General features: G+C 39.4%; 5 protein-coding genes across 6 annotated transcripts; 4 read left to right on the top strand and 1 right to left on the bottom strand.

Annotated features, from left to right (window-relative positions):
- Positions 1-6531: 6531 nt before the first annotated feature.
- prkcda (protein kinase C, delta a) lies at positions 6532-21508 on the top strand. Of its 2 annotated transcripts, none has more exons than XM_025005864.2 (18): positions 6532-6688; positions 9715-9845; positions 10036-10235; positions 10314-10380; positions 10665-10821; positions 11373-11404; positions 11591-11676; positions 13073-13202; positions 13288-13388; positions 14058-14151; positions 14295-14422; positions 14560-14733; positions 14832-14923; positions 18018-18080; positions 18935-19073; positions 19219-19407; positions 20367-20495; positions 20589-21508. In XM_025005864.2, exons 2-18 carry the CDS (start codon positions 9737-9739, stop codon positions 20745-20747), a joined length of 2049 nt encoding a protein of 682 aa, XP_024861632.1. In that variant the 5' UTR covers positions 6532-6688; positions 9715-9736; the 3' UTR covers positions 20748-21508. The 2 variants fall into 2 exon arrangements, with proteins under 2 accessions (XP_024861632.1, XP_017271380.1); XM_017415891.3 differs by having other exon boundaries at positions 14292-14422.
- A 942-nt stretch (positions 21509-22450) lies between these two features.
- Positions 22451-25425, top strand: rft1 (RFT1 homolog). The gene is made up of 10 exons (XM_017415893.3): positions 22451-22700; positions 22789-22874; positions 22964-23086; positions 23166-23457; positions 23531-23665; positions 23778-24038; positions 24131-24275; positions 24360-24465; positions 24549-24798; positions 24913-25425. The coding sequence occupies exons 1-10, from the start codon at positions 22635-22637 to the stop codon at positions 25075-25077; spliced, it is 1629 nt and encodes a 542-aa protein (XP_017271382.1). The 5' UTR covers positions 22451-22634; the 3' UTR covers positions 25078-25425.
- A 677-nt stretch (positions 25426-26102) lies between these two features.
- Positions 26103-28605, top strand: mustn1a (musculoskeletal, embryonic nuclear protein 1a). The gene is made up of 3 exons (XM_017415895.3): positions 26103-26267; positions 26357-26483; positions 26863-28605. The coding sequence occupies exons 1-3, from the start codon at positions 26259-26261 to the stop codon at positions 26958-26960; spliced, it is 234 nt and encodes a 77-aa protein (XP_017271384.1). The 5' UTR covers positions 26103-26258; the 3' UTR covers positions 26961-28605.
- Positions 28603-34368, bottom strand: ruvbl1 (RuvB-like AAA ATPase 1). Its single transcript, XM_017415894.2, has 11 exons — positions 34228-34368; positions 33074-33160; positions 32817-32949; positions 31848-31999; positions 31514-31603; positions 30131-30280; positions 29973-30036; positions 29698-29896; positions 29515-29617; positions 29345-29436; positions 28603-28941 (listed from the first exon to the last, which is right to left on the bottom strand). The coding sequence occupies exons 1-11, from the start codon at positions 34366-34368 to the stop codon at positions 28782-28784; spliced, it is 1371 nt and encodes a 456-aa protein (XP_017271383.1). The 3' UTR covers positions 28603-28781.
- A 505-nt stretch (positions 34369-34873) lies between these two features.
- On the top strand, positions 34874-49602 carry eefsec (eukaryotic elongation factor, selenocysteine-tRNA-specific). The gene is made up of 7 exons (XM_017415973.3): positions 34874-35432; positions 37432-37639; positions 37853-37949; positions 39104-39268; positions 40309-40932; positions 42553-42709; positions 45443-49602. Exons 1-7 carry the CDS (start codon positions 35135-35137, stop codon positions 45622-45624), a joined length of 1731 nt encoding a protein of 576 aa, XP_017271462.1. The 5' UTR covers positions 34874-35134; the 3' UTR covers positions 45625-49602.
- The last annotated feature ends 13385 nt before the right edge of the window (positions 49603-62987 follow it).

The following is a 62987-nucleotide window of genomic DNA, read 5'->3' as shown; positions in this document are numbered from 1 at the left end:
TCTGTCTGTACAGGAGTGTTGACTTGTGAAACAGAAATATTAGTGACTGAGAACTTTGTACTGAACTGAATGATTTATGAGATTTATTTACAACATGTAGTTTTAAATCAAAGTAAAAAAAGTGATACATTTATGAAAACTGTCTGTCTTTTTCTTCCCCTCATGTCCTCTAAATGGTTGGTGAACTTAACATTTTACAGTACAGTGGGTCGTTACCCATTTCCTGTCTCTGTGCTCTTGCTCGTGCAGCACAAACGCCAGAATACTCTGCGCTCCACTTGCGGGACCCTTCGTATTTTGTGTCTGCGCTGACACATAAGCCATGTGTGGCCTGCTCTGATGAAACATCAAGCTGGCAAATATTTCAGATCCCACTCTGAGCTGATGGAGATGACACAGGAGGGACAGGACCGGTGTGCTGGGCGGCCAATAAAAGGCCAGGCCTGCTTTGCTTCTCGTCTCCCCCTGAGGCTGCCTGACCCAGAATAATATCAGGCGGAAAGTTTGCTTTCTGGGGCTGCTGAAAAGTTGCAGACACCTCGTCCTATATAAAGGACACGCCATTTATCACTCTGCTCTGTCTTACCAGTCCCAGTTCTGCTTTTACTCTCTCGCTCTCTTTGTTCATTTCATCACTTGTGTCCTTGTCGTTTTGTTTCTTGTGCTGCTATTTGTCATAACACAATGAACAAATCAATCCTTATGATTATCCCTGCCCCACTCATCGGCCTCGCTTAATTATCGAAACATAATATTTATTACCAGTGACTGGAGATTTTACAAATGCAAATAAAATTGCATTTTCTTCTTTTAGCAAAGCGAGGTGAAAGCAAATATCTATTTTAATTCTAGCTTACATCATGCAAAACATTTCGTTTGTATTTTTGAACTTCTGCTTATGATTTATCTTAAACAGGAAGTCGTATACTTATTAGCAGAACATGAAGTTTCATGGCATAAAACCAGAAATAGAGTGGAATATATTAGACTAAAACCACAACCCAAAGTTTCCTGCTTTTATATTAAATAGTCATATTCTTAATATTACCTGCCAAGGAAGGTGAAGCAATAATGTTTTTGCCCGTGTCTGTGTATGTGTGTTTGTTTAGCTGTAAAATATGTCATGAACCACTGGACTGATTTTAAAGAACCTAAAATGCAACATTTGGAGTTACTGCAGTTCAAGATGGCTGCCACAACTAATCAACCTTAGCTTCTACAAAAATAGCTAAACTCAGTCAGTTTTACAAATATTGAGCTAAAATCTGGTGCAGCAGGAGCTGAAAGTCAGCCTCAACACATACACAGACTGTTGCACAACAGTTTTGCTTAAATCTTTGTCATTAACTGTTAGAATCAACACTGTGTCTGTTAGCAAAATAAATCATGAACTATTGGACAGATTTTATTGAAACTTTCAGAAAATACTCATTGGCTGCACATCTACAACTGATTGACATTTGGAGTTAACCCAATTGAAGATGGCAACCACAGCCAAATGACCTCACAGAACACAAAAGTGGCTACAGCTCATCCAGTTCTACAGATACTGAGCTAAAATTTGATTGGTTGCAGCAGAGAGTGATCCCCAACACACACTCCGAACATTACTGCATCTTGTGAGATGGCTGGAGTGGACATCTTGAGCTAAAACTCAAGAAGATAATTTTGAAAACACATAATGAGGGTTTGCTATGTGTTCAGAGGGTGCTTGGATTTCTTTTGCAGTTCAGCCGAAGCAGCGTCTTTCCTCAACACCACTGCAGGCAAGAGCAGCATGGAGAGAAGCAAATAATCAATCAGTCTCACATCATACTCAATAAGGGCAAATGAATTCAGCTCTGTTACGCTTTTTAGCCTCAGAAATAAGCAACAACTGTTGCTAAACCAGCTGAACTACCTGAACTTCCTCCTTTTCTGGCTTCTTTAACTTTAAAAGCACAGTTTTGTGAATTTCACAATCCTGACAAACTCATAGTGTCTGAAAAGACAAAAAGAGTAAATGCCTTGAGCCACATCAACATGGCATCTCCTCGTTCATACTGCTGTGTGGGCAGCATATCCTCGGGGGGGAAAGAAAAGAGCTCATTATGCAATAGCTGGATGTTTAATACATAAAAATAAGGCGATAAAATGGCTTCATCCACTCGACACCGGCTTGACATTTTTGGGTTTACACTTTTTGTCTCGTGTTTCTTCTCGCCCTTCGGAGATGAAGGGAGGGATGGAAGGGAAAAAAGAAGAAGCAGAGAGGCTGGAAGAATAGAGGGACACACTCTTCTGTCCCACTTTGCAAACTCTTTGCAGCCCACACTACCAAGTCAATGTTACACCTATTCCACCTCCCCTGAAGCTTTAAATAGCCTTCTCTCGCTCAACAGGGCAAACAGGGAAAAAAACAGTTTTCAGCACAATCTGCACCTCAGACTGAGCATTTAATATCCCTGTTGCCTAAAATTAGAGTCTACACTGTTCTTTTCATTCTCCTGAGCCATAATCACCTATCTGCAGAGGTTAGGTTGTATAAACCCTTCTCAGCTGGACAAGCAGAGGTCATTTAGAGCCTTCTTGTTGAGAAATAAATAAGAAGACTTATCCAGTTTTTGAGGGGCTCCATTTTGTATGAATCTAAAACTAAGGCCTGTTAGAACAGGTTAAAATAAGCCCTGTAAGCAGTGGAAAACTGTACTCGGCTAATAAATATTACCTTACAAAAGCCGGAGGACTTTCGTGTTAAATTAGTTCAAAAACTGAAGGGATAAAACATCAAGTTGGGGTTTTATTAGGAGGGTTATGTAATAGACTCAGGGAGCAGTTGCCTGACAACCCCTCAGTAATTCAGGAAGTCACAGCTCCAGTGAAAGAAAAATTCAGAAGCAAACTTTCCATTGAAAGTGTGTTTTTACATGTCGATTTTGCACAAACTTACAGATGACATACAGTGCTGATTAGGTGTTTGATGGCTTTTTTCTGCAAGAAAAACAATAATTTATGAATATCAAGCTATGTTTTCAATACATCATTTTTCTTAAGGCAGTGTGTGGTTTTTGTTTTTGCCTTTTAAGCATTAAAAAACAAGATTAGCAGCAATTATTTGCAGTTGCAGAATAATCGTGAGAAAGATCAATTAAGGAACACCCCAATAGATTAATAATTTGTGCCAGTGTGGTTTTGTGTCTGTGTTAATCGTTACTTGAAGTTTTTTTTTCCATATTAAACAACTATTTTATGAACCTTGCAACTTTGAGAACTACTCTGCAGAAAGAATTATTACTGGGGGAACCTAAGAAAAAAAAACCAAAACGCTTATGTGTTTTTCCCCGTTGTGTTTGTTTTTACTCATCACATCTGTTCATTTTTTCCTGCAGAGAGCTCACAACAAAAATTATTTTTACACGACATGACTCACTTCTTCATCTGTTCAAACCGTCTGTCAAGCATTTTGTGGACCATTTTTACATTTACTGTTTACTTCTTTAGTTTAAAAAAGAAAAAAAAGGAGGAAACTGTTTTCATGTAAAAACTCTCCAAATTCATAACTGTGTTTTGAAAGTTGCAAACCTTTTATAAAAGCCTATAATTAAACACAAACATTTATACAGTTTATAAAGTGACTAATTGCTGCTTTTAGTGTTTGGTTTGACCCCCATGTTCAGCACCAACCTCAGCTAAATGACCTATATAATAATAACACAACCTCCACCGTGTTTTAGAAATATGAATTTATTATTCTGAAACTGAACAATTTTCTCAATCCAAATGTGACACTCTTCCCTTGAATAAAAAAAAGGTTCATTTTGTTCTTGGAGTTTGTATCTCGAAATACCGTTCTGTTCATGTGTTACTTAGATAATCACAGGTACCCAACGCTGCGACTGTTATCTCCCTGCAGCCCTGTTACACACACCACTGCAGTTCAGTGTTTGCCAGATAGAGGAGCCATAATCATTAAAATAAGCCAGACTGAGAAAAGCCTCAGCGTTCTTAGAAGTTGCTGGGTTTTCTTTTAAGATCCTACAGACTATGCATCCTATTATCGGAGCGATCTTCTACTTCTGTTAACTGTATTGTGTATTTTTTTTTCCTTCTATTTGTGCATAATTTATCTATATCTGGATCAGTCGAGTTCAGTTTTTTAGTTATGGTTTTAAACCTCATCTAGTTTGCTGCGAACACTGAGGTTTTCAAACCACGGTGCACTCCCACAGACATGATTTGTGAAGCTCTGTGAGGTGGTTTTCAAAAAAAAAAAAACAGGGCGCCCACTCACACGTGCATGTCACCTTATTGATGGAAAACACTTGAATCTAATTTACCTTCATAATTACTGCTTATCCAAGAAGGTCACATACTGCCGCAGCTGACAGAAATGTAATAGCAAACCATATGTGTCGACCAGAATTAGGCTGTGTGTTTCATTTGGGTTTTCATGTATTTTTTATAACTTGTTGAACTTGTTTGAAAAACTGATCACCATTTGGTAAACCAGATAACTCTAATTCACAGACCTACAGACACTTACATATTTTAGCAAACCAAAACACTGACAATTTAAAACAGTTTAAACTGTGACTCTTAAAAGCCATTGCTGTGCTGTTTTGTCGCTGTGAGTCTGATCAGATAAGGAGCTCAAAAATGCTGCTGTGCTTGGTAAGTTGGACACAGTCCTTCTCTCACTCCCAATAAAAACAATCTCAGCATGTCTTTCTGTTTCAACTAGACTGACCCTAAACAATAAAAAACCATATAGCAAACAGTTACAACTGCATAAATGGTAACTTAGTTCCTGTTTCGCCACAGTCACAGAGCCAAAGATACCTCGATGCTCAGGGAGTTTCTATGTAGGTCACCAGCCTCTTTGCAGTCTCTGCATGCTACATTTAACATCCGCCTGCTCTCCAGTCTGTGTGCATCCAATGGTGTATCATGACAGTTGTTATGTGTGGATGAGTGTGTGGGTGTGTGCTGGAGAAAGAAAAGAAGAAGCAGGTTTCTTAAGCTTGAAAGGTGTGTCTGTCAGTGCCAGAGAAATCTTTCGCACACACACACAAGCCTAGACTCTACTGTAGACTTCCTGTGTCTACCATGATGAGTCAGAATCAACGTGTTATATAAAACTTCAGATGAGAGATGAAAAACCCATAGGCACACCTGTGTCCTGTTAGCCTGCCCAGGTCCAGGCTTGTATTTATTTACTTACGGCAGCTTGCAGATCTATGCAAAGTGTGCCTTTAATTGTGACTCATCCCGGAGGAATTTATCGGTCCTTATTTAGGTCTCTTTTCACTTCAGCCAATATTTCTTTAGGATAATGAGATCAGAATAGCTCTCTTGGCACAAATCAGCTATTTCTCATGCTCATTTGTACACACAAAATTAGCTGTGTGCGCGCGGGAGCAAGTGGGTGGACAGAGGCACAAGGGAAAAAAGTATGGACTATTTGGAGTGAATTTCCTTTAGAAGAAAACTATATGCTTTTTGGTTGCATGAGCGAAATCTGCCACCTCCACACCAGCAAAACCATGCTGCTCAAACCTCAAAGCTATGCTTGCAGCCTTCAGTCCCAGCCACGTGACTCCACCCCCTGCCGCACAAGCACTTCCCCTACATACCAGACACTAATCTAGGGCAAATTCAATACCATTGCAGATGTGAGGCAGGGCTTTTATTCCCCCACAGCACAGGTGATCAACAGGTCTGCAGAGATGAACCTACACCACCACCAGGGGGTAAAATGTAAAACTACATGTGAGACTGAAACAAATGAATGTGTTAAAACTAGCTGAAAAACTCAATAATGAACTATAATGTCTGAAATGACCTTGATTAACTGTAGTTAGAGCAACTGGATGCTCTTATGGCAAGTCAATTTACCATAAAATAGTTAGACAAAGCAGATATACACAGTTAAACTATTTCTGGTCAGAATAACTGGATATCTCTTATATGACATTTTTGATTGTTAAAATGTTTTAGTTTTTTTATTCAACATTATGTTAAAAGTATTTGAAATAGTTTTTCCATTTTTGGTTTCGAAAATGCAACTTATGACGATTAACAGTCAGAAGTGTGGACATTTTCCTATTCTATGATAAATTTTGAAGCAAACTTTTGTGTTTTAGCATCTATGCAGCCTGGACAAATTTGTAGTAAAACATCTTTAATTAGAACTGTTCTGACTGCAGTAATGAAATATATTTGAATAATTAGCATAGAAAATTATGCTCAAATGCTTATATATAATATTTTTATACCTTCAACTTTATGCTGATGTTGCAGAAAAGGGAAAAAGATCTGGAGAAACTTTAGATGTTTTTAATCATACTCAAAGGTTGTTTTTTTCCTAACACGATTTGTTGCAAAAATGTCGTTTTGACGAGCAGGAAGGCTGTTTATTGACGTCTAATAAGCTAATTGGGTGTGTTTTGGTTATATGCGACAACGGCTTGCCATACTCCCCTGGTTTCTGTCACCATCTGGGCACAGAAACGCCCCGCGTGCCCGTACGCGTGCGCAGAGCAGGTAAAACGTCAGAGAGAGGGAGAGAGAGAGAGGGAGCGCGCGACACACTTCCTCAAACGACAGAATCACAGAGTGAAAAAAAGAGAGAGAAAAGGGGGGAAGAAAGGGGAGAAACTTTCGTCGAGTTGCGGTGAAAAAAGAGCTAGTGCTGAGTTAGCAGGACGAGGTGAGACTGCCTTTAAACTCTTTCCAGCTGGAACTTGTCAGAACTCGAGTCTTTTCAGGTTTTGCTGTTCACAGAAAGTTGTTTCAAGACGGCCGAGCTTTCTTCTTCTACGGTTTTTTTTTCCATCTGTTGAGGAACAAACTGTAACGGTAAAACCTGTAACGTCTGTAGTTAGCCAGTTCTTCCCTCTCCATTACGCCAAAAAGACAACGTTTGTGTCGCGTTTGTGTGTGTCTGTCTGTGTTTTTTTTTTGCCGGGGTAACAAAGTAGTTATTCATTGACAAGTTTTTAATTGTGTCGCCTGCTCGTGTGTAAACCGGAATGCTTGATACGGGATTCTGTGATTTGACACGACGAGGGGTCAACTTGGGTTAAAACAACAACAACAAATAAATACATAAATAAATTGGCACCGACACCCGCGGCTGTCGGCCAAAAAGTGCTCGGGAGTTCAGCCACAGAAGACTCTTGACAGGTCCCAAAATATGTAATTACTCCAAACCGTGAGCTGGCCTGCACGACACGGACGGGGGTGTAGGAGGAGGAGAAGAAGAAAAACATCTATTTTGTCATGAAGACAATCTGGCCGCAAAGTGCTGCTTGAGTCAGACGCGATGTGACATCTGTGTTCAGCCAACTGACAGCCAACCACATCCGCTGTTACATAAAGAAAATTAGATGCACGGACTGAAATGACTGGCTCCTCGCTTTGGGAATTCGAGTCTTGTTGGAGATCAGACCTGTTAGATTCCCAGTGTTTCAGGTACCTGTCAGGACCTGCTAGCTCCATCATAAACAATGACAGTATGGTTTAAGGCAAAAAAACAAAACAAAAACAAAAACAAAAAAAAACTGTGTGAACTTGAGTCATTCTAAAATGGCTGGAGGATTTAATTAAACCCAGCTCCACATTACTGTTTAAGTTGCATCTGTTTTTCTTCCCCCCTTGCCTGTTTTATTTTCATCTTTGTTTATTTTAGCCACTGATACCAAATGCATTAGCTTTTGTCAAGTCATTATCTTCTAATTAAAATTGCATGAATCATGCATAATTGCAAATATTTAGCCTTTAACATGATAGCCATAGTGTCTCATAGTAATAGTTATACAATTTGTTGCGCCTCCTTACTTGACCTTGTTTTGTGCTTATTAGCTCAGATATGAGGAAGTAGGTTTTGTACATTTGTCTTGGATGTTTACATGTAATACAGCGTGGCTGTGCGTTGGACATGGCGGGTGAACTTAACAGATGGGACAAATCGAAGCGGCACATGAACAGCCTGCCAGGCAATCAATCACTCCTGCCCTCAATCACGCAGTGTGCCCGCTATTGATTAACTTCGAAAAACCCCTGACATCACAGCTAGCTGCAGCAGTGAGCAGTAATGTTGTTCATCACCCTCCTTTCTAAGCGCACACTTATTTTTCTTATTTCTTCAATTTTTTTTAAATTTTGGTTTGTCTTTTCTTGTCTCAGTGTGGGTGGCTATGGTTTTCGTTTGGGATGTGAATGCCATCTAGGCCAACTGTGGAGCACAGCATGCTTGTATTTGGATTAGCGACATGTTGAGGCTCGTTCTGTCTTTCTAGTACAGGCAAACCCCTTCACTGTTGAGTAAAAACATTTGGGAAACTACACACTAAAGACACTCTGGCAGCAAAGTAAACAGGTAGCAGAGGCACTGTCTAACACTGAGCAGGTGAGGAATTAACTAAATAGTTACGCGGATTATTTGGTGTTGCCTTATGCATTGCACATACTATAAATGGCTGTTACTTAAAATGTTGTTGCTCTGTCTACAGCTTATGCAATCAGTAAATGAGGCATGTGGTCAATGTCAATCTCAGTGTACATTTTACTTATATGGCATGTTTAAAAACAAAGTTGACCAAAGTGCTTTACAAGCTGGTTAAAAAAAACAAACAAGAGAAAACAGCGATTAAATAAAGTCAGAAAATACACGTAAAAACTAACAGGTTCAATAAAATATGCTAAAAACAAAATGCCACTTCATAAAAGAGCTGCTGGAACTCAAAGTGAACTCAAAATAAAAGCCAGTGTATAAAAGTGAGTTTTTAGGTGGGATTTAAAAAACTTTATAGACTCATTCCAGAGTCTAGGGGCTGCCACTGCAAAATCATTGATCCCCTCTGTGCTTTAATCTTGGCTGCACTAAAAGCATCTGGCTGGAAGATCTCAGTGTTTTTTCAGGGGTTTATAAAAGTCAAGAAGTTCAGTTAAATAATTGGAAGCCAAACCATTTAAAACATGAGTACAATAATCTTTCAATTTATTACCAAAGCAAACAGGCAACCAGGGTAAACACAGACAGTTAAACAGAGGCTGAAGTTGTGCAGAGACAGACAATTTTATAAAGGGAAATGTATATGGATTTTTACAGCATAACGGTGAAAGGAAATGTTATACTTTTTAAATATAGATCCGAAAGGCAGCATATATAAAGAGAACAGAATAGGACCTGACATGGACCCTTGAGGTACACCACAACAAATAGGTGCAGAGGAAGAGGAGCAATCCCCCATAAATACAGAAAAAATGATCAGACAGATGAGATTTAATCCACAATAAGTGCAATAAATCAGGTGTTTGAGAAGAGAGATGAAACACTTTGTGACTCTGCTCTAAGTGTGTGTGACAAAAAGTGAATCTTTTCTGAGGTTCACTATGATCAAGCTGAAATTACTGTCTTTGCTGACACAGCAATTGGATGTTGTGTGTGTGGGTGCAGGTGTTTCCTAGTGGGACAGTAACAAGAATGCATTTTTGAATCCGTTTTCTGCACTCCAACAAAAGGAGCACTGTCTTCTTTCTCTGATATTTTTTGGTCTCACAGAGCTCACGCCCCCAGATGTGAGTGAATGGTTTTGCTGCGTGGTTCATTGAAACTACGTGACAAATAACTGTGTATTAACTGGGTGTAAAGATGAATTGTAATTGTGTGTTACAGCATTTTGTTGTAGATTAAAACCACGAGATTAACGCTTTGTTGATCTCACTGAACAGGGGGATCCTGTAACTCGTCATCATGGCTCCTTTCTTGAGGATCGCTTTTAATACGTACGAGCTGGGAACCCTGCCTCCCTCAGCTGACCCACCCTTCTGTGCAATCAAGATAAAGGAAGCTTTAACAACTGGTGGGGAAACTTTTGACAGTGCATGTTGCCTTGTTTTTCTTTTCTTTTTTTTTTTTTTTTTTTAACAGAAGTTGCCTTTTTTGTAAACAGAATTGTCAGTCTTCTTATTTCCTGTTCTTGAGAATGCAGAAACAATTTTTTTTTTATCTTCCTCTCTTCTGCTTCCTTTCTGTTTCCATCTTTCATTTAGAACGAGGTAAGACTCTGGTTCAGAGAAAACCCACCATGTACCCAGCCTGGAAAGCCTGTTTCGATGCGCACATCTACGAGGGTCGTGTACTTGAGGTACTGCTGATGAAGACAGCAGAGGAGCCGCTGGCCGAGGTCAGCGTTGGCGTGTCGGTCCTCGCTGAGCGCTGCAAGAAAGCCAACGGACGTGCTGAATTCTGGGTAGGGTATGAAACCACCTCCTCTCTCTTTGACCAATGTCTGAGAGTCCTTTATAACTGTAGGTTGTTTTGTGTTCAGGTGGACCTCCTTCCTTCTGGGAAAGTGATGATGGCAGTGCAGTATTTTCTGGAAGGTGTGGATGCAGGTAACAGAAATGAAAATTAGTTTCTTGATTTTAACATAAGAATATTTATTTATTTGTTCTTTTACTCAACTTTAATATCTCTGATTGTATTGTAAACCTGTTCATAGACAGACTGACTAGCTTTTTACTCATGGTTCCCCACTGTAAATTAATCAGATCTTTTACAAACACTTAGTCCCTGCAGGTTATCATTTAGGCTATCAATTTGTTCCTCCACGCTGACCTTTGTTTTTCCTTTCCCGTGTTGTGCAGTGACCGATTTGTTTCTTTTTGTATCTTGACAGAGAGTAAGCATTCTGTGAAGGAGGAGGAGGTTCCTACCATAAACCGTAGACGAGGGGCCATAAAACAGGCAAAGATCCACTTCATTAAAAACCACGAGTTCATTGCCACGTTCTTCAGGCAGCCCACTTTCTGCTCCGTGTGCAGAGAATTTGTCTGGTCAGTCCTGTCTTCACTTTATCTGCTACACCAGATAGATTGATGCAGTGGGATTGAAAACATTGTGTGGAAATGTACTAAAGTGTAGCACCACATAATTAATGTCAAGTTGAGATACTCCTTCACTTGTTAAAGTATTTGTACTACTTCTGGTGAAAACAACCAAGTGGAGCATGAAGAAATTTACTAAAAATGTCCAATGTTCACATTTCAAATGTGGAGGCAACTTTATAGACCGCCTGGCTTTTCTTTAATTGTCAGGTGGGGAGTTTTTATTTCTCAGTGACCATAAAAAGATCATTTATATTCATTACACTCATATCATTGATAAAACAACAGAAATATTTGTTATTCTTTGATGGCTCAGATGGCGACACTTTTCTTCTTCAGTCCTCATTTTGAGCTAATAAATAAAAAAATTGCTACAATGACCTCCTGATGCACTAATGATCTTGCTGTACCTTTTTCTTGTGCAAGTAATTAATCATTATCCCATGTAAGTGATCACCAAAAATACAAACTGACTCATTTCTGTCTTTCGTCTCCCATAGGGGACTCAACAAGCAAGGCTATAAATGCAGACGTAAGTGTGCAGCAATTTAAAAAAAGAAGAAGAAGTGCTTTGTTCTATTCTTGAAATAGCAAATTAATTTATTAAAGGTGTAATTAAAAGTATGAACTTGACTATGAATAAAACTACCTTTACACTTATGTGTTTGACATCTACTGAAGCAGTTAATGTATTTGATTTTATCTGAACTCCTCACAGAATGCAATGCAGCCATCCATAAGAAGTGCATAGACAAAATCATAGGCAGATGTACCGGCACTGCTGCCAACAGTCGGGATACTGTGGTATGTAGCACACCGTGTTTGTGAGCGTTCTCCATATGTCTCTAATTTATTGTCCAGTGTATTGTTATCAGTTTAGTGTGGTCTTTTCTCACCTTTTTTTTTCTTTTCTTTTTGTTGTGTCCTTTTAGCATGTTTTCAGATTATTGTGGTGCTTGGTCAGAATTTAACACATAAGCACACACTAATTAATATCTAGCTCCACTTACTATCTTTTTAATAAACACCAAGATTTGAGGATGGATATCAGACGCATGCAATCTTTTTAATTTAGATCAATTTAGATACAATTCCAGGTTGATGCTTTTTTTAAACAATACATATCACTTTAGTGTGGTTCTAACCTTGTTTTAATTGTAGAAACACATATTTTATGCAGTATAAATCTAAATTTAAACTGAAAATAGATATCTAACAAGCAGTAGAGTCACAAATATTATTGGTACTTTGTAGTACAAGAAGAAATGTATTTGAGATTTCATATCTTAATTAGTTCCTTCTTTGATATAATATTCTGTTTGAATGTTATTTTGGACCGTGGCTCTGGTGTTTTATTTTATGTCATTCTCAACCACATCTTTGATCTTGCCAAGCTGTGGCGGTGTGGTGGTGCAAAGCGGCGTTCTCAGTTCTACTTTATTTCCTATGTGTTGCTGGTTTTGCTTGTACTTTCTCTAATACCAGGCAGGGATTTTCCACAATGTCTCAGAATCTGTACAGACATTTTTTCCTATAGTTTCTTCCTTTGAAGAAACTCCAAATAATATCTGGACCTTAAATTTGATGTTGCATTGCGAGTCATGTCAGTGATGATCTTCAGCATTTATTTTTAACAATGATGGTCAGACATGCTGCTTTTTCTGGTAAATGTGAGCAGATCATGTGGTGATATGCAGTTTTAATGGTGTGTGGAATCCACTCAGCATGTGCTGGTGTAGTAATGGAAACACAGTCTGATGTATTATTCTTCACAGTGTTACAGAAATCTCTCCTGACTTTGTGTCAGATCTGCAGCAAAATGTTAAGCAGATGACTTCTGAAATAGGCAAATTATTGATTTATGGAATTTGTTTTCCATCTAGAGTCTGCGTACCGATGTAATTACATAATTTACATTAAAGTCTGACTTCCATAGGTTCACCTTTAGATCCCTAATGGAGATTATTAAAGTCCAGTGGACCTAAATGTTAGTGATGTAGAAGTAATTAAGCACAACCCATTTTTTTTATTAAGACCAGAGACACGCCTGGGAAGAAACTTTCTATCCAGCAATGTGATGACTTTCCACAAAGAAAACTGAGTGAGAAAGCCCAGCCCTCTAAAACGGTGATATGGCAGGTGCCTACCTTTTTACAGGATGGGTTTACCACTCTAAGAGAAACACTTTTTATCCCTTCAGTTCCAAAAGGAGCGGTTTAAAATCGACATGCCGCATCGTTTCAAGACCTACAACTACATGAGTCCCACCTTCTGCGACCACTGTGGTAGTCTGCTGTGGGGTCTGGTTAAACAAGGCCTAAAGTGTGAAGGTACAGCACAGATATGATTAAACAGAGGGCACAGCTGGTGTGTAGCTGTGTTTTTGTGATTGACTTGTTTCTTTTTATGTTTTAGATTGTGCCATGAATGTCCACCACAAGTGTCAGGATAAAGTAGCCAACCTTTGTGGTATCAATCAGAAACTACTTGCTGAAGCACTAACACAAGTCAGCCAGGTGAGTTCATGGGCATGCTCCTAAATCACTGAGTGGTCCAATCAGGTGCCCTGAGCTGTTTAAGGCCACAGAAAAGTCTAAAATTACATGTTTTTATTTATTTAATTTTATCCTGGGTAGGTAATTAGAGTTTCTATACCTTTATAACAAATTTACAATCACAGGATTTTTTTGAAAAGGTCAAGGCTGAAGTACTTCTATTATTTCTTACTAAGCTGCATGTTATGTTGAGACTAAAAAGGACTAAAACAAGGCAAAACATTGGTGAATAGCTCCCAAGAAGGACTAGAAGAAAGACTTTACTAACATGAATATCCTCTTATGTTAAAAGTAGTAACATATGTTGCTCATTAACAAAGTGATGATCAAAAACGTGCCGATCATCTGGAATATTTCCTTTCCCATCTCGCAGCTCTAGTTGATGGTTTTTTTCAACACAACATGTGGCTTTGAATTTAACCAGGTGTTAAAAAACCAACTTGTTTACTTGTTAGATCTTTACAGCCCCATGGCTGAATAAATCTGTTTTATTTTAGAAACCATCTCAGTATTCATAAACACCAAACTATCATGTTTTTCTCTATCTTTACTGCAGCTTGATCCAAAACCATTCCTAACAAGTTGTTTGTCTGGATGTTTCATGGTAATTTTCCTCCTGCCTTTTTTCAGAAATCGACTCGCAGCTCAGATCATAACCTGCCTAACCTGACTGACATCGGAGTATACGATGAAGTAAACAAGCTTGCTGGGCTTGACATCTCTGGTCAGTGATCATCATTCTTATTTATTACATTTTTTTTTTCATGTAGTCACGTCTGCTCTATACACATAATTGTCACGAGGGTTCTCAGTTAATTATGTGACTAATTATTTGCTGTGTGTGGTAACTTGTTTGGCCATCAGAAGGTTCTCCCTACGGCAAGCTGTGGGAAGGCCCCGCTCAACGACCACAGTCTCGTATTACCCATCTGACTCGTATCAATGTGGACAACTTCATCTTCCACAAGGTGTTAGGAAAAGGCAGCTTTGGAAAGGTACCCTCAAGTGTACTACAATTTTCAACTTTTCTTACTGCAAATGAAAATGTAGACCTCTTAGAGAATTGGTGGATTGTTTTATCAAATAGTCGATTGCAGCTGAAATTCAAACATTTCTATCATTTATCTTGTAGGTTCTCCTGGCAGAGCTTAAGGGCCACGGAGACTATTTTGCAGTAAAGGCTCTAAAAAAAGATGTTGTGCTGATGGATGATGACGTGGAGTGCACTATGATAGAGAAGAGAGTCCTGGCTTTAGCCTGGGGAAACCCCTTCCTCACCCATCTTTACTCCACCTTCCAGACAAAGGTACTCGCCCTCCACACGTTGAATAAATCTGGCTACATTAGTTTTAAATTATTGATTAGAATTCTGTTCCTGACGCTGAAAATGACTATTGTCCACAGGAGCATCTGTTCTTTGTGATGGAGTATCTGAATGGAGGGGATTTGATGTTCCATATTCAGGAGAAAGGACGCTTTGAACTCGTCAGAGCCACGTAAGTCTCGCCTCCCATTGTCTTATTTCATTTCTTCCCTTTATTGTTTGCATTTTTCTTGTAAATTATGCACTGAAGTCAAATAAGCTCATGGCTGGCTGATTTCCATTAGTTCCTGTTCAATAGCGGACAGGCCTTGTAAAGAGTGAAAAACTTTGTGTACTGCTGTGTGTTTATGGGGAGGCATCGCTTACAAACACCCACCTCTCATCACACGATGGGAATCCCTCCAAAAAACACACAATGGCAAGCTGGTGGAAAAAAAAAAACCTGTGAAAAAGACCAAAACTTGGAAGAACTTCAACCAACTGAAGTTTTAAAAAGTCACACTTTATAAACAGTTTTCAGTAGATGCTGTGAAACTCACAAATTCAGCTCAGATGGGATAAATAAAAGAATAGTGTGTGATATTTAGAGGAAAAAAACACAATACACTCGTAGTAAATTAAGTTTTAGTGCCATATAAAAATTCTAATTTGTTGTTAAATGGTTTTTTTATTGTATGCATCATTTCAAACTAATAGGCTCTTTTTTTCTTCTTAGAAATGAGTTCACTTCTCTCATTGTGTCATTACAATAGGGGTTGTGAGTTGACAGGAGTAACGCTCCACCTTGTAAACACTGAAACCTGATCTTATGTTGACAGCTGCGTAAATCCTCCTCAGCGACTGTGTTCACTCTGAATGGTTTAGCCTCCGTGAGAAACCACTCTTTCATTATCGAGCAGTGCATTCATTTACACATTTGCATGTTTGGTTTCATGTCACTTCTTTATTAATTGAGATTTTTGCTGTGTTTTAACAGAAACCTCTAAATGTTTACACTTCCTCGTGTTACTCAGTTTTACAGCCATTTTATTTGCATTGTCTGTTCTGCTTTGGGCAATATAAAGAAAAAAAAAAACATGTAGGGGTTTTCAAACTAGCTTTTTACTTCACTAGTATGTGTTATCATGCTGTGTTTTACTAAATACAGTAAGAGTGTTTATGCTAAAACATGGTCATTTGATTGGTTTCCTGTTATTGTTGTTGTTTTTTATCTTCAAATCAAAAATGTTAGGATGGCATAGAAAATCCACATCTTAAAAAAGCAGTAATGCTTATTTTTGTTTTGATTTAATTTCATCGCAGACTGTTTATTCATTAGTTTGGATAAAAATGTACTTTCATGGTCTAATATTAAAATATACTCGTAGAAAACAGCCATCCATGTTAAAAATAGTCACCTGTTAAACTAACCTATGTTCTTGGAGGAAGTTGAGTGTACGCTCAGCAACACTTCTGAGATTTTAACAAATATTAGGTTATAGCTCAAACCGTCACAGAACATGTGCTTCTGTTGAAAAGGTAGCCTGTAGGGTTGTCAGCAGTACAATTATATACACATTAATTGCTTGGATCTTTGAAATTAAGCAAATAACCACAGTATTTAAGCGACGTACCCTTTTTAACTTTAATACTTTGACTTCTTGTGTGGTTCTGTCAGCTTTTCATAAACGACAGCTGTTGATGCTTTTGCAGCAGTGGAGTCTGATATCCTGAGCATCCAGCAGAGGTGTGTTTTCACACCATTTATACTGAAATCCCTTCCGATTTTTAGCCGTACTATGCAATTTAGTGGCAAAAATATGCAAATCTCTTACAAACCTTCATTGTATCTAAACATTGAAGTACTTAAAATATAGTGATCATGTTCACAAGCTGCCCATTTTCACCTCTCAAAGGTTTGTCTTTTGTACCAACTTATGAGTACAATCACTTGTTAACATCATTCGATAGAAATATAATCTCCTTTACTTTATTGGCAACAGCAGGTTGCCCTCCTGGCTCTTTTTTTTAATCGCCTGCTGCCATAAAAGGCAGGTGATCATGTAGGTGCCTGTGTCTTTGCATGTTTTCATCTGTCTGTGAACAAAATATGTCACCAACCACGGATGAGTTTTAACGATAGGCGGTATGCATATTAATTCATTTTAGAAGGTGTTGCAAACTTGAAATGAAAACAAATAAGGCATATTAACAAATAAAATGAATAAATAAGACTATAATTATTATTTTAGGGTCACTGGGTTCAGTGATAAGCTCGCAACAAAATGAGCATGTTTTCAATTAAATGCTTTTATATTGTTTAATCAGGCACAGCTCAAGCGTGCAGTTTTCTTATTTCTTGGGACTGTTTACAGCTTGTCTTTGTCGGTAACTTGCCCATGATAACTGCTTTAAATGCCACATATAACATTAACATTTCAAACTCAAATGTAACTTCTGCTGTGTGTTGATTTTTACAAACTGCCATGCACCTGTTGCTTCACCTCCATCCCAGTTTGACAAAGCACTACCATAATGTGTCATGTTTTCAGAAATTAGGTGTCCGTTCACTACAAAGTACCCACAGTTTGTGTACGATTGTGTTGTCTTGTTGTTGCTGCACAAGTTGTCACAGTCAAATAGAGAGTTATGTAGGTATCTGCAGTATCTGTACATGCAGCACTTTTTTTAGCGTGTCTAAAGAGTTTCAGATGACCTTTTAAGATAGGAAATCCTGCTAACTTGTGAAATTTCCACAGACCATGTGGTTTATTGTTTCTGTACTTCTGACTGAGCTAAAGCCAAGTTATTTCTACCTTATTTTACATTTTTTTATTGTTGTTTTTAGAGTAAAGTTTTATCTGTAAGTGTACTCTCTAACTACAGAATATTTATCACCGATGATACGTGAGACCTACCGAGCTAAAACCAGGCGCCTTTCACAGCGAACAACCAGAAGGTTGGTCAGACCTGACGGTTGCTCCGTTTGCCTTCAGGGGTCAGTTGTTTCACTAAGCACGTAGCAAGAAAAGCAGGTCAGATTAGCATGGGCTAATCTTTCAGCTCACAGGACGTCTTGAGTTTCACATTATGATCGTGTTAGTCACTTGTCTTATACTCCATACAAATGTTCTCCTCAATAATTCATGCCCACGCTGAAACAAGCCTGAAGTGACAGCAGTGTTCATCTGTCAACACTGTAGTGAGACGGCTGCTGAGCAGCGTTGCAGCGTTCTGTTAGAGATGAGTGGCTGATATCTGTGTGACTCTGCCATCTGTCTTCCCAGGTTCTACTCGGCTGAGATCATTTGTGGTCTTCAGTTCTTGCATTCCAAAGGCATCATCTACAGGTCAGAACAAACAACATAAAAACACGAAGCACTCCCTCTCGATATACAGCATATATGCTTAAAAATACAGTTTCCTTCACTTCCCAGATGAGCATTATGTAATTTGACCATTTTGTAAATTGACCTTATATTTTTTTTTAACAGCAGTGCTTTGAGTCGAGCTGCAGGTTCACTGTGTAAATGAACTTGCAAAGACTCAAACTGCTCAGTTAGGTAATCCCACACATATTGACAATTTTCTTTTTCTCCTAGAAAGTTTAAATACCATTGTGTGGTACAGCAGTCACGAGTAAGGGCTGTTAAGAAAGCTGTGACTGTGAGTGCAAATCTAAAAAAGACCAAGAAAAGACTGAAAGAATGGACTGGTTTTAGTGTCAAACTACAGCAGCTGATGAATTCATTGAAACACAAGAACACATTTAGTGATGCAAAGATGTCTTGACCGTAATTCAGATGTCTGCAATGTTTTAATCTGGAAAAAAAGCTTTATTTTAATGTGAAATAATTCTTTAATCAAAACTACTAGGAGGATATTCATTTTACATTAACTGTAACTTGTATTAATTAGTACAAACACTATGCAAAGGCTCTAGTATGTTTATTAATAGGTTCTCAGAAGTCATAAGTTTTAAGGTTACAACTGTCTTGAATCATATTCTGAACTACTAGTTATTCAAAATTTTACACTTCTGATGCCAAAACTCTTAGACACTTTATTTTATAAGCATCAATAGTCAAACCTGTTTCTTTTAGGGATAATTCTTGAGACAAAGTAGTTGTATAAACTGCAAATTCCCCTTTTTTCAACACCTAAACTTTTCTTGTATATATTTACAATCTTGTTTTGTTTTCAGAGATCTGAAGTTAGACAATGTGATGCTGGATCACGACGGGCACATAAAGATTGCTGACTTTGGGATGTGCAAGGAGAACGTGTTTGGAGACAACCGCGCCACAACGTTTTGCGGTACTCCCGACTACATCGCTCCAGAGGTACAGCTCTCCAAAGTTTTAAACACTCTCTTGTTCTGAAATCTTCAAATCTGACACCAATTTCAGAGACAAACAAGTTTTAGTCCCTGTGGAAATCCATTTATGTTTTTTTTTTTTTTTTCCTCAAAACTTTGTTTTGGCTCAGATCCTGCTGGGTCAGAAATACTCGTTCTCAGTTGACTGGTGGTCCTTCGGGGTCCTCCTGTATGAGATGCTGGTGGGTCAGTCGCCTTTTCACGGGGATGACGAGGACGAGCTGTTTGAGTCCATCCGCATGGACACTCCTCACTATCCCCGCTGGATCAACAAGGAGGCCAGGAACCTGCTCGAGCGGGTCAGTACGAAGTGTTTTATCCAAAGTATCAAAGTACCTCAGACATAAGAACAATTAAGCTATCAGCAACCATGAATGAGCATCAGGAGATTATTTAATGAAGTGTTATGTGAAGCAACAATTGGTTTGTACAACAAAACATTTAGAACACTTTCCTTAACAATGAAAGAAATGAAATGAATCTGATTCTTGTTGTCTTTAAAACATAGTAAAAACGTGACTGCAGACACTGGGAGGAAAATTATACAATATATACAATAAATGATGTTGAATTTATTAAGAGATCCTGAAAAATCAAGCTGTTAAAGAATCGGTGTATTGTCCTTATAAGTCAACATTCAGTCTTCAGGATCTGATAATGGAAAGGAACTCCACAGGCAACAAAGTAGAGATGGGAACTTTGAAATCTGGGCCTGAGTTTGTATCCATTAATTCTAATTTCTGCATAAAGGACTTTTTGAATCCCAGTAAATCAGCAGTTTCTGAAATACTCCGACCAGCCCGTCTTGCACCAACAACCACCCCACATTCAGTCACTCAAACTCCCTGTCTTCTCTGTTCTGATGCTCGGTTTGATCTTCAGCAAGTCGTCATCACCACGTCTACAAGCCTAAAGCCACTAAGTTGCTGTCATGTGATTGGCTGATTGGTTGTTTGTGTTAATAGCAATGTCTAATAAAGTGTTCGGTATATCTGTGTTCCTGTTTTACATTTTAAAGCTTTGTACAGTTTTTGTTTATCTTATTAAAAATTGAAAAATGGGACATTTTCAAAGGTAATTTTTGTGTATGAATACATTTTGGAGCCTCTGTCAACTTGTGAAAGACTAATTTTGCCGTATGGAAAAGTTTATTCCTCTAGTGTTTTATTTGTTTGTTTAAAGTTAAGCATTTTATGTTTGATAAAGCGGTAAAGGGGAACACTCCTGATGTAACATGTGTAACGTTGTTTCACTGCAGCTGTTTGACAGAGACCCCACTCGCAGGCTGGGAGTTGTGGGTGATATCACGGCACACCCCTTCTTTAACAGCATTGACTGGCAGGCGTTGGAGAGGAGAGAGCTTGAGCCACCCTTCAAACCCAAAGTGGTACGCTCCCTGTCCCTTCCACTGAGGAGAAATAGCAAATGATTTGAAGTAATAAATAATTCTGAGTTTTGAATTTATTTTCTTCATTTACAGAAAGCACCAAACGACTGCAGCAACTTTGATCGGGAGTTCCTCAACGAGAAGCCACGGCTTTCCTTCAGCGATAAGAACTTCATAGACTCCATGGACCAGTCTGCGTTTGCTGGCTTTTCCTTCATAAACCCCAAGATGGAGCACCTTTTAGAAAAGTGATTTGTTTTAACACCCGTCTGACCCAGGTGACTCTCCTGATGTTTATGGAACGGTTTACTTACTCACAGAAAAGCGAATTGTTCCTGAATCAGTATTTATGTAACTTTATTTTTACCTTGGGTACATCTAGAAACAAGTCCATGTACTGTACATATTGATGTTGTATTTGTATGCATGCGTACTATTGTACAAGGCTTTAAAAGCCTGTATGTGTAGTAACATTATGGTGGGAGGTTTAAAATCTTTACATGTCACGTGACGTCACTGCAGCCTTTTTTGTTTTAAATGCAGCTCAATCCATCTGGGGATAAAAAAAAAAATCATGAAGAGGATAAACAAACTGTACTGTTTTGACTTCAGATGTAGGCTCATCGTGTAAATGAGGCGACTGCATGTGTACGGCTCTCAGAACAATAACACGTCTGTCAAAATGTCGATTAATAATGAATGTTATCTCTCTGAAACATCTGAATTCTTGTATTTGACTTGATAAATTAAAGGAACAGTGCGATAATCAAATTCAAGTCCCAGCAGCCGTGCTCTGCTGTGTAGGTCGCTCCTACATGTAGACGGGGACGACTGAATGATTGTAGAGTTTTTATTGATGTTACACGAGTGGGATCTTTTTAAGATGCTGTATATAAACACTGTAGATGTATTTTGATTGTTCTTACGTGTATATTGGTTCACTAGGATGTACTTTTTTTTTAAATTGTCTCTCCATATTTTACATCTGATTAAAAAGGAATCAACTCCCAATATTTGTGCTGGATTTTATGTATGCAGTAATTTAAGAATTAACAGCTGAGGTTCACAAAACTGTAGAGCTAAAAGAAATAAACATCTAAAGAGTTCTAATGAAAGTTTTGGTGAGTTACTGGTTGGTGCTTGTGGAAGTTCATTTTGTGTTTATTATCTTTATAGCCTGTTTTATTAACTACACATGAGTGACAAGCAACAAATATTAACAAAACAAATTAACTTAAAACCGAGCCAATTCGAGGACAATGCAGAGGTTTAAAACCTTCATTTCTTTAGACTTTGAACCAGACTTGTAATCTATGAAAGGGATTTGGATCATTAGTTTTCTAAAGATTTTTTTTTTTTAGGTCAGAGGTAAATGGCTTAACAAACAAACAAACATTCATCTGCAAATGGTCACGAGCTGCCCAAAAATATGAGTGAAAAAGCAGTAAAAAAAAAGACTACTTTAAAAGATCACAATAAAGTCTGGTTTCTTTGAGGCAAAGTTGAAAGAAACAAAGATTAACTCAAGACATCTTTATATGTGCATTTGCTAATGCACCAAATCAAATATCAGACTTCAAAACACTTATGCTTAACAAAACTTTTCTTATATATAGAAAACATTTACAGCTGACTTGACTGTGTTGTCACTGCGAATATCCCCACTGGCAGCCAATAATTTCAGAAACATGCAAAAATGGTCACTGTTAGACAGAAATGACTGAGCTCTTTGCCCTGTTAACTTAACTTTTTATTTAGAATTCATCATATGTAAATTGTACCTTTAAATGCTGGGTAAAGAGTATCATTCTCAGTAAAAAAAAAAAAAAAAAAAGAAAATTAAATAACAATAAATCCAAATCCAGACAATCACCTGCTATAGTTTGTCCGCTGGCGCCCTCTAGCTGCGGCAATGTGCATAACCGTTTAAATGACGTCATCACGCAACGCGTCTCCGTAAAATGTGTACGGAAGTACTTCTGCTTCACTGATTAACTTCTGTACAGACTTACCAGCTGTTGTTATGATTGTAATCCTTTCAGTGTGTCTGTATGATGTGTTTACATAGAAAGCAGTGGATCTTCGCTCAACTTCATTCTTGACAGAAGTTTTTAAAGGAACAAAAATAAAAAAATTAAAATGAGCTCCTCTCAGGACGTGCTGAAAAACGCGTCCACTTTGGCGTCGTATAATGTGTTGCTACAGGTAAGTAAAGGTAACTGAGCTCTGTGTGACCCGGTTCTGGGAGTAGCCGAATAAATGTCCGTGTGTGTTTACCCTGGTTTAATCTCAGGTGATGTTCCGTGTCCTCACCTTCCTCCTGAACGCCTTCACGCTGCGGTTTGTGTCCAAAGAGCTGATCGGGGTGGTCAACGTCAGGTGGAGACACGACAACGAGCACTCTGCCGCAGGATTTCACCCCTCCTCCTGCTCTAACCTTAGTGCTGTCGTTGTTTTTCGTGTTACAGGCTGACGCTTTTGTATTCCACATTAGTGTTCATATCCAGAGAGGCTTTCAGGAGAGCCTGTCTGAGTGGGGAATCAGGGACGAACCGCAGCTGGAGACAGGTTATTAACCTCCTATGGCTGACGTGAGTCAACTGATAAACAAACACGATGTTTTAGTTGTCTGTCTTCCATGCACCAATCAGATTTCTTTTATTTTTCCAGAGTGCCTCTTGGTGTGTTGTGGGCCATCCTCCTCGGCTGTGTGTGGCTGTGGCTCCTGGAGGTCCCAGATGCCCAGACGGTCCCTTACTACGGCCCTGCTGTGGTGCTGTTCGCCTTATCGGGGGTGCAGGAGCTCCTGGCCGAGCCTCTCTGGGTCCTGGCTCAAGCGCACATGTTCGTCCGTCTGAAAGTGGTTGCAGAGAGTTTAGCGATGGTCGCTAAGTGCATTGTGACCGTGGTGCTGGTGGTGTTTGCCCGAGAATGGGGCCTTTACATCTTTTCTGCTGCACATGTAAGAAAACCAGCCGTGCACGCTTTTCTGCAAAGACACCTGGGTAGGATTTTAACTCACGGGGTTCTTTCAGTTGGTGTACACAGGATTTCTGGTGCTGTGCTACGTCGTTTACTTCCTACGTTTCCTGGGGTCTAAAGAGGCAGCAAAGAGGAGTTTCCCTCTGCGAGGTGCTGCAGATCTACTGCCAAGCAGAGCTCATGGAGAGGTTAGACACTAGACACATCTCGAAGCATGACATATTGTTTATTTCAGCAAAAACATACCTTGCATTACTTATTTTCTTATCGTTTGTTTTTTTTTCTTTTTTGTGTTTAAAGCCGCTGGTTGACTGGTCTCTGGCCCGGCTCACCTGGAGCTTCTTTAAGCAGTCCTTCCTGAAGCAGATTCTGACAGAGGGCGAGCGCTACGTCATGACATTCCTGAACGTCCTCAGCTTCGGAGACCAGGGCGTTTACGATATTGTTAACAACCTGGGCTCCATGGTGGCACGCTTCGTCTTCTTGCCCATTGAGGAAAGCTTCTACATCTTTTTTGCCAAAGTATTGGTGAGAGGACGTGACGTCAGAAGTCAGAAACAGGTTGGGACTGTGGGAATAAACACAAACATATCTACGAATGTCACGGCAGAGATCCTTGTTTATTTGACTTCGAGTTGTGGGTTTATTTGCAGGAAGAAGTCGCCATTGCAGCGGAAGTTCTGGAGCGTTTGCTGAAACTGGTGCTGGTGATTGGTCTGATTATCACGGTGTTTGGATATGCCTACTCTCACCTGGCTCTGGATATATATGGTGGCGCTCTGCTAAGCAGTGGGGCAGGTACACGTGCAACATGTATGATACTGTTCTGCTAGATTTTTCTTATTATTAATACTTCTTTTTTCTCTTTTGTTTTTTTTACAGGGCCCAGTTTGCTGCGATGCTACAGCTGTTATGTCCTCCTGCTGGCTGTAAACGGCGTAACGGAGTGTTTTGTGTTTGCTGCCATGAGCCAAGAAGAAGTCGACAGGTAAGAAAGTAGACAAGACTGAGGAAATAGTTTCCACTTGACACACAATGTAATCTGTGGATTAACACTGTTTTGTCCCACAGGTATAACCTGGTCATGCTGGCTCTGTCTGTGTCCTTCCTCGTCTTGTCCTACATGCTGACTTGGTGGGCTGGAGGTGTCGGCTTCATTCTGGCAAACTGTCTCAACATGGGCCTCCGTATTTTGCACAGCTGCCTTTACATCCAGCGCTACTTCAAGTTCAGTCAGTGGAAACCTCTGCGAGGCCTCTTGCCCTCTCCGCTCCTTGTTCTTGCACTCTGTGTCAGTGCGGCTGTCACGACAGTTTCTGAGGTATCAGAGAAAGATCATAACATTTTAACTCCATCTGCAATAAATATATCAGTTCTTGTTTGATTAAACTTAACTGTGTGACTCTAACGGAGCTTCTTTATTCTCTGGTTTCAGGCTCTTCTCTGCTGTGACGGTGGCTGGTTGCTCAGGATGGTCCACGTCGGGGTGGGGGGCGTGTGTCTGCTTCTCGTCCTCACCGCTCTTCTTCTGACAGAGACTCAGCTGATTCAGTTTGTGAGGACTCAGCTGCTGCCCAAATACAGAAGGAAACAAACTTAAATTAGAAAAAAAGATTACTGACTGTGAAAGACTGAGGAAAAGCCTTATTTTTAAAGGGACTTCATGTTATTTGTGTGGGTCTGAGTATTTGTCTCTGAAATGTTCCTGTGGAAAAGAGCGCTAAAGATCACTACAGATTCAGGATCTAATCCTGGATGTAAAGATGATTGTTCTTTAAGAAGTTTACACTCAGAGTTTGCGCTGCCCATTCCAAACAAGGCAACTTAATGTAAGAAAGGTTATTAGTTGGAAAATAATATTTTTATTTGTCAACAAGAATATGTAAAAAGTCAAGTATGAGCAAAATATTTTCCACTTTTCCATAAAATGATTCAGATTTGGTGTGAATTTGCATTGTCTTCCTTAAACTGCAAAATAATGTTACTCTTGGCTTTTGCGTTCTGAAAACCCTTTTTATCTTTTTATCGCTGAGTTTTCTTTCAAGTTTCATCAACTACAAAGTTCATTTTTGTAACAGGAGAGTGGAACGAGTGAACTGTGACAACCTGGTTGAGTCCTGGTTTTTGGATTGATGCTACAAGAAAAACAGACCGCTCAGAACATGTTTTAGACCAAGGGATCCAATTTTGTTTATGTTTGACTGCGCAAGAGTTAAACAGGTTTGAGTTGAGTAATTTGTTGAAATGTTGCTGGGAAACACTTTCCAACTGTTTGTTGGCTTTTCTGCTGCCGCTGTGTTTTTAGGATCCCAAAGGACCAAATAATGGCCTAATTGTGAGGGTGGGAAAGGCATTTCTTTACAGCGGGGCCATGTTTGTTTAGTCTCCTCTCTGCCCGTTTTCAACAGATATTTGTAGGAAGGTTTGATGTTTTAGGACAGACACTTGGCTCCCTTATTTCAGTGGAGGGAAGTGATGAAGAACAAAAAAAACCCAAAAGTTTTCCTGCATCTCTGGGCTTTTTTTATTGACATGAAGTTTTGAGTCACGGGTTGTAGCTGTGACCTCATCTTTTTATAACTGAGCTCTGAAGAAGGAGATAAAAAAAAAAAGCAGGAGGAGTCTGTTCACTTATTACATCTGAGGAGCAGATTTATTGCTCCCTGGAAAACCACTGCCAGATTGTTTTGTACACGTGAGTGAAACCAGCCGAAGAAGAAGAGACAACTGAGCGTAAAAGGAGGATCTTTGCAGCAGATTATCCTCACTTATTCAGCCGTCATGTCTCAGGTAAGAGCTTCAGAGTTTCAGTTTTGTCACACTTTTCAGCTGTTCCAGACTTGTGGAGAACAAAACCGTCTCGCGTTTCCGTCCTTCAGCTCGGTCAGGAAGAGGAGGAAATGCAGCGTCCTGCGGTGAGAGAGGAGGATCTGACTGAAGCGAAGAGCAAACTTGGCTCTTATGGGCCTACGAAGAGCAAAACATACGAAGTGATGGAGGAGTGTGGTGAGCACACACGTGTAAACACACTGATGTGGGGCTTCACAGCAGACTTACAGATTATTATTATTAATGGAAACAGTGTTTTTGTTTTTGGCATGTGGTGAAGCTTGGGTCAGATTCTGGCAGTGATTGTGTGTGTGTGTGTGTGTGTGTGTGTGTGTGTGTGTGTGTGAAGGGGAGTTTCCCATGATGCTTGAGTTCCCACACCATATACAGATAGGAAAAGAAGCTGGAATGATGGGAGGATTCCTGTCATGCAGCTCTCTGTTGTCTTATCCCAGTGGGATGGAATATGTGCAGATCTAATCAGCAGTCCTTTCTTTATCAGTGTGATGTTGCTGCTTTATGAGCAATGAATTAATCCGACTTTTGATCCTTGTAGAGAAAATTGGGAAAGCCGCTCCCTCTGTGTTCAGTGGAGCGAGGTCAGGAGCAGAGACGGCTTTCAACTCGCGCTCGGCTCGACCCGCCAAGAAGTAAGAGGGGAAACATCCCGAGCAGGACCGGACCCCAGCTGTTCTGTGTTACATGGTTGGAATGTGTTTCTGTCGGGGAAGGTTGCTGTGAGCATGCTTTCATGTGTATGACCCTAAACACCCAAATGAAGAGTGTCACAATACCAAATATATGCAGTGAAACACATGTTCTCTTATCTGAATATAGACATTAAATATGCTGTAGAATTTGGACAAACAATAACTATAAAGCTGAAGTCAGTTTAGTGCTGGTTTATATATCAGATTTACAAAATTCTATTATATCAGAATATTATTGGCATTTAAACCTATGCAGCATTAATGAAATCTGTTTTTTATTCCTGTTAATATATCTTTAGAGCCATAATACCTTTTTTTGTATGTGTATCATCTATGATAAAAAAAATAATCTCTACCAAAAGTCTACCACATAGTTTGTAATAAATGTGCTAAAGCTTCAGAACCAGGTTTTGTTGCCAACAATCACAAATCGTTTGTTTAAATTTAAGCAGTGGAGAGCATGAAAGTTGGGGCTAAGATCATATTCAGATGATCTGTGCTGAGATATTCTGAACTATAACAGGAAGATTTCCATAACTTATAGCCAAATTTACTTGTAAACAAAAGCAAAAGCGAGGAATACTTCCTGTTTTCAAACGCAATTTTTACAAAAACACTGAGTTCGAGCTGCATTAACCCCCAATCATTTATTCAATGATGCAGAACTTGTTAGAAGCATAAAGATTTAAAAAAAAAATTAAACAATTGCGTATTTTCACACTTTTTATGGCTTTTTCATCACCCCTACTTCCTATGCCCCTGGATGGTTTGGATCAGTTTTTGTCCTGACAGAATTCAACCTTTTTAAAAAGTTGCTTCATGTTGCAAATGTCACACAAGCTACCAGCTGTTTTGTTTTTTTACCCACACTACACTCAGTAGGACCACATTAACTGACTGGTCCAGTGGTGACTGAATATATTAACTAAAGCAGGATTTCCAAAGTCAAATTAGCTGTTTTTTAACTTTACATTTCTATACATACTGTTGTTCTACTGCACCGAACTAAAAAAAAAGCCATTTATCTGACAGCTTTACTAACTTTAGACATGCCAACTGAAAACTTGCAGAATATTATAAATTAAATCAACCCAACAGTTTATTCAAATACAACTCAGGGGATTTGATACTTAACTGATGCAAATGTCATAATTATTTAGTAAACTTGTGACAGAATTTCTATTTATTTTACTTTTCACATCCATAATTAAAATATTTTATTAGTGTGAGAGAAAATCGTTCCAAAATAGGCTCCACTTGAGGTTACTTAGAACTTTTTGATGAATAAAATACAATTTGTTGATAAACAGTATAACAACAGCCACAGAGTAATTTCATATAAGTGGAACAGTTTGAATTAATTTTACCGCTAATAAACTCAATTTAATATGTTTATTTAAGAAAAAGATGAGCCGCTATCTCCAGTAAAAATGCAGTTTTGGGTAATTTGTTTTAACACCTTTACACTGATGGCACATGTTCAGTATTGTTTCTTCACACCAACGATGCATAAAACCATTAGACCTTTTTTTATTTTATAAAACACAGTTTCTATTGTAAAGTTGAAATATTAAAGAAAACTGAGGCAACGTCTTTTTGTTTTTATTTCAAAAATTTTATAAGAAAAAGAATAAAACTTTAAATTTACTTGAACAAAACTACCATAAATGACATGGAAGCAGGGGCACGGCGGAAGAAAGATGGAACAAACTGATGAGCAAAGAGAAAACAACCATCCTGTGGGAAAAAAAAACTGGAAAGAGTTTTATTTCATGAACTTGTGATGCTGGTCTTGGAGGATTTTAGCAGAAGACTTGGCGTCGTAGAACAACTCGTTAATTTCCTCGACCTGCTCTCTCTCCACGGTCTCTTTCCCCTGAACGCGACCCAGCAGGCTGGCTGGGGTCAGCAGCTGCACAGCATACCTGAGAGCAGACAGGAAGGATGAGGAGGAAAAATCTGTTCAAATACCACAAGCTGCAGAAATTAAATTCATTTCTTTCATGTCAAAGTTACCCACATTTCTGCCTCAATGTTGCTCCATATCAAACATGTAAAGAGCATTAAAATTTGAGCTAATTTGTATTAACACTGTTTATTCTTTCATTCTTAGCACCAGATATACTGAATATTACTGTTTTCTAGGATTAACAAATATGTCGAGCTTTAACACAACATTACAGATGTTCTAGATTTGTACAGAACATCTGTTTTATATTTCAAGGAGTGCACGCATCATAAAGCCCTTAAATTTGTTGTTCTGTGTGTAAAACTCCAACATCACTGTGGAGACAGTATACGGATGAATTTGGGAACAACTGGAAGTACCTGAGGGTGGTCTTGGTGCCAATCTCTGCCAGGTGCGTAAGCGCTTCCTCGCTGATGCTGATCCCCTCGGTTTGAGCGCGAATCTTGACGATCTGCAAAGAACGGCCTCGTTAGCGACACGCAACGAGACGCAACCCGCCACAGATCCCGACTCTGACACTCGGACTCGCCTGCTTCATCTCCTGCGGCGTGTACAACATGGTGCGGATTATCATGACTCGGTCCAGCAAGTCCAGGGGAATCCCGTGTGGAGAGCTGATGTCCTCTGTCCCCCTGGGAAACAACGGCGCCACTTTTAGAACGACGAGAGTCTGTTGTGTTCATTTCCATAAATCGCATCTTACGCTTCTCACCTGATCAAACAGTTTCCCCTGTTCGAGGCAAACACGACAATGGGGGCGATGCTGCTCTCCAGCGCGCGGTGGAGGTACGTGAAGCACTCGATGTCGAGCATGTGCACCTCGTCCACAAACAGCACCCCGGGTACGAGCTCAGCCACTCCCTGGTCTATGTAGCGGTTCACCACCTTGTTGATCTCAGCACGAAGCTTATCTGGAGCGAGGGAAGAACAACGGTGAGTCACGGTCGGGTGTCTGATGTTTGGCTCAGGGGAAACCGTTTTCTTTACCTGTGATTTCTGTCTTTTTGGGCTTCATCAGTTGTCCCATCATAGACAGGATATCCTGACCTCCCTGGGACGAGACAGTGTGAGATTATTTCTCTCGTAGGAGGCGAGCAGCTGAATTATTTCACATTCTGTTTGACCGTATCAGAGCAGGCTGGTACCTGGGGTCGAGCATTTGCAACATCCAGGTCGTGCAGCGTGACATCTTGGACTATCTCTTTCTTTTTGTGGACGTCGCCTTTGGGCAGCGGCACGTACTCCTCTGCCTCCAGGTCAAACTCTGTTGCAAAGGTGTCACAGCGCCCTTGTCTCTGCAAAAAATACCATAAATACCCATTTTACTGCAGTCTACGGTGAAATAAAGAGGCAGGAGGAGGGAGAACAGGTGTACGGTCCCGCTGCCAGCCCGCTGCACAGAGGACGACATGTGGCCAAGGGATGAAAGAGCTGGAGGAGGCAGCTCATGAGATTGCTGTCAACGGTAACAAATGGGCGACCCGGCCCTCCTCCTCCTCTATCTAACTATAGCTGCCTGAGCCCTCCCGGCCCACCTGCATCGATTAAAAGAGCCGTCATCGCGGCCTGTCAACACGGGCCACAAGCCCCGCTGCATGATGGGAGATGTAAAGATAGAGCATGAAAAGCTGCAAGAATGAGAGACGTTCATTCCAGAGAACAGCAGAACGGCAGGAGAAAGATAAAAGCAGAATGCCACCACGAAGGACCGGAGAGGACAGAGGAGGAAAAACACTCAACCTAAATTAACTCGAATTAAACAATCTCGAATAAAAGGTTTTTAAAAAACTTTTTTGTATTTGTGACAAATACAATCTGCTTGTGATTTATAGTGTTTTTTTATACACATTTCTTCTACACTAACAAATTTCAGTTGGCTGAATATCATTTATCATCAGATAAATGATATTATTTGATGATAAATTTCACAATTTATTTAAAAACTGATTATTTAAAAAAAAGCATAATTTTCTATTTTCCATCACTTGAATCAAAGCAGTGTTTAAAGTCACCAATTGGAATACTAATATAGATTAATAACTGGATGGTTTTGATGACCTGTCATGATTTTGAACTTTCAGCTGCATTAAGAGGATCCAGGAGTTAATCTACCCAGAATCTCTCAAAGAGACCTTTCTAAGACAAGACACAGAGATCAAGAAAAGGAAAGGTCCAAAATCCAAAATTTATTTGTCAAAAAAAAAAATATATTAGAAATATAATCTGACTGTCGTTTAATCATTAACAAACTTTAAGAGCCTTTGGCTTTTCTAAATTTGTGTCCAGTAAGACAAAATCTTCTGGTCTAAAAGACATTTAAATCTTTAAACTATACATGTTATTTTAAAGATTATGGTTTTGGTTGGTTTAATCTCCATCAAACATGAAAAAAATACTAATTACTACAGAGAAGTAACATGAAAGAGGAGCCAGAGGTTTTAAACACATCCATTTTAGTGCAGCTTTTCTCACGTTTTGAACTCTGCTGCAGGTTTTAAACAGTAAAACTAAAGTGTGGGATATTTTACCTTCACAGCTCCACTGTTGGCTTCGATGTAGATGACGTCTCCCACTTCGACGCGCTCCTTCTGAAGACTCTCGTAAATGCTGGGGTCCAGCTGAAGAAAAATAAAAGTTCAATCTAAGTTTTACAAAAAGAAATATTTACATAAATAAGTATTATTATTAACTCAAACAAGTAACAGACAGATTGAGAGAACTTTAACCTGAAAAATATGCAACAACTTCCTTTTGAAATAATCAAAACGGTTCATTTTTATTTACTTTAATGATCATTATGTTTTGATTTATTCCTGAAACATGGATGTATGGATGGAAGAACTACAGATGAATCAGTCTGACCTTGAGCTGCTTTGTGCCTTTGGCCGTCTTCAGACCGATGATGACGTGGCTGATGGTTTTTCCGTAGCCGCCCATTGGATTCTCCGTCTCACAGGGGGTCAGCTCTGTCACCTCTCCTTCATACACCTCCTTTGTTTCTTTGATGCGAAGCCCTGAATGTGGGCGGCAGTGAGGTCAGACACACACACACACGCGTGCTTCAGAATGAGAATTCAATTGGGTCTTTATATTCCTGCATCAGCTAAGCCTCACATCTTTCAGACTGCGGAATAATGTATTTTATTACAGGAAAGGATGTGTGTGCGCCTTTGAAATGCCAGGGCATCATTCACTGTAACGTGATCACACTCTTTCGCAGAGGTTTGAAGCTGAGAACGAGCAGCGCAGGTGCCTGATCCTCTGTGCCGAGGGTCAGAGAGCAGTGTTTAAGGCAGAGACTGTGCCGTTATTGAAAAGGTGATGAAAAGCTTTGGAAGAAATCCGCTCCACCCTGCAGATACTTTTCTAGAGGTGGAGCAAAAGTGCCAATGACTGCTTCATTTCCTCCACAGTCAACAGGTACTATCAACCTCAGACAAACCTTCTCTCTTAACCTGCCAATTCTTCTCTTAGAAATCAGCAACAGAAACCCATTACCCTAACAGTTTAAGACCACAAACAAGCAGTTGTTTCCCTTTTAGTGGTTTCTTATTGAAAAAACAATGAAAATATGTTCTTTTGCAGCAAAATCTGTTTTTTTTCCAGCATTTAAAGAACTAATGCTTCAATTCACCTAAATATTTTTTAGCTCAAACCATGGAGTATCTATGCTTGTAGACAGAGTAAGTTCTCTGTGCTGCTAGAACAACACAAAAGGGCAAATCAAATTTTTGTTTTGGTTTTGCCAACTTACACCAGTTTTTTTTTTTTACTACAATAAAACATTTAGAGACAGGATAGATCTAAGTTGACATTTCAGTTCCCACTCACCTATTGCCCTCCTGAAATTCTCCATCAGTACTTCTGTTTTCTTAATCTCAGTTGAGTAGACCTCGCTGCCAACCATGGGGCAGAAAGGCACCTTGTTTCCCAACTCCTGCGCCACAGCCAGTGCGAGGGCAGTCTGAGATAGGAAAACAAAACAAAACAAAAAAAAATAGAACAAGAGTGAAGATAAGCAGGATTAACAAAAGACATGCTTAATTATGTTTCATGATCTGGACACTTAACGAACACTGCACACTAACCTTTCCTGTTCCGGGTGGTCCTGCCAGTAAAACTGCCCTTCCTGCCATCTTTTTGGAGCGGATCATCTCAACAATGATTCCACAGGCCTGAAGAGACAGGAAAATGATGCCATCATGCAGTACACATATGTGTAGGAGCATATCAGAAAAATGTTTATTTAAACAAATACAATCGCATTTCCAATAAAATTTTACTGGAAGCAGTAATAGAGTAAGACATCAAATGTTAAAACAGCAAAAAAAAACCCATCAGGTCAAAGTGATTTTAGTGACAGTAATATATATTCTTTTAAGCAGGAAAAAGTGAATATAAAATATCTAGTGCAACATGTCAAATGTAATTTTCTTAAGACAGCTGGTTTGTTTATGTGATTTTATAAAAAAGGGATTTCAGATAATAAAGATGATGAAAACATTGAGCACTCTGAAACAACAATTCAAGAACATTGTAAATGTAAAAAAGTAGGTATTGCATATTCACAATACAAAAGATCCTAAAATTTATGAAACACAGTGGGAAAACATGCTTCTATTTTTAACATATTGCAGGCATCAAATTCAAAATGAGCATATACTGCAAATACACAAAGACATTTCAAGGTTGTTATGTTTGACATGCTATAATATAATTATTTTATTACATACATGATTTAACTTGCACTGGTTGTTGTGGAACTAATACCCTGATAAAACTTCTTCTACACACTTTCAGATGTCAATATGATATTATATAAAGTTAATCGGTTTTGAAAGTGATCCGTAGTCACTGATTTTGTAAATGAAAACTATATATCGTGACTTAATGTGTGCATTAATGTGTATTTTTCCCCAAAACATCTCCATTAGCTTTTGACTGTAATCAACATCCACTTTGTCTGATAACTGATCAGCCCCAGAAGTAAACTAATAAATATCCATTAATCAAAGATTTATCATAAAAACTGAAAGAAAGTGTTCGAAGAACGGGATTTTGTCCTCAGCTTTCCACTGACCAATGAATGAAATGATGAATGAATGACAGCGATGCTAACGGAGTTAGCTTAGCATACTAAACTATCAGCAGTGAGTGAGCTAAATCGACATCACAAAAACTCTGAAAGTCCTGATATAACGAAGAGACGACTAACAGCATTGCAGTGAAACATAATCAGTACCTCTCTTGCAGCCTCCTGGCCGACCAATCCACATGCTGTCTGTTTAGCATTCCCGGCCTCGTCGAGCCCGAGTCCCTTAACGTGACTATGTGAGGCGATCCTTTGAGTTTTCGTGGTACTTTTTATCTCCTCGATTTTCATAGCTGTGCTATTTATAATAACGTTTAATGTAGAGACCGCCGCTCACACTTAAAGCAAATATAAAGCCGCCTTTGGCTCTGATAATTTATCGCTGGTGTACTCGGCGCCGAAACTCAAAACACAGGAACATCGGTTTCCATGTGGGTTACTATGGAAAAAAAGCGGAAATAATAGTGTGGTGCCCGCCTATCTTGTACTTTTGTGAAAAATGATTGGACCTTGTCAAAACATATAACATTCTAATTGGATGACAGATGTGTCAATATCATCTTTCTAACCACGCCCCTTAAAGTTAACATTTCCGTTTGTGCTCCGTTTGATTTGTCGTAGTAGAAACACACGCACAAATAAAATTTAAATTAGAATAAAATTGCTACATGCACGCAGGGCTACACATTAAAAATTTTATTGAAATTTAACAATTAGATCGCAATACAATTATTTTAATCTAAATCCCGTTTTATTCTTCTAGCTTTTTTTGCTAAATAATAAAGGGTTCCGCTTTAGTTTGTTTTCCTGAGGATGAAGTGCGTTGATACCAAGGAAGACGTTGTCGCAGCTGTCAGTTGTTCAACGATAAAGCCCCGTTTTTGTAGCTAACAACATTTTTGAACATTAGAAAGGTGTATTATTAGGTTTATTGACAACAAACACTAACGACAGAAGGATTTTTCGAACAGCAGTAACGAGTAACTGAGTTCAAGGTCCAGCACAGAGTTGAGGACAACACGTATGTTAGATAAAACTTCAGCAACAGCTCGAGAAAATGTCTGAATCACTTGACAGTCGGACTAAAACTCTGAACTTCAATGTCGGGGTGCTCGGACATGTCGACAGTGGGAAGACGTCGCTCGCCAGGGCGCTGAGCAGCACAGCCTCCACGGCCGCCTTCGACAAGAACCCGCAGTCCCGTGAACGAGGCATCACGCTGGACCTCGGCTTCTCCTCCTTCACCGTGGATTTCCCTGATCACCTGCGGGACAGCGGGCAGCAGTATGACAGCCTTCAGTTCACCCTGGTGGACTGTCCGGGACACGCCTCTCTCATCCGGACTATCATTGGAGGTGAGTCCTGATCTGATCTGTTCAGACTCGCACTACTACATTACATCAATACACAACTTCAACACTAAATATAAGAGGGGTCCCAGACCGAATCCATAGTACTATAAATAAGACCTTTTTTTAAAAGTAGCATCTATATCTCTGTGCGTGTTTAGTTTCTTTCTGTCTCTTTCTGTCACATCGGTGGGGTTTTTATAGCTTTATCTGTGTCAGATTTGGAGCTGCTGATCCTCATCCCAGCCGCTTCACACTTGGCTGTGAACTGAGAGCTGGAGATTACGGCATGATGATGCCAACAGGACCACATAATCTGAAAATAGCAGAGATGGAATCCTGAGGACACCGAACTGGACGCCGTCTGCCCCCTGGCTGCACTGAGAAATTTTGTCCATAAAAGTCATGAACAGAACTGGTGACAATGGGCAGCCTTGGTGAAGTCCAACTCTCCCCCTGCAGAGGTCCGACTTACTGCTGGCAATGTGAACTAGACTCTCGCACTGTTTGTATCGGGACCGAATGGCCCATAGTAACGGACCCCCAATCCCATACTTAAAGAGCACCCCCCTCCCCCACAGTGTACCCAGAGGAACACGGCCAAATGCCTTCTCCAAGTCCACAAAACACATGTAGACTAGTTGGGCGAGGCCGGGACAGTAACATCATTGTTCCTCCTAAATCTGAGGTTCCTCTGTCGACCAGACTCCCTTCTCCAGCACCCCTGAAAAGACCTTACCAGGGAGGCTGAGGAGTGGGACTCCCCTGTAACTGGAACACACCCTCCGTCCCCCTTCTTAAAAAATGGAACCAGCCCCCCAGTCTGCCAGTCCAGTGGCACTGCCCTCAATGTTGTAAAGGCAGGCTCTGACCCTAGCTTACCAAAGCTGGCTCTTGCTGTTATTTATTATTTTGTTCAATGTACACTTCTTTAGTTTTAACTTTTAATCCTGAAATAATATAAAGTTGCATGTCATAAAGTTTTAGACTTAAAGCTTTCATGTCCTACTCTTGTGGAAGGAGGAGTGGGTTGTCAGCAGTGTGTGTGTGTCTGTTTTGCAGTGAGAGGAGAAACATCGCAGAAAAAACAAACAAAAAACTATATGCAGTGCTTTAACCAATTGTATATTTGCCATAATCTGTGGAATAGTATAACCAAGTGTATATTTAGCTTCTTTTGGCAAGGACAAAAGTAATCAAACCTCAAGCCAAATCTAGTTTTCTTGTAATAATCTCAGCTGCAGAAGGATCCTGTTCCTGCTGCTTTGTCACAGCTTTTCAATTTAAGTTAGACTTTTCCAGCAGGGGGCGCATTCTCTCTGCGGGAAATAAATGGTTAAATAAACTACATTCACTTGGACTGCTGCATGTATGTGGGGGAACAGCTGAAGTCAGGCTGCAGTTTTGAGTGAATTAATCCAAACGTTCACCTAAAAACTCTCTCTAACGTCAGTTTTCTCATGTGTCTTCTGAGTGACTATTAAAACTCAGTTTTTTTGATTTTCAACACAACACACACACATATTGTTGTGGTTCTGTTGATGTTTTTGAAGGCTGTCAAGCCTTAAACCACGTACTGTTGTAAAAAAATAAATTAAGCCAGACATTGGGGTGGCACATGCTGTAGATTAGGGAGGAAGAAAAGAGAGTGGATTGGGGTATGTATTAAACTTCCCTTCCAGTCCCAAGTGAGAAGCGCACAGGAAAAAGAGCAGAGCCAAAGTCAGGAAAAGAAAAGAATAAAAAGCAAGACAACCAAGTGAGCTGCAGCTCCAGTTTCAACCCTCTAGCTTTTTATTCTCTCTGCACTCCCCTTCTCTAATTTTTCCTCTTGTTCGGTTGTTATTTTTGGGCCTCTGTGTCCGCTCTTGTTTGTATTGCTTCTTATCTTGTCACAGTTGTGGATGTTTTTCAAAAAAGCAGAAAAGTCTTGGATGTCTTTCGGATAAGACATGCTGTGTTGTTCTGCATGTTATGCGTTTCCTAAATATCTTCTGTCATTTAGGCGCCCAGATCATTGACCTGATGATCCTGGTGGTGGACGTGGTGAAAGGCGTGCAGACTCAGACTGCAGAGTGTCTGCTGATAGGAGAGCTGACCTGCCCCCGCATGGTCATTGTCCTGAATAAGACTGACCTGCTGCCGCCTAACAAGAGACAAAGTGCCATTGAGAAAATGACCAAGAAACTACACAAAACACTGGAGAGCACCAGGTTCGTATCCACAAATCAAATCATTTATCAGGACATGTGCATAGGTTGTGGCTTTTAAACGTTAACCTGGACAGATAGACTTTCACTTTTATTATCAAACCCATTGTGATCCTAAGTTAGTCTGTGAGCCATTTTATTTTATTTTTTTTATTGAAAGGGCCTAAACATAACATCATGAAATCATTTCAGCGTTGCTGTTTTTCTGATTGCCAGATTTAAGGATTGTCCGGTGATTGCTGTGGCAGCGAAGCCTGGGGGCCCAGAGGCCCCTGACACAGAGGAGCCACAGGGAGTGCCACAGTTAATCGAGGTAAACTGTGGAAGCAGACTGGCCCCTTATAATTGTCACTAATGAAGCTCAAAGCTGTGCGGGAGTTCTCATGAATCCAGAAGTGTAGATATAGGTCTAAAAAATAAATATAATTATTTAAATTTGCTCATAAATGTATATATCTATTTTGTTGTTTAAATGATCCAGATGAAGCAGCTTGGTGAAGTTCAGTAAATTATGACAGCTCTGAATTATTTTGCCTGGAAGTATTTTTTTGTTTATAAAAATCAGATATTAAGTTTTTAGTAAAAACCCTCTGAATTTATTAGAAATCTAATAAAGATATATTAATTGTGGCATTGACAGGGCTCTCTGACTGACGTTTTAGGGCTGACAAAATGACCACAACTCTGTCAGTTTCACAGATACTGAGCTAAAGTTTGGTGTGGCTTTAGCTGAGAGTCATCCCCAACACATACTTTGAGCACAAAGAGAGTGTAGATTAAAATTTAGGCATGCAAGGTGGTGGGTGATATGCAGTCTTTCAAGGATTACTACTTTTATTATTTATGGTATTAACTTAAATTCCTTGGCCTGTTTATTTTTTCCCCTTCATTGGTCACCAATTATTTTAATGTTTTTTTTATCACGATTCAGAAAATCTTTAAAAACGGGAGAGAAAGAAAAAGCAGGCTATTGAATAGGATGGGCCTTGGTATGAAGACCGTCCCACAGTCATACTTCTGCCACACTGGGTTACTGTATGATTTGAAGAGTATGAAAATTGTTACTCTTTTTTTGTAACTTTGGCAGTCACCAGAGTTCAGCTCTGTTAAACCCTATTAGAGATTTTGTATCAGTTTATTAGAAGGTGTCGTTTTCCAACATGAAAAATAAACCTGAAGTGATTTTTTTTTAAGTCTTTCAAGTTCAGATTCACAGGTTTAGAGAAACAATGCCAAGGCACACTGAAGCTGCTTGACAATTTAACAAAACACTTTTTTATGCTGATTCAAATCCCCTGCAGTAATACATTGTGTGACTTGCTGATGTATCGGTCAGACAAAACAAAAAGAGATTGCGTTTAATTAATGCCTGGATTCCTGTTTGTATGTATGTGCCACACATATCAACTTGCAATGTTATATTTGTGGTTACTGTATCTTTTTATGTGTCTCTCTTCTCCCTCCCAGCTTTTAAAGAAACAGACGTACCTCCCCAAGAGAGACCCCAAAGGTGACCTGCTCATGGCTGTGGATCACTGCTTTTCCATCCGTGGTCAGGGAACAGTGATGACCGGCACCATCTTGCAGGGTTCACTGGCTATTAATGATACCGTGGAAATCCCAGTGCTAAAGGTTTGTTCCAAAATCGGGACATAAATTTGCAGCCTCTGATATTTGCAGGCAGGTAACATTCCTGCGGCTGCGGAGATGAATTTGTAGATCACACAGAGGCTCATAAGCTGAGCTGCTTGTGGTCAGACAGAGGGACGGATGGTCAGCTGGGTTCAGAGGATGTTTCAGTTTAGTTTGAGGGAAAGCTGAGGGGAGTGAGGCTGGAAAGAGGAGGGTAATTAAGACCACATGCAAACTTTGAGCCAAAATCTGTGGGTTTGTCTGCAATTTTCACAACCACCTCTGGGTGGCAGCAGATGGCTTAATTAACATACACTTAAAACGTCATAATCTGGTTAACAAATGTTCATTTTCTTTTCTTTCTTTTTTTAGGATAACTAATTGAAATCATGGTTTCTAGATTTTGGAAATAGCACCTAAATAAGTGTCTGATATTTTATTGGATTTGATATTTGCAATTTGTCTTTTTTTATGAGACAAAACAAAACATATCAACCTTTTTTCCGTGACTTTTCTAGGGAGGTTAAGCACAATCATAATCTCTGTCATGTTGGCTAAACAGGCTGCGGGGTTGGTACAGTTTTTAGTTTTGTATTTTACCTGTATTTGCATGAAAAGATAAGATTATTGGACCACAGTAGAAGTAATCAACTTTTGATTTTTTTTTTCTAGTATGCTTTTTTTTTAAAGCTTCTGAAAATAATTATTTGGAATCTGGTTTATTCACTTTTGTTTTTGAACTATATGAAACATTTAGATGATGAATAATTTGTTTGTTTTTTAAGACAAAACCCACTTTTAACCAGAAGTTTTATGTTGTGCATGTTCACATTTGCCATTTTAACCGTCATTTTATTTTATAAAATAACACTTTTGTAAGTTATGAGTTATTGGCAGTTAAGTCCTTCTTTTGTTTCCAAGTAGTAAAGCTTCTTTATGTGCTCTCTGTTATTTATTCTCTGATCTAATTTATGTAGGAAAAGTTTGTTTGTATTGTAAACGGAGTTATTTATTGTATCTTTTTGCTCTCTTGACATCAGGTGACCAAGAAAATAAAGTCGGTGCAGATGTTTCGGAAGCCGGTGTCGGGGGCCATGCAGGGGGATCGTGTGGGTGTGTGCGTGACGCAGTTCGACCCCAAACTGCTGGAGCGCGGGTTGGTGTGCACCCCGGGCTCCCTGCGCACCCTCTACGCAGCTGTTGTCTCTGTAAGGAAGATAGGCTACTTCAAGGGCTCCCTTGCCACTCGGGCCAAGTTCCACATCACAGTGGGTCACGAGACGGTCATGGCAAGGGTGACCTTCTTTGGCCTGCCCCCCGTTGACTCCAAACTAGCTCCATCGGAGCCTTGCTCACTGGAAACACCCTTCACTTTCGACAGGGAGTATTTCTACCAGGACGAATATGTTTCCGGTCAGGGAGAAGGGGGATCAGGGCCCGACTCAGAGCAGTGGGCATTATTGGAGTTTGAGCGACCGGTCACGTGTCCCGCGCTCTGTCTGGTAATCGGCTCCAAGCTGGACTCGGATATCCACGCCAACGCATGCCGACTCGCCTTCCAAGGCCGCCTACTGCATGGGTTTGAAGATAAAAGCTACGCTGAGACTTCTTTGCCTAGTCTGCGAATCTACAAGACCAAACACAAGGAGGGACAGGTGGAGAGGGTGAGTGCGTGTCCAGCAGTTAGTCCAATATATAAAGAAACATCTGTCCCATGATCTTTTGAGTGTCGTTCCTGTGCCTCTGCCCTCACCATCACCTTGCACTCCTTCGTCTCGCTCCAGTTCTTTGGATGTTTCTCATTGCTGGCAGCAGTGGAGCGTGCCTCCCAGACAGAGCCCCTATTGTATATTCACAAACAGACACGTACACACAAACAATCATGCATATGCAGTCCCGGTGAGCGGAGTTTGAGGAATGGGTGGTACGCATGCTTTAGCATGCGCTGTGACAAAGGCGTGCATGGGTGGCCGACTGACGCCAGTCGCCGGTCCCGTCTCGCTGTCAGAGGCTGCTGGCGCTGTTTGGACACACCTGAGTGCCACAGGAACTTCCACATGTTGGGAGTTTTGTCTGAGCATCTTTCTCTTTGTTTGTCCTCCTCTCTGTCCATTTATGATATCATTCTTGTGTGTTGTTGCTTTTACATTCTGTTCTGTAAGTTCCACTTCTCATTCTAAAGTTTTCTAATTTACTGCAGTTAAAAAAAGATCTTTAACAGATTTTTAAGACATTTTTTTCTGATTGTATTTACCGATGCAGACTGGTCTCGTCATGCTTTTGTGTTACAGTTAAATTTCCCAGTGCAGACTCTCATACAAGGGTCACATAGAGTTCAGGGGTCAAGTGTGTGAACTAGTTTCCTGCTTTAGCACCTCAGGCTGTCGACAGCTCTGCTCATACATTCAGGAGTAGAGCAACATGTGCGCAGGGGGTCAGATGGTGGCCATGTGACGTTACATTCATCGTTCGGCCCATCTCCCAGAATGAGGCAGTTATGTTTCCAGCCTAAAGAATTTGCTTTCTTGAAAAAGAGCACATTACTGTCATTGTTGTGACATGACGCCCTCCTCCAGTCACGATTCATATGGTCTGTCAAACGTGTGTGGCAACTGTATGTTTTTTTTGTTATTTTTATCAGCAAATCAGTCATGCTTGAGGGACACTAGGGTCAAATGTTCAGGAATGAATAAGGGTTATAAAGAGCAAAGCAAGGTGGTGGGGGTAAGTTCGAGACAGCATGGTGCCCTCCAGTCATCAGATTATACCGAGTTATATCTACTTAGGGGTGGGTGGTAACCAAAAAATACAAATATACCATAAAAATATGCTGTGTGTACAGAAACTATGAGACAGCCCTGCAGTGAGCCTCGAAGAATGTTGCCAGCAGCAAACGTTTTGATTCATGAAGGACAGCTTTTCTTCATCAAACATTCTCCTGACAGAATGAAAACACGGCGACACATCAGATACATTTGTGACATTTAAATTAGGCGTAATCAGATCATTTTAGGACTTCACAATTTTCAGCAAAAACACAGTTGCAGTATTATTATTGTTAAATACTGTGATAGTCAAATAGCTGTGGGCAATGTGATTCCAACTGATTGCTTGTGATTTATTACCATGTTTTGCTATATTAACATTGCCCACAGGGATGTTGCATTGACAGGGTTTCTTTTATTATACTGTGTTGTGATCATCCCAGATCATAAATCAAAAATTGCATTTACTCATCGTAATGTTCCAGCTCTTAGGACTCTTTCCCTCTGTCTTGTGTTAAGGTGACAGACGATTACTCTCTGATCGGCCGCAGCCTGTTCAAAAAGGAGACCAATCTCCAGCTCTTCGTGGGGTTAAAGGTCACACTGTCGACAGGCGAGAGCGGAGTCATTGAGGGCGGCTTTGGACAGAGCGGGAAGTTCAAGATTCGCATACCAGGTAAGGATTTAATATCACGTCGGTCCCCACGGCGTTAAAACTTGTGTTTAGGAGCTTCACACAAAAAGCATCAACCTGGGATTTCATGAATGTTGCTACACGACACGAGCCCCTTTTGTTGTTAACACACACATCTCCAGAGCCTGTTCTGTGGATTTCCTTGAGTTTTTGGGGCTCGGCAGACAGTTTTCAGGATGTGGTCAGAGCGGCAGGCCTGATATCCCGAACCACATTCCCAGAATTCCTCTGGGGAATGCTCGTGTTCCGGGGGAAGCCTGATCAGTGTTTATTTTACCTTCTGTTGCTCAAAATCCACGACTCCACACCGGGAGGGAAGAGAAAACAAAAACATTTTGGAAAGAGAACCTCACCTACATCCTCTTCTCTGGCTTGTGCTTGCACACTCAGAAGTCTCAGATACACACACACACACACATTCAGCCATGAACATAATGTAGACATTCAGTGAGCCTGTCACAATCGGTTAACATGTATCGGTGCTGTGGTCTGCTTCCTACGACTTGCTTTCCTTTCTCTTGAACTCTTTGTGGGCTGTTTTTCCTAAGAACAAGCAAATGTAGGCTTCACCAGCAAATATTTTCAGTTATTTAAATCAACATTCCTAGAAATAAATGCTAGGGATTCTTTTATTTTGCACAACTCTGACAAGTGTTAATAATCACCTGGACACGTTGGCTGTAAAAAGTGGAAATAATTAAGGGTTCACACCTGTGTTAAAGTGTTAGGCTTCTGTAGCTTGAGGAAATTGTGAAACAAACTCCGAAACATTTAAGGGAGGAAAAAATAGGAATCAATGAGCTGCTTGCAAGTTTACAAGCAAGTTTTAACTCCTGGATTATCCGTCTATCCATCCGTTCACCCATCACTCGCTTGTTTCCTTTTTCTGGGTCGCAGGGGAACTTTTGCCCGTTTCTGGCAGTCTCTGTGCGAGAGGCAGAGTACACCCTGGACAGGTCGCAGGTCCATCCCAGGGCCACGTAGAGACGAACAACCATTCACGAACACACTCACACCTAGAAACCCACACGCGCACACAGTGAGCATGAAAACACAGAAAGGCTGGGAGTCGAACCTGCGACCTTCTTCCTGAGAGGCAACCGCTAACCCCTGTGCTGTCCACTCCTGGATTAATACTGTAATCTCTAATACTGATACATCCGTATGATATGTGTGTAACTACTTCATTCTGCTCACTTCCACACACACACACACACACACACACACACACATTTGTCCATCATGTGCTCCACCGCATACACTGTTTATCCTTTTACTGAGGAAAAAAGCCCTAAAGAACTGTGAAATATATCACACACTGACTTCTGCTGCAAAACTGATCCAGTTATATTTAATGTATTTCAGTGAACTTAGCAGTATTATAATGAAAAAAAGAAAATAAAGGCATTAGCTTCTCATGGAGTTATGTTTTTGACCCTGGCTAACCAATGCTGACTACAAGGCCTCACCTAAACTTTCTTTCTGTTAGATGTGCACACGGATCTGCAAAACTGTCCATGTTCACTTCTCAGATTTGTGACAGTGTCCCTAGCAGACTGACACAAAACAAAAAGAAGTGTGTCACGTGTTCCCATTGAAGTTAGTCAACAAGCCTTGGTGATTTAAAAAAAAAAAAAAAGAAAAAGAAAGAAAGTTAACCCCAATGATGACATTTGTGTCCCACAGGCCTCACTGGAATATTTTGTTTTTTTTTTACAAGGAAGGAATGACACTCATTTAAGTTTATGATGTCCTTTTTGTGTGTAGAATTTGGTTTTGTTGTCTAAAAAACAAAAACAAAAAAATACAAAGGTGGACAGAAATGTTTAATAGCAGTCGTTGTGGGATGAAAACCAGTTTAGATAGTCGCCCTGATTGTTTATCTAACTGATTGAGAAAAATCCCTTCCAACAAAAATTGTAAGAAGTCTCGTTTATGAGTTTGTTTTATTAATTAAAAGCGCATTGAGTGGTCAAAACAACAACAACAACAACATTAACTGTCTATTTTACTTAAAATATATGTCAGTGGGAGCAGCATGTGAGCATTTTCTGTTATGGAAAACCAACGTTGTCAGCTGATCGTAGATAAGAAGTGGGGATTTCTGGCGGTGCTGCAACCATAACAACCCTCACCTTGGCATAATGATAAGAAGAAGAATCCTGGCGCCGCTGAACAAGAAGTCAGACAGCCAGCATGAAAAGCAACAAATCCAGAACATTTCTTAGCTCCTGTGTGCAGAACGAAACACAAATGGGCATTTTTACAGACAAACGTGGAGGCCTTTATAAGGTGAGGAGAGGTTTTTCTGCATGCATGAGGAGCATGGGGTCAGAATGATGCCCGGGTGAAGAAAAAGGAATGGATTTTGAGTCTGAATATGAAGATGAGAAACGTCGACCTGAAGTCTTCAGCAGCAGCTCGGAGCAGGTTTCCAGTTCCAAGAGGACACTGAAGGCATCAGTTGATCTTGAGGTCGGCACGCTGAACAACCTCCAGCGCTGATAAAGTACTTGTAACACACACTGTTACAAGGAAGAAAAGATAAATGTCATATCAGATATACCTGCACCGAGACAGTTGTGTTGACCCGAGTGCTGAACATGAAAGTGCGAAACGTGATTTAGAGTCCTCACATAAAGGGGACATATCTTTATGAGGGCTTCTTATTGGTTTTGTAATATTTATGACTTGCCTGTCAATGTTTTTCCTTAGAGGGTCTTCGCCCTGAGACCATGCAGCTCTTATCCTCCACGTCCAAGAAGAAGGGGAAGAGTGGGAGCAAAGGTGGGGCAGCGAGCGAAGAGGAACCCAAAGCGGACTCCCAGCCCGTCAGCGTTCACTTACACTTCAAACGATACGTTTTTGATCCTCATAAGAAGATGGTTCAGTCTTGACCTTTGCTCACTCTTCGGACTGATGCTACAGTCGGTGCGTTAGCAGCAGGGAGCGCCGCTTCAGGGGGCTTTTCGAGGTGTGGTGTACCCCAGCTCTGCAGATCAGGGATATGTTAACTTGCTTTGCCTTTCTTTTTTCCTTTGGATGGAGACAGTCTGCTGAAATGCAATGATTGTGGAATGTTGAACACAAACAGTGATTGTTTTCCTTCCCTTTAAGGAGCAGAACGGAGCGCTGTTTGCTCCATCACAAGTGTCAAAGCTGCTCTGCTCTCTCCAGTACATACATTTGGTTTTCCTTTCAGAACGTTGACTCGTGCTTTTCTTTTCTGATGTAATCTGAGTTCTGCCTAGCAACAAAGCGTTATTTTTGCTGTAATCCTAATTCCCCCCGAATGTCAACTGAAAACACTTGGTTAGCTCTTCTGCAGGGAAAACACACAGTTCCAGGTTTGTATTCACCGGGTCCTGCTTTGTAAATTCTGACTTATTTTTTTATTTCTACATAATGAATCTCAATTCCAGATGACCAAAGATTTGACATTGAATTGTTTTCCTGGTTTGTACTGAATACTCCAGTTGTCAGAAAGAAAAAAAAAGAAAACTCAAATTTCTGCTCAGTTGTGATTGCATTTGTGCTTTATGTGATAAATCAAGAACAAAAACAACAATCCCACGTAAAGCCAATAAAGCCTCCCACTGTTAGGTAGAAACATTCAATCTCAAGTTTAATTTTTAAAACTATTATCTGACTTGTATGTTACAATGCTCCTATACTTTAATGTTTTGGATTGGCTTTTCCAGAGACAGTTTATTGTATTTTAATCCCTGTTGTATACTTTAAAAAGTATACCTACTATAGTAATAAGTTGTAAAGAACAGATTTAAGTCTGTGTTGGTTACAATTGTGGCATTGTTACAGCCCAGTTAGCATAATTAAGTCAAATATTAGAACTAGGAATTTTTAGCTGTAAAATGTTACTTTTGGCAGATTAGTTTTTCAAATTAAACATTAACCACTGGAAAATAAATCAATGGCAGTGCATTCCTATATTTTACAATTTGGTTTGCATGGTCATGTCAAAATAACATGGTAGGTTTATTTATTTGTAGCATTTTAGCCAAGAGAATGTGGCATTTTCCATACAATCGTTCAGGCCTGGTGATTCACCAGCTTGGCGGTCTTAATTGTCTAACAAACACATTTAATAATTTGTAAATTTGTTTAAAAAGTATGTAGACACCTTGTTGTTATTAGCAGATATTGGAAAAAGGTTTAGCGCATAAAAGGAACATCACCTTTGCTTCAGTAATTGACTTTAAAGAAGCAATAAAAAAAGGGTAAGTCCTGTATCCTTTGTAATGTCACTTTTTAGGCAGTAAGAAAAACTAGCCTGCAGATGTAAAAGATTATTTGGGTTTAAACTGAAACTAAAATTAAAGAAGACAAAGATTAAAAACAAAATAAAAGAAAAATGAAAAGGAATAATTGTTCCCACTGTAGCTAATTGATGTTCCCTGTTAGTGAGGAGTGTGGTGGGAACATCTAGTGTCATTTCTGGGGGTATTTATGCATACATGTGTCCATCGGGTGTTGACGGGCCGGGTAAGGGACATTTTGTATGTGAAGGGTGATGTCAGCTTACGGTTTCTGTGAACAGCAGCTCTATCTTAGCAGGAATCTGTGGAAATCGGAGAGAAGGAGGAGGGAGGAGTCCCAGGAGCAAACGGGGACACAGGAAGGATTGTTCCTCTGAGTGACAGTCCTTTTAGTCTTATCTCTCCTCGTCCCTCCTATAGGAAACCAGACAGGAGAGAGGGGCAGAAAGAAAAAAAAAAATCGCTTTTTACTCCTCGTCTTTACAATTTCTCTTTCTTGTTCCAGCCCCTCTTTGACTCTCCATTCATTCTGAATTTATAGGAACTCCTGTTCTCCTTCTGTCACTGTAGTAGAAATAATTTTCTGTCAATATTTACCTTGTGAATTACCAAACTAATATCTAAGTACCTATTTATGTCATAGCTGCTGTTATAATCAAAGAAATGCATGTGAAGGTGTTTTTTTAAATTTATTTAATCATTTATGTTCAAGCTTTCCAGATCAATATATAATAGGTAACATGTATCATAAAATACATGATGTTGTGTGTCACATCACAGTATAATTTATATCGTTGACATTCTGCTTGTGTTTTATTGACATGGACATGAGATTTAGGCAGGACTGCATTTTCCATATTTTATCATGTACATTAATCCAGCTGTGTGTTAAAAAATAAGACACAACAGTCTCTTATGGGCCTGAGGTGGATTGTCTGAATCTACTTTAGTTTTTTTAGTAGCAAGAGCAAACACAGTGAAGTAGATGTTCTCACCTCAGGACACAGGACTTCTTATGATAGTCGGTACATTTTATCTCGTACGGATGGCCCCATGCTCCCCTTCTTAAAGCAATAGTTCAGATTTTTTGATGTAGGGTTCTGTGAAACAGTTATGAACAATTAATATGTTACCTGCTGTAGATAGCTCTTTGAACGAGCCTAAGTTTGCAGAAGTGGAGTTTAATTCTGTCTGTCTGAGAAGCTAGTGGCTAATCTGAGCAGGGTTAGGAACAAGGTGAATCGCTGCCATCTTAAAACACCTCTAATTTAAACGAAAGAGAGAAATTCAAAGCAGTACATGGAAATGTGGCTGGGCTTCTGCCGTCTTTTGAAGATGAATGTGTATGTTTTTTGTTGTTTAAACCTTTACGCTGCCTTTAATTTTGCAATAGATATTCACATGGATTTATGTGGTGTTTTTTCTTTTAAAGGCAAAAAATTCTGATATTGATGCCAGAATAACTGTGTAACATGAAATTAAAGTTTATAATATGGTGCTTGCATGAACAGCCATGAGATATTTTTGAGTTTAGAGTTGTTTTAAGATGACAGCAAGCCAATAGCTCACCCATCCAGTCCGGATGAAACTCAATTTCTTCAAAATGAGATTGTTCAAAGAGCTATCTACAGCAGATATGATATTAATTGATCATAACCTTTCCACAGAACCCCACTTCAAAAGATCTGAACTGTCCCTTTAACTCAATTTCCCATTAGTCTGCTCTGTTTACATCTCCCCTCATCCTCACACAAAGATAAGACGCAGCCATGCCTTTCAATAACCTCGGCCTTATTGTTGGTGACCTGCAGGTCAGCTGCGAGTTGGGGGTCACAGTCTGAGCTCCTGCGTGTTCAGAAATGGGAAACAGTGTCTGATGGGCGCAGATAAAGAAACGGAGGGAAGAAGAGTATGGCGACTGGATTATTGACAAGGTTGAGTGCAGAAGAAAAGGGCTTTAAAGCCAGAGAAGCTGAAAAGACTAATTAGTAATTGTTTAACTGTTAAAAGGACGCAGCATTAATTAACAGTTTAACCAGTGAAGTGGTTAGATCGCTAACATGCTTTTATTTATTTTTTTTAATCAAATGCATTTTCTTGTCTTTGTTGCTTGACAGTATTTATTTATGTAGGATTTTCTGTCTTTATTAAAGTAACTCTATTAAAATGCTAGTGTTTACTGAACAAATCAATATAAAATAATAGTTTTAAAGTAAAGACGGGGTATTTATTACGTATATTTTGATGACATTAGCCATATTTAGCCATCAGACAAGCTGGACCGCACTAATGAGCACAGATAGAATCACATCCAGCACACCCCAACCCTCACTTGGAAATATAATTAGCTATGATTAAAATGGGCGGCGTTTAATTAATACCCCCACAGCCTTTTCAGACGACTTTTCCATTTCCGGTGCTGCTTATCTTCAATCCTCCCATCAGCTGCATAAGTCTGTCAAGGTGTTTTGTTCTTTGCACATGATGTGAGCTAACCTATTACACCTACAATGGAATGGTTAAAATGACTATTAACCATTTTATTAAAACAATAAAATAAAATCAAGCAATATTTCATTTTTAAGACCTCGATATGAATTGAAAAAAAAAACAAAACAACAAAACTACACCTTTTAGAGCAGTTCGATGAATAGGGATGGCGTTCAAGTAAAATTACAGCTTTTAACAAAACACAAGCAAATCACTTTATTAGATGACAGTTTGTGTTTATAAATGTGAACCTATTTTTTGTTTCTTTTCTGTAAAAATCTCAAGTTAGACCACATTCCTTCATGATCTTTTAAAATGATCTTTAGCAACATTTCTTCAGACTTTTAGAAGCTATTTTAACATTTTGTGTTGGACTCTGACTTTTTCATTCCTTTTTTTTCAGTTAAACTCATAAAGCATATTGTTTACACCGACACAAAAGCTAGTACACTTACTGCACAAATAAAGCTGCTTTTATTTGGTCTTTGCTTCACCTCATCCTGCAGGACCTCAGTCATGGAAGGATATGTAAAAACTTGTTCCCCACATTTATTTTTCGCATCATATAAGCTCACCAGACATTCCATCGTGTTCTCTACAGAAAATATTACTGCAACCCCAAATTTCAGTGGAAAGGTTATGAACAATGAATATCTTACCTGTTGTTCATAGTTTTTTGGATCAGTTAGACTCTCATTCATCACAGCCTTAGATGCTCTTAAAAAAAACAACCCCTGTGTGTCTGCCCTGGACCTTTTAACTGCACCATACTATTTTTTACAGTTATTTCCTTCCCTTTTAATTAAAAAAAACAGTGTAAAAAAAAAACATAGCATAAAAAGTAAGAAAATTTGTGTTTGGGCTATTATTTCTTAGTTGTAACAGTGATTCTTGGCAATAAAGCTTATATCATAAACCTTATCTTGAAAGCCAGTTTATTTCCTCCTAAATGGCAACACATTCTGGGGTACCAGAGGCTCAAAACAAGAGTCAGAAGCAGAACAAGTTGTTGGCAGAGAAGATTTGGCAATTTTGTCATGGGTGCAACTCACAAAATCAACTCTGCTGCTCAGCACACAAATGCATTTTCCTAAAAAATGTGGCCCCATTTAAGGGGAAGTACACAGGCTTTCCAGTATAAGTATAAGATTTATTGACTTATTTTTGTGCAAATTCTATTTTAGAAAATTCTTTATATCCTTGAAAACAATTTGCACTGTTATTGTGTTACCACAAAATGTTAGCTCTTGTATTACAGTTTTAGATTAGCATTTAGTTTAGAGTCCTTAAGTGCACTGATTAGTTTTTTTTTTTTAAATCCCAGAATGTGTGCAGTCACCTTCTAACACTAAATTGCTTTGTTTCTTCAGCATATTAAAGAGGCTCATTAAACTGCTGTGTTGGTTAAACAGATTTAACATGTCAGCAGAACTTCCATAAAGGAAAAATAGATTTTAAACCTCCATTGTTCTCCCCTCATCACTCAGTTGTTTGCATATCTTTTCCTGTCTCATTTACACAGACAGAGAGAAAAAAAATCATGCAAATGAGTCCTGGCACCTCAATAGAGGAATGTATCGATGAGCTGTTTCCCCGAGCATGGCACGCAGCACACAGCCGTCTGTTTTCAGTGGTGCTGCGGTCCTTTTTTCCTTCCCGCTTCAGGATGACAGGACAGTCAGTGAAGGGCAGCTGCCGATGACTGAAGAATAACAGTCGATTCGCTCCACGGCTGAGCTCAGCAGAGTCCAGGTCAGAGGTCACCTGCGGCGTCACCTTGAAAAATGCCAGCTAGTTTTTTATCCACCGGTCGATGCACCTTTGTCCACCGTGAAACTTCACCCACGTAAACACGCGTGCAGTTTTGACAAAGACACCGAGGTGAAAAGCAGGCGCACAGGAAGCTGAGATGGTGACAAGATGAAGGCCACAGCAGTTCGCTTCAAATTTCCATTCATGTTCATCGCAGTATTTTATCACCTGGAGTTAACGGCAAGTGTCGTTCATCTTCTACGTCAGAGCAACTCACTGTTGTAATTGATAACGTTTGTCTCAGTCGTCTTTTTCTTTAATGGCAAACATCATCACTTTTGTTTTGTTTTTTTCTTCCAGTTATTGTCCTAAACCTTGCGTCTTACAGCCGGGTATATTCTAACCTAAATCATCATCATGTGACAAAACACAGGACAGCTATCATAAAACACAACCGTTTTTGTTAGTGTCTTGGGGCACATCATTTTTCTGAATACCAGATTCATGACGTCAGATGGAAATATTATGAAAGGTCTGTTTAAGAGTTTAAGAAAAACAAAAAAAAAGCAATCTCAGATAGTTGTATTAGCCCACCACTTACGCCTTCTGTCTCAGGGTTTTGCAAACTCTAAAATAAAATAAATGGCCTAAATTTGTTACTTTTTCACCCAAAAAGAGCAGAACAAGTTATTTGGTCCAAACTAGATAATTATTTTATTCAGAAACATTTTAGGAATTTGTGTCAAATATGGAGAACAATTATATAAAATAATCATTGCTCAGATCTGGCTAACTACTAGCAACCTCTGACATCTAGGAACCAGTTAAATAGGTTTAAAAGCAGTTTATATTTAAAACAAGTTGACCTTCTTTTTTCCTGACCTTAATGTTCTTCGTCTTGTGCAGCAGCTCCGTCCAGCACCGATGCCTTCAGCTGTTTTAGTTATTGTAAAATGATAGGATTTGAGGTTGGAGATCCTGTGTAGGCACAAAAAAATGTTTCCAATAATAACGTTAAACTAACAGTAATGCATTTGCAGGAAAAGGGCCTGCAGCTGTTCCTTCTCCAGCATTCTGTTACTGCGGCGAGCCCTTCAGACTGCGCGAGTCGGGGGTTGAAAACTGCTGCTGACGGGGTCGTGCGATGTGAAGGGTTCATCCGGAGAGTCCCTCACACTCTGGATAACCTTGTAAAAGATGTCAAAGACATGTCAACTATTCTTGGATCTTCATGGTTGTTTAACAGTCTAATTAAATGTCTTCAGGGCGCCTCGGGGAGTCCATCTGGCCCTCTGCAGCCCAGAGGAAGATGTTATACAAAGATTAGTCACCAAACATGATAGTCAGGTCTAACTCACTCCTTATGTGTCTTTAGTCTTTTTAATCAACTGAGCAGATAAAAAAAAAAGAGAAGTTGTTACATTTACAGCATTAGAATTGTGCTTACGGCAATATGTTCATAGTCTAGCATGAAAGTATCTGATAAGATGAGTGGATTTGCACTTTAGACTTTTGGATGCCAAAAAAACAAAACAAAAACAGGACAAAAAATGGCGTCTGTTCTATCTGTGGCAACAGCAAATATTTGTTTAAAAGGCTGCAGTAGAAATTAGAAATTAACTACGGACACAGGTATTTTCTGTAATTATTTAACTTCATCCCCAGTTTTTACTTTGACTGTAAATAGAGACATAAAATCAAAACCTGAAATCGTTTTTAAACTTGACCCTGAAAGGCTGCAGTCCGTCGTACATCTGTCCATTTTGACTTGCCTTTTTGCTTTCATAATTAAAAGAAATTCAGGATTTACAGTATTTTTATTTTCTGAACCTTAAATTAGCGCTAGTTAGAATGACAGGTTTGAGTTAAAACAACAAACCTGTTGGAAAACTGGAGCAACAGGCTGCAAAAATCCTCTTATCAGGCTTCACATCAGGAGTTTTACTGTTTTTAGTTAGATTTTTCTTTCTTTGCCATTAGAGTCATGAATGTCATTTGGACCCCAGGGTAATTATTATTAAGGCAATAGGGTGATAATGTTTTTTTGTCTGTCTGTTAGCAAAATATCTCATGAACCAGTGAAACTCACAGAAAGTGATATCTGGATGAACATTTACACCTGATCAACTTTTGGAGTCAGACCCATTCGAGCTGGTCGCCACGGCAACCACTAAAATGACTCTAACTGAGTCAGTTTTACAAATATCCAGCTAAAATTTGGTGTGGTAGTAGATGAGAGTCATTCCTAACACATATTATGAGTGCTACTTACTGTATGACATCTTTGCTCAAATGTTTGCCATAACAGTTAAAGTCAGCTCTGTTTGTCTGTTAGCAAAATATCTCCGGAACAACTGGACAGATTTGATTGAAACTCTCAGAAAGTAACAACCTGATACACATCCACAGCTGATGAACTTTTGGAATCGACCCAGTTCAAGATGGCCGCTACAGCTCACAGACTTAAGCATACTCAAAAATCTCTATAGCTCAGGTAATTTTACAAATATTAAAGTAAAACTCGGTGTGGTAGTGGCAGAGGGTCATCCTTGATGCATACTCTGAGCACTCGAGATCCTGCGGTATTGCATTAGATTGTGCAAAATGTTATTTACAAGGTTTGACCAAAATAGCGAAAATTCTGTCATTTTTCATTATAAAACGACCTTAGCTTAAAACTCTGGCATGAACAGCGGCGGCCATATGCATTCCTTCAAGAAATGCTGGGTCTTTGTTAACTATTAACTGTTTGATGTGTGTGATGTGTGTGATTTAATAGGTCAGCGTTTAAAAAGTTTATCCAGACCTGACATTAGAGGGGCTGGTTACCTGCTCAGAGAGGGCTTTGGTTGTACGTGCGATCCGTCTGAAAGCCTGAGATTGTGGCACAGGTTGAAACGCAGCGTGAGCGATGGGGGGGGGGGAGAATAGATCTGACCCTCATCCTGTCATGCTGCCGTTTGCAGTATGTGTTTTCACCCTCTACATGGTGTGTTTATGAAAACAGCGGTTCTCTGCCCATCAGATAAGAACTCGGCCGAGACAAGGGAGGATCCTTCGAGAGAGATAGACGGGGAGGAAAACAACCAGAAAGACTGATCGGGACACAAGTAGAGCAGGTTATGGAAGCGAGTGTAAGTGATGTAAAGGTGCTCTGAAAAAAAGAAAATCAGTTTGCAGATGCCCTCGTTGTTTAATAGTTCATGATTCATTCTCTGTAGTCTCTTGAAACTTTTCTTTCTTCCTCTTGTTCTAATCCTCTTTAATTTGATTTCTCTCTGCCTTGCTTCTGTATTTAGCTGTTATCCCTCAAGTTTAACTGAAGGTGTCGATGTTCGTGCAGCACATATTTATACAATCCTCCCAGTTACCAACATCATATGCACAAACATGTCTGCTTCTTTGCCTTTGTCACCATCTGTGGCGATTATCAATTAATTTATTTCCCGAATTAGGACTATAATAGTACCGATTAGGATATTGGAAATGAAGTTCACCTTTCTTTTACAGACTAGAATAGACAAAAACATGATTTCTAAAATTCTTCATGCAGTTTTAATGTGCCTGCGTGTGCACTGTAGCATGATTTTGTGCACTGACGTACGTACACATGTGCTCTAGGTTTACTTCAGTTGTCCTTGATCTTTTTAGTCATATCAAAGCCGAGCAGAAGGGAGGAACTGCTTCTCAAAGTTCACATTTCAAATATATTAATTGTCTTACGCAGCTTTCATTTATTTTTCTAATAATCCCCCGAGGTGGCTGAGAGACTGTTTACTGTCTTTGATTTGAAGTCCTGTAGCTTTCACTCCGAGCGTTAATTAACCTTCAAATGGAGAAAATATTGTAGGCGTAAAAAGTACGCGTGCACGCTCGACAAGCACACACGGGCACAAGCACAGACTCAACAATGAAAGGGATTTCTTCTTTTTCTTTTTTTCTTAAACTGCTTTTCATCCGAGATCTCCCTCCATGCTTCTCGTGCAGACAACATGCAAGTCGACATTTATTCTCTCTTCCTTCCTCCTCGGTCCTTTTGTGCACCAAAGTCTAACTCCGTCTCGGCTCCCAGGTTCTTTGAACTTCAGTCGGAGCAAAAATAACATTACAGGTTCAAAGACAACAGCTATCTGTTTCCTACTTAGAAGCGGCTAATCTCCCTGCCTTTCACTCTCTTAGTCTGTCTCTTCAGCTTTTTATTTCTCTCTCTTATATGTTATCCCTGTGGGGGGTTTTGTTCCCTTCTTACATAGCTGGTAAAACATTCTATTATTTTGATATATGCTCTCATTAGCTGTTCAGTTTAATTAAATGAGCTCATTCATATGAAAATGGGGAAGCTGATAGCGATTTCCTTCCTTAGCAACTATCGCTAACCCAGCGCGGCAACTCTTAATTAGAAACCAGCTTGATTGACGTTGAGCGAGCTCTGTTCCCACTTATACACACACACACACACGAGCATGTTGCGAAACAAAATGCTTTTTCTTTAAGTCAGTATTTGATGTGACCGTTCTGTTCCTGTTAATGAATCTGGAGGATTCAGGAGGTCTCACCACACTTCTATGAGTTTAAATGGTCTCAAGTCCTTTTGAAAATACTTCTTTATTGCTCAAGTCATATGTTTTGATTTGTATTCATTAATTTGATCAAATGCCTGCAAGTTGTATAATAAATGTCTAAACATATTTTGCACGGCATCCTATTTGCTCTCATCCTTTTACTCTTCTTGCTGTTTACCTTGTGTCTCATCCTGCCAAAGCTCTAATAGGTTACATTATGTGATGTTTACTGTCCTGGAAAGATCCCCATCAGGCCTTTCTCCCCTCCGCTGTTCTTTTATACCCGTGCCTGTCTTTTCACTGCTCCGGGGTTGCATATTAATCATCAGGTGTGTGTACATAATAGCGTTTCACAGAGTTGTGGAGACAACAGAAGCAGAGACCATTCAGGGGTAACAGTGAGAGGGAGATACAGGCCCTGATAATGGGAAACAGAACATCCTATTCTGCTCCGCATTCTTCTGACTCCACGTCTGCGTCCTAACGATTCAAATGACCTGCTTATTACAGGAAGCCTGGGTATTAGCCTGGATGCAGCAGCATACATATGTTATATTGAAAATGTATTGAATTGAAAACACAATTTAACTTGCTTGTCGACATTTCTGTCTTTTTATTACTATTATTCACTAACTTATCACCTGACATAATGTACCTGCTTCAGATGAGCATAGAGTGTGAACAAGACCGCGGAAGGCTCTGAAAAACAAAAAAAAAAGATAAATTAGTTTGATTTACATACAAATAAAAATTACAAAATCAGTATATTCAAAGAAATCAATGTTTTTTTTTTAAATAAAATCCTCACCTCAGGAGACAGCTACTAATGTACTGATGATGTAAAGCTGTTTTTTTGGATTAATGGCTACTTTTGATTAAATAGTAACAGCACCTGCATTATAGCTGAAATGATTTACGGTATAAAATACTAATTTACTGTAAGGTAATGTTTTAAATCAATTTTTAATTACTGGTGATTGTAGACAATATTGCTGATAGTGGTCGGCTTAGTGGTACCAAGATACTATATGTTTAAATTATAAATTTTATTATCTGAGATCTTTACAGCAGAAGTTGTGAACAAAAGTTTGTTCAAGGGCCAGAATCCTTTCAAGCAGACAGTACAGGTGCCAGCCTCTAATTAGGTTAAAAAAAGTTACTTTTTATGATATATTACTGTGATAAATGGTAAATAAGGTCAGTTTTTAAAATGAAAACAAACAAATCAACTAACGTGCTGACTTTAAATTAGACAACCTCCTATTCAGGTTGAAAATATATTTGGTCTAAAAGTAAAGATTTGTAGACACCTAAACCAAATTGTTGCTGTTAGACAATTTGTTCCTCTTGAAGTTTATAAGGAACATATATCTGCCCTATGTTGGAGTCAACCATCGAATTTCTGGCCTTTTATCACTTCTCACGTTTTATAGAGCAAAACAATTTAGCTCCAACTTCATATAAGACTGTTTTCAAACCGAACCATCACAACCTTTTCTGAGCCGGGCTACAAGATATTCCTGTTTTGGGTTGGGTGTAATCTTTGAATAATGTAACACTGAGGGCTGGATGGAATAAATCTGAGGCCAGAGGTGGCCCGGGGACCACCAGTTAACAACCTGTTTAAGTCGGTATATTTGCAGGTCCAGTTGTACATCCCCAGTGAACGGTTACAGTACATGAAACAATAAATAACTCGAGAAAAAAATGTGAAAAGCTTTGCATCTCATCTCCTCACTGTCTGATGCTGTAGGCAGTCAGTGTTAGTATAGTTTGTTAACAGAAGTTTAAGTTCTGTGAGAAACTTTATGAAACATTGTTAATAAACTTCGAAAATCCCCGTCAAGTGTGTAAATTCTATTGGCAATCGTGTGTTTTAGAGCAGTTATGATTTAATTTGTCTTCATTTTTGATTGTTTGCTAAATTTAAGCTGATGCACAAGTTAAACAAGTTAACTTTGTACTGATGTATTTACCTTTTTCTTCTTCTGTTAGTCTAAAATGTTTGTAACATATCCAGATATTGGGATATTTCCTTTTAAATACCCAGAGTACGTTACATCAGATTACAACCAACGGAATCATATGTTTCTTGAAATGACAGGTTTTACATAGACTGAGGACAAGACATTTACTTTTTCCTCCCCGTTTCTTCATCGCTGCAGGATTTCTGTTTCATGAATTCTATTTTTCAGACACTCGAGCAAACATGAACATAAACAACTCTAAAAATCAGGCAGTTTGAGATAATTGCTCCGCCACCAGCAGGTCTAAGAAATCAAACACACGGCTGGTGTGCTTCAGCTCAGGCTGTGTGGAGATGGTGATAGTTGAAAGAAGATGGGGGGGTTGAGGACTCTGATGTCAGGCTCAAGGCCTCAGGGTAGTTTCCCATGGAAATGAGCCATTATAATTGAGGATTTATTTATTTTTCTTCCCCTTCTTTTTCCTTGTCTGCAGAAGTCAGATGGGCCGTTTGGGAATGATTTGGAGAACAGCTTGATGCAAGTCCGGCTCATTAGTTAAATTTCATAAATGGAAAGGCAGCTTCGGTTAGCGCGGCTATGTTATCTCATCAGAAATATCTGGGAGAGACGGGGGGGGGTTGGGTGTCTTTTGAGCATCCGATTTGCTTAAACAGTTAAAACGAGTTCCTGGATCCTGACATGCCATTGGTCAGACGCTGCTGCACCGTTAAGAGTACGCAGCTTTGACAAAAGTGGTGCTGTTTTTCTACTTCCACATTGCCAGGACAACAATTTTTTTTTTTGTAATAGTTTGTGCATGTTCAGGCTGGTTATAAACAGATAGCATAATAGCAGAAAAGCAAGGAATGCGAAGGTACAAACTGTGTGCGGTTGTGTCGGCACAGGCCCACGACTGGTGGGCAGATATTTGATGTGAGTCGTGCTTCAGACAGCGAGGAGGTGAACTGTCACACCACAGGGATGAGGGATGACGGAGAGAGAAGGCCTTGTGTAAACACAGATGAAAAAAACATGCACACATTACGACCAAATCTACAGAAAACAAAAATAAATCAAATAAAACCCCATCATTTATAAACAGAGTGGAAAGGTTCGGCTCTTAATGAAGTCAAGAATGTTTTCTTTAACTCTCTCTCTTTTATGAAAAAATACTCAAACAAATATTAAAAAACTGTAGATTTTTTTCATAAACCCATCAGACGGAGGTATGAGGATACAGTTTGTGGTTAATACAAACCAAAGTAACAGAATGAACTATAAACAGGTTTAAAGCTGTATTTTCTGTAAACACTGGCACTGCAGCAGCTTGTGTCTTTTTACCTCTCTTTAGGAAACCTGAGGCATTTTTATTTGGCCCCTCTGGGCTGTATGGTAATTTTTAGCTGTGTGTTTGAGCAGCAATAACATCTGCTTTCCAGTGATGAGTTAAAAACAACACATATCACAACTGTGATGGTCATTTTATAGTTTGATTATGATTTATTAACATAAAATGCTATTATTTAGAGAAATTGAAATTTTTTAAAATAAATTATTTGTTAATGCTGGTGAATTTTGTTTGATTTGGAATGATATAATCACATGTAATATGTGGTTTGCTAATCTATTAGTTTCATAAATCATTAAGAAATTATTTCACAAAGCTGCAGGAAGAGCAGACGAGCTGATGTTTATACAACTGTCTGAAGTTTGTGTTGTTAATATGAATTATTCTTGTTAAAAACAAACAAACTGTTACCTCTGTAAGTTCATCTGCATAATCTGTGTGTTTTATAAAATACCTGGTTAATTTGAAACCTCCGTGAACTCGTAAAGCAGAGAGACATCATATGGAAAAAGTTAGCCGACTGATTCCTTCATCTGGATGTAGTTTTGACTTATGGGAGACTCATCTTGAGTTACTCATTCAGTTTCTTTGCTTTAATGTTTTTTTCCCTTTTACTGCTTTCAAACTTCAACATTGCTTCTCTGCTCATCTTATTTTTTTTATTTTCAGGTTTGAAAAGCTCCTTTTCCTTTCTTTTCTGTGATAACACTTTGCTCTGAAAGGCTGTTGGTAGGTTTGATAAAAGCTGTTTTAAAAACAAGACAGTGGATTTTTGTTTCTTTTTTTTTTACAGTTCATTTCTTTGTTTGTTATTATCAGCCCTGAGGCAAGAACGTCTGTTTGTGTAAAGACTTGTTTAAAAAAATAAACTAAAACAAAATGAGGTAACACTGCATACTTATCACATTATTTCTGTAGAAGTGCACAAAAATAAAGTGTAAGTGAAATAAAAAATTTGCCCTCACATGAGAATGAAAAGGTAAAAAATGATATTAACTGTCTCAACATCTCTCCACATGCTCAATCAAATGTTTAAATCTTACAATGTAGGTAGGTAGGTAGGTACATTTATTTATATAGCACTTTTCAGCACAAGGCGACTCAATTTGATTGTTTTTGTTTGTGAGATTATAACATTTGTTGATTGTTTTGTCAAGCATTATAAGTATTTAAATTCCCTCATTACTCACAAAAAATGATTACAATTATTGAACTTAATCAAGAGTCTAGGATCAAATATTTCTTTTTAATGATTTTGAACGTTTGGACACTTTTTCTTAACGTGCCATCTAATATTTGACATCTTTTAGCGTGAATAAAAAAGAGCAGATCATGTGACTGATGCTCAGATCAAATGAGATTGTGTTTGTGTGTGTTTGAACCATGCTGCAGGCAGAAGGGACAAAAATAACACAGCAGATTATTTTTTTTGAATATAGTAAACTTGGCGTATGCGTTTTCCTCTTAAAGCGTTACTTTAAACATTACCCAATATACCGTATTTTTATTTCCTCGTTTTTTACTCACCTATGACTGTTTGGAGATTTTTAATGTGCCGTAAAGAAAGTATTAACATGATTCAGTTTTGCTGTTTGGAAACATTTCAAAGGCAAAATATAAAGAAAGTAAAATGAGTATAACTTGCTGCACATCCACAAACAAGGCTGCGTTTAAAAGCACAGGAAGGGGAGGCACATGCAGACTTTTACAATCAGGTTTAGATCCACTTTGATCCATTAGATCAGGCCTCAAGACTTTGCAAACCTTTTTGGCTCTCAGCTGAAACCATGTGCTGATTGTGGTTAGTTTAATGAGTTATACTAAGGTTTAATGACATAACTCCCACCTGGAGAAACAATCTCTGCGCAGCCATTATTAAGCCTGCTGTAGAGATAAGGCAGCCATTAGCCAGGCTTGATGATTTCATGGCTGCTGCAACAATAGGAGTGACAGAGCCTTTACTTCGCCCACTGAGAGAAGCTCAGCTTCCTCTTTTAAGGCATGTCTACAGAGACGTGGTGGAGGATATAATGTGTGGGTCAGAGGCCGTTTTAAATAAGCAATAAATGTTAAATCTGCCTGACATCTTCAGTATCCATTACTGCAAAGAGCGCAGCGGGGAGGAGGCAGAGACGAAAAAGCGGGAGTGAAACTGGTAGACAGAGGAGATGAGATCAATAGAGGCAGAATAGGAGATTGATTCAGGCTCTTAGATCTTTCAGATTAGTGGCTCGATTAGAGACAAATATGGAGGTTTATTCATGTGACCTTAGCAGTGACAGTCTGAACTAAAGAGCCAAGAAGTAATTACATTCAAACCCGAACATCTCACTGATTCTAGAGATTTGTAGAAGACTGCTGCAGAACAAAACAAGAAAAAAAATAAAAATAAAAAAACATTTGGATGGGCCAGTTTTAGATGAGGCTGCTGCACTGTCATATACTTTTCTGATCTGTCGTTTTCATGTTACTCTCAGTGTCCAAGTCAGTTCTTCACCTAGACCAGTGGTGTCCAATCCTGGTCCTGGAGGGCCACTATCCTGCATGTTTTGGATGTTTCTCTGCTTTGAAACATTGATTGGGAGGTTTTGAGTTCTTTTTTGTGTTTTTGTTGCATTTGTCTTGTTTCATTTCAAGGTTTTTGTTCGTTATCTTTGTTGGCCACATTTTGGTGCTGTTTCTGTTTCCTGTGTGGTTGTATCTTCCATTCACCCTCAGTCAGCACTTGGTTTTCTGCCACGCCCACCTCCACCTGTCGGCAATGATTATCACTCACCTGTGCCCACTTACCTATTATCCTCTGTGCTTAAAACCTGGTCATTTACTCCACTTCTCTGCTAGTTCATTGTTCAGTTCTGTCTGTTCCCAGTTCTGTCCTAGTTGTTCTGTTCCGACCTGAGTTCTTGGATTTAGTTTTTGTTTTGTGTTGCTGCCTCGACAGCCATTTGTTTTGTTTATCTTTTAGTTCAAAAAATTAGTTTCTTTTATATCATGAGTCTGCGCTCTGGGTTCGTCTCCATCTCCACCGATTCTGATACTGATTTGAGTGACTGAGTGATTACCAGGCTTTCGCAGAACCTAAAGAACTGCTGAAGAGCAGGGAAACATCTAAAACCTGCAGGGTAGCGGCCCTCCAGGACCAGGATTGGCCACCACTGACCTAGACGATCTGCCCTCAGGATTTAGGTGTTTACTAACCTCTTATTTTACATTGTGATCTCTATCTTGTGGAAAATGCTTTAGGGCAGTTTCTGTTTTACTGCAAATCACATTTTTACACGACCAGAAGCGTTGTTGAACAATGAAGGCTTCATGCGGTCTGGATGTTCCAGTAAGAAAACATGTGCCATGCAAATGCAGGCAAATCCACGTGAGTCTGTTATCTGTTGGTGCTTGTCGGTAAGAACTGGTCCAACTGGTGAAAACGAAACAGGATCTCAAATGAACCAATGTGCTCTTCTTAACCATAAAAATGGAAGATAATGAGGTACACAGTGGGCCTTGTTGGACAAAGCAGAGGCAGAAAAAAAAGAGAGATGAGCGCTTCAATACTAACATTTAAAATGTGTACAAATGTATCTGTAAATGTAAATGTAAATGTATCTGACCCCTATTATTTGTGGTTCCTAATATTTCCCGGATTAGAATTGGAGTAGCAGAGCCTTCAGCTATCAGGCCCCTCTATCATGGAATCAGCTGTTCGAGAAGAACACAATTTCCTTTAGACTTAAAACTTTTCTCTTTGAGAGAGGCCTATCGGTAAGGCTTGCTCAGGTTATTTTATTTTAAACTTGCGATTGTTGAGAAATGTTTACGGCACCTTTTGTGTGTTTTTGTCTTCTTGTCATGCAGCTTTTATCAGAC

This window comes from Kryptolebias marmoratus, linkage group LG4 (genome assembly GCF_001649575.2).
Source record: "Kryptolebias marmoratus isolate JLee-2015 linkage group LG4, ASM164957v2, whole genome shotgun sequence".
In the NCBI taxonomy this organism is placed as follows: domain Eukaryota; kingdom Metazoa; phylum Chordata; class Actinopteri; order Cyprinodontiformes; family Rivulidae; genus Kryptolebias; species Kryptolebias marmoratus.
This window is presented reverse-complemented; position numbering and strand designations above follow the sequence as displayed.

Excerpts from the sequence above, each read along its gene's own strand:
- prkcda (XM_017415891.3), top strand. The coding sequence starts at position 9,737 with ATGGCTCCTTTCTTGAGGATCGCTTTTAATACGTACGAGCTGGGAACC. Across the intron at positions 11,677-13,072 it reads CCAACAGTCGGGATACTGTG|TTCCAAAAGGAGCGGTTTAA; the intron begins GTATGTAGCACA and ends TTATCCCTTCAG. Across the intron at positions 14,924-18,017 it reads TTTGAACTCGTCAGAGCCAC|GTTCTACTCGGCTGAGATCA; the intron begins GTAAGTCTCGCC and ends CTGTCTTCCCAG.
- rft1 (XM_017415893.3), top strand. The coding sequence starts at position 22,635 with ATGAGCTCCTCTCAGGACGTGCTGAAAAACGCGTCCACTTTGGCGTCG. Across the intron at positions 24,466-24,548 it reads AGCCAAGAAGAAGTCGACAG|GTATAACCTGGTCATGCTGG; the intron begins GTAAGAAAGTAG and ends TTTGTCCCACAG. Across the intron at positions 24,799-24,912 it reads CTGTCACGACAGTTTCTGAG|GCTCTTCTCTGCTGTGACGG; the intron begins GTATCAGAGAAA and ends CTCTGGTTTCAG.
- mustn1a (XM_017415895.3), top strand. Across the intron at positions 26,484-26,862 it reads CGAAGTGATGGAGGAGTGTG|AGAAAATTGGGAAAGCCGCT; the intron begins GTGAGCACACAC and ends TGATCCTTGTAG.
- ruvbl1 (XM_017415894.2), bottom strand. The coding sequence starts at position 34,368 with ATGAAAATCGAGGAGATAAAAAGTACCACGAAAACTCAAAGGATCGCC. Across the intron at positions 32,950-33,073 it reads GACCACCCGGAACAGGAAAG|ACTGCCCTCGCACTGGCTGT; the intron begins GTTAGTGTGCAG and ends TTCCTATCTCAG. Across the intron at positions 29,618-29,697 it reads AGGGGAAACTGTTTGATCAG|GGGGACAGAGGACATCAGCT; the intron begins GTGAGAAGCGTA and ends GTTGTTTCCCAG.
- eefsec (XM_017415973.3), top strand. The coding sequence starts at position 35,135 with ATGTCTGAATCACTTGACAGTCGGACTAAAACTCTGAACTTCAATGTC. Across the intron at positions 40,933-42,552 it reads AGGAGGGACAGGTGGAGAGG|GTGACAGACGATTACTCTCT; the intron begins GTGAGTGCGTGT and ends TCTTGTGTTAAG. Across the intron at positions 42,710-45,442 it reads GTTCAAGATTCGCATACCAG|AGGGTCTTCGCCCTGAGACC; the intron begins GTAAGGATTTAA and ends GTTTTTCCTTAG.